At 30.0% G+C, this 55,795-nt stretch overlaps 2 protein-coding genes across 2 annotated transcripts; one reads left to right on the top strand and one right to left on the bottom strand.

Annotated features, from left to right (window-relative positions):
* The first annotated feature begins 3,109 nt into the window (after positions 1 to 3,109).
* LOC136983575 (glutaminyl-peptide cyclotransferase-like) lies at positions 3,110 to 22,419 on the top strand. Its single transcript, XM_067280370.1, has 7 exons — positions 3,110 to 3,357; positions 5,507 to 5,656; positions 5,746 to 6,015; positions 10,153 to 10,341; positions 14,329 to 14,428; positions 15,071 to 15,193; positions 22,126 to 22,419. The coding sequence occupies exons 1-7, from the start codon at positions 3,247 to 3,249 to the stop codon at positions 22,299 to 22,301; spliced, it is 1,119 nt and encodes a 372-aa protein (XP_067136471.1). The 5' UTR covers positions 3,110 to 3,246; the 3' UTR covers positions 22,302 to 22,419.
* A 3,749-nt stretch (positions 22,420 to 26,168) lies between these two features.
* Positions 26,169 to 48,986, bottom strand: LOC136983571 (serum response factor-like). The gene is made up of 8 exons (XM_067280365.1): positions 48,320 to 48,986; positions 46,692 to 46,952; positions 37,091 to 37,313; positions 36,876 to 37,001; positions 26,835 to 26,927; positions 26,623 to 26,769; positions 26,492 to 26,553; positions 26,169 to 26,423 (listed from the first exon to the last, which is right to left on the bottom strand). Exons 1-8 carry the CDS (start codon positions 48,641 to 48,643, stop codon positions 26,337 to 26,339), a joined length of 1,323 nt encoding a protein of 440 aa, XP_067136466.1. The 5' UTR covers positions 48,644 to 48,986; the 3' UTR covers positions 26,169 to 26,336.
* Positions 48,987 to 55,795: the final 6,809 nt, after the last annotated feature.

The following is a 55,795-nucleotide window of genomic DNA, read 5'->3' as shown; positions in this document are numbered from 1 at the left end:
CCTGCACGGGAATACTCTAAAGATCGAATACTTCCCCACAATCTATATACACTCAAACCTGTTTTTGTGCGGTCTATTTTTGTGCGATTTTTTATTTGTGCGATTTGTTTTGTGTGATTTTTTTTGTGTGCGGTATATGAATTTCAATCAAATTGGTATACTGCACAAAAATAATTGCACAAAACACATTGCACGTGTAAAAAATCGCAAAAAAAAAGACCGCACAAAAACAGGTTTGAGTGTATATATATATATCAGCGGTTCCCAACCTTTTTTTGACCAGGGACCACTTTGATTTCATTGTTGTTAGCAGGGACCACAAGGTTTAAGAAAAATAAACTATGTCAATCTAAAAATAAACTTTAATCAAAACTTTTAAACATAAGTAATCGTTAAACTCAAGAGTAACATGCTTTAACAATACTATTATAAGAGAAAACAACATTTTAGTAAAAATTAAATTCAGTTTGTATCAATGTAGGAATAATAATTTAAAATGAATAAAAGTTTTAAATCTTTCGCGGACCATATTTTAGCTCTTGCGGACCACTGGTTGGGAACCGCTGATATATATAAACGAATGTATGCCTGTCTGTCTGTCTGTTTGTTTGTCCTTCATGCATTACCACACCATTTATCAGATTGCCATGAAACTTCGGAAAGTTGTTTAATACATTCCCGCGAAGGTTTCTGGCATATGTGAAGACCACCATTTCCCCCCTTTCAAAAATATATTTATATATGGATTAAGGCTTTTATGTCCAACAGATAGCGCTAACTTCCGACGACCTAAGTTTGCTTTTCTGTGAGAATGGACTAAAGCAAATCATTTTCTATCTATCTATATAAATTAAAATATAAACGTTCGTTTGTTCCTACCGATTCCTTTGAAATTTTGACAACCACGTTGCATTCGAATACGCACGTGTTTTTATATAATATATATGACGAAATTCTCCCCACGGGGGGAGATGGACAGGATTAAGGCTTACTGTGAAGAACTCGGCTTCTATTTATACTATTTTACATGCGGTTTTTTGCGTTTTTAATTGCGTTTTAATAGGTTACGTCAACAGAATATACACTAAAAAGGGATTTTTCGATATTCCCCAGCGGGGAAAGGGACAGGATTAAGGCTTACTGTGAAGAACTCGGCTTTTATTATACTATTTTAGATGCGTTTTTGATTGCGTTTTAATAGGTACGTCAAGAGAATGTACACTAAGAAGGAATTTTTTGAAATTCCCCCCACGGGGGAAGTGTTATACATTTATAATAGATACATTTTGAGCCACAACGCGTGGCCGGGTCAGCTAGTACTATATATAAAACATTTTTATATTTTGCATTTCTATGCATTTTACGTAAATTAGCATATTTTAAAAAAGTTATATATATATAAGTATATATATATTCCATCTCGAATTATCTTAAAAGTGTTACCATCCTGTTATGGGCCAGCTTATTATTTGTAGTCGTCATTTCATCGTGCAGATACTATTTTATACATGCAGAAAACTATTATTAGTATTTTAAAGTATTTTAATAATGGGGATACTATAGATTACACCTATGGAATTGTGGGACTTTGAGTATATTTCTGAACTGAAGGGACCGAGACGAGTTCAACGATACCCTACTTTTGGACCGCAGACGAAAAATAAAAAAGTTATCATACTTTTTTCCAGCGATCGCGCGATGATAGGGAGTCGCGTCGCTCTCTCCGCTAAGTCGGCCTCGCTATCGCGATCGGGAGTCGCGTCGCTTGCCGTTAAAATTGCCTTTAGTAGACGTTTTCCCCCTTTTTTTACTTTGTTCAAGAACTACCGTGAATCAATAACTAGTGACGTTTAGCACATGGCGGCCTGCTGGCGGCTCCCCTCCGGGAGGTCAGTCGGGAGCACGAACAGTGGGAATGACAGCCATGTTTGCTGCCATAAGTAACATTAACTGAAATGGCGATCGCGCTATGATCGGAAGTCGCGTCGCTCTCTCCGCTCCCGTATCGCGTGTTTAACCCTACTGAAGATGACCGTAGTCCGACGTCATGGTTTGCAGACTTTACCGCAAGATGGCAGTAACTGTGGTGCCGTCTTCATGAGAGCATTAAAAAAGTATAACTTTTTTTATTTTTCGTCTCCGGTCCAAAAATAGAGTACCGTTGAACTCGTCTCGGTCCCCTGAGTTCAAATATGTAATCAAAGTCCTGAAATTCCATAGGTGGTAATCTATAGTACACCCTCAAACGGTTCTAGGAATACTTTTGTTACTTCTTACAATTTTTATCGATATAATTATCAACATAATTATGTTTAAAAATAGTAATAACGATAGATATATTTATCCTCGAAGATTAAGAGTCTAAAACTGTCAACAAAGTAACAAAAGTAGTGAAATTCTAAAATTTTCTTTCCTCGCAAACTGTTGTGAAGCAGTCGCTCGACTACGGATGACGTATATCCGGAATCTGGCAGGAAGTGGCTAAACCGGCTGTATGAGCTAACCTAATATTCTAGGACTTTTAGATAACCCCGACTTCTGTGACGTTTTTAACCTTTGACACTTAACCAATATCCTCCTCTCTAGCGGCGAAAAGAGAAAACTTGCCGTGATCACTATTTCATTGCCACACAACCAATCAGAATTAAAATTTCATCTGTGACAAGTGATCCATATTCTGCCAAACATGTAAGTCCGAGGCCGTCGAGAAGGAGAAAATGGAGATTTTTCCGAGCCCGGAGAAAACTTAGGGACCCTTAAGGGTGCGACTATGCAGACGCGAATTTAGTAGCGAGCGAGAGGTTGCGAGCGATATAGTTCTCGCAAAGGAGAACCATGCACAAGCGAGAAGCGAGAAATAACGCTGGCGAGAGCGAATTTCTGGTTCTCGCACATATCTGACAGGTGTTGATATTTATCGCGTCTCGCCTTTTCTCGCCACATATTTTCGCTCGCTCGCGTCTGCATAGTCGCAGCCTAATTAATGATTCCAAATCCTATAAAATTAACATTATTTTTACTATTACCGGCGGAAACAGAAAGTTGTTTACGTTGTATCACGTGACATTCTTAATCTCGAAAGCAGATTGGCAAATAGAGCTGCTCGCTTCCGATTCCGGTTCCGTTGAGGTTACGTTACGTGGAGAACACGTTTGTTTTCTTTTCCGATCGTGTTTCGGAATGAACTGTTGTCTTATTTTGAAGTTTTAATATATTACAACCGGCGTTTATTCTTAATATATAAACATGAATTTATTGTTACTTCCCATCGTATTAATATTAAGATTTTTATTAATTAGTTTAGATGCGGGTTATAATCTGATTCAAGCCGTGAGTTGGAATCCATCGGTCATTGCCGTAAGTTTCAATATATTAATATGGTATAAATTGCTTATTTATAAAAATAACGGCAAAACATGTGACAGTTACGAGTCTCGATATATTAATTAAGCATTTAAATCTGTTAAATTGATTTTATAGTTTGACGGATCTTTCTGTTGTTGAATATTAAAGAAGTTACTTTAAGATAAATTGCGTGTAGATGTATAATGTACGATTTACCTAAAAGTAACTTCTAATGAATGATCTAACTTTGAAATTGACAGATCTGGTTATAGTCCTGTTTTAAATATTTGACAAATCTTGAAAGGTAAATGTAGAACCTTCCTTTTTAAAATTTCGGTAATAAAATCTCCTATTTTAGATGAAGGATAATTTCTGAAAACTGAATGAGGTCGTGCTATAGTTATTCTACTTATATATAATAGAGAAAACTTGTTTGACTGGATTATATTTTTCTCTTGTTTGAATATTTTTGGTTTAGTATGTACTGGTACATATAAGTTGTTGCTTCTACTAGTTGCTAAGTAGCCTAGCCAGAGTATTAAAATAAATATTCATTCTAATAATTATGAAAATCAATACTTTTACAATTGCCGTGGCGACGATTGATGTAACGTAAAATCCTTTAAAAATAAATTATTGTCTTAAAATAATCGTTACAAACTGCATACGGTTTAACACGGAATTAATTTAATGTGCTTTTACTTTAAAACTTTTAGTTAACGAGTTATTATCTTATTTAAATTATTTTTGTAAATTAGGAAATTTTTCTAAAATTACATTCATTTCAACATAGGCTACATTACAAGGTTATTTTATATATATATATATATATATATATATAAGTTTTCAGAAAACATTTGAATAAACTATTGTGACACACATAAATTTTTTTTGCTATTAAAGCATTGAATACATGATATTTATTTTTAATTTATGCAGTTATATATTATTTAATAGCATTTCTGGCATTATTATGTTGTTGATTAGTTATTAGTAAAAATTTTTAATATATAGATGTTTCTTATTAAATTTCTATATTACATATTTATAAGTTACAATTTACAAAAACATATTAAAATTATCTTTCAGAAATGACGTTTCTTCCTAATAAATTAAACTGCAGTCAATTTTGAATTATTATACTAAAATATGAAAAAAGATTTTTAAAAATGAAATATCAATATGTCCTTTCTAATAAAAATATGCAAAAAAAAGTTTTTTTTTAATAAACTATAAATTATTATTAGCATTAAAAAAAATGAAAAAGTGTTGAATCAGTTGATGATCTGTTATAGTAACATTTAATATGAGATTCTAATTTATTTATTGTATTCTAATGCTCCATATACTGTTTATGTTAAATTGAAAGCACAAAAAACCAGCTCATAATTTTTGTGCTGGAAATGATTAAAATAGTTTTATAATTGAAATTATTTATACGAAATATAATTATCTTTTTTTCTGCAAGTATTTGGAAATGTGATAGCATTTTTAATCAAAAAATATTTCTGATAATACAGATTAGGAATTTTCTAGAAAACCCAGTTTGGTGCTGTTGATTGAAAAATATACTTATTTCTCAAATATTACTGTTATATAACACCTGTCATATATCATGTATATTACTTTTAAATTATACATAGACATTTGGATTTGAATTTGTTACATGAGAAAACTATGAAATTATATTATAAAAACTCCAAATAAGTCAAGAAATCACATGTTTGATTTGTGTCTTTTTTAATAACTAAATCAAAATTGACACAGTAAAATATATATATTTTTTTCCTTTTAAACATATAAGTCAACATTACATGTATAAAAATTAATAAACATTAATTCCAGTTTCTCCATTGTGCTTAATTCAACTTGCCTTATTAAACTTGCCTAATTCGACTTGCTTATAATCTTTCTTAAAATAACTATTAATGAGTCAATAGTACATTTCAATAGTAATTATTTTAATATAAGGATATAAATATATCTTATCTTCTTTTAATGCTTTGAGTAGATAGTTCTAATGGTTTAAAAATGTAATTAATATATTATTGTTTAAAATTAAAATACAGAAAATTTATAATAATTATTAAACTTATATATAATAAACTTTAATAATGTATTTATTTCTATTATAAATTAATATAGAATATATATTTTACAGTGGCACCACCCAACTAAAAAACTTACTGAGAATAATATACAGAATTTAATGAAAAGAATTGATGATAATCAGGATTTTTTTAATAATACACTCGATTCAATACTAATACCAAGAGTGCCTGGCACTGAAAATCATAAAAAAGTGAGACAGGTAAATGCTTATTTAAGTTGTCTAACTAAAATTGTTATAAATTTAAAAGAACATTTTTCATTTAGATTAATTTTCTCTTTTTATATTAGTATATAATAAATTCTATGAAAAACTTAAAGTGGGAGGTTGAAGAAGATGCATTTACTAGTAATACTCCACATGGAAAGAAGCCTTTCAGTAACATAATTGCTACACTCAATCCTACAGCATGTAGACGGTTAGTGTTAGCCTGTCATTATGATTCTTTAGTGAACAGAGAAGGAACATTTGTAGGGGCCACTGATTCTGCAGTTCCTTGTGCCATGATGATTAATTTAGCTAAAATTCTGGATGAAGAATTAAAGAACCAGCAAAAATTTGTAAGTACATTTTCACTTATTTTTTAGAATTATACTTTTACTAAAACTTAATACTTAAAGCTTGTTAGTTCTTTTATTTAAATAAATGATTAAAATAGTTTTATAATTGAAATTATATTTTTTTCTGCAAGTGTTTGTATTTCTGACCATACAGATTACTACGTATTTTCTAGGAAATTGAAATTAAGCTCCGTGGCATAGAAAACTAAAACTGTGCAAAAAAAAAATTTAAAACTGATATAAATCTAAAATTAAAAAATTGTCATAGAGATCAATGTAAACTGACAGCAACCTGAGACTTGATTGACATGTAGCACACAACCAGCTTACCTCAGCTTACCTGCAATAGACTTTGACTGTGAATATTTCACCTCATAAATTGAGTTTTAGAGTTTCAGCTTCATCACATCAGCCTTGCACACATTTGTACACATTTGAATGAAATCATGTTTAGTGGATTTGTGATTGTTTTAAACTTCAGTCACAGACAAAACAGTTTTTGACTTATGCTAAGCTCCACTTATGCTCAAAAACTTTTAGAGAAAAATATGATTTATAGTCATTGAATAAAATATCAATATAAAATTTTAACAAACACTTTTAATCTATATACTAACATATTATTACATAAAAATATTGTATGATAAATATTTTAGAATAACACTGAAAATAAATTTTCTTTTTTCAAATAAACTCAGTTAAGATTCTGTTTACTTAACAACAGAATTAGTAATTAATTAAATGGCTTTAGTACTAAAATCTATCATAAAAACTTATCTGCTTTATTCTTTCAATATTTTTGAAAGTTATGCTCATTTCTTAGAATATTACTACAGAGTAAATAATTTATTGTACAAAGGTTTGAAAGACAAATATGTCCTTGAAACTTTGTTTTCCAGTACAATAATATGTATAAGAGATAGGATAGCTAGTTTTATGAATGTACTAAATTGCATTTTACAATGCAACTCGTTTTAACACAACATAAACTGCATTAAGATGCATTATGAACTATTATATTTTAGTAGACTAATTTTTCATATTAAATATTTAAATGTTTTATCTGTTACTTGTACTTAGTATTTACTATTATTGTTGCCAGAATTTACAAATTAATTCTGCATTATTTATTTTATTTTAATTGAGCAGTTAATTTTTCCAACTGTAGTTAACTTCTTGACTTTTCTATATACAGTGAAAGTTTGATTCATTGTTTTTGTCAAGAGACCTAAAGACTCTTTGGATATAAGAAAATGACAGATGCAGGGGACCTATACAAATGGAAAAAAAATCAGTAACATTTGCTTGTATTTATTTACTCAATTAAGAAATACATACAGTAGTATTTTTTTTTTTTTCACTATCAAGTCTAATATGTCTAATATGCATTACTTCTTTTTAAAAGTGTCATTAATCTTCATTTCTTTAATAGCTATTTTACTTTTAAAACTGAACAATAAATTTTCAATATTCACAATGTTTGTTTGGTGATGAGCATAAAAAATACTCTCATGCAGACTCATAGTTACAGGGGATATGAGGTGTACTGTACCTCAGCTTGGTCAGTTGTGCCCATATGTAGTATACATAGGCTTACCATAATATATTTTTTTCTCAAACCAGGACAATTTTGAGAAAATACTCACAACAGAAAATAAAGCCTACTAGGATAAGTACCTATGAAAAGGCTAAATAAAGGTGTTAACAAAAACAAGTTAAAAACAATTTTTAATAACTCAACTAAACATATCTTATTATTAAGAAGTTATTAATATTTATTCACTAGTGTAATCTTTCTTTATAAATTCTTTGTCACTTAAATCTATACATTTAAATATGACAATATATTTGAGAAAGTTCCTATTGCTTGCCTTATGTTTTGCACATTTCAAGTGATTTTTAATGTTTGAACGCCCACCATGAGTTACTGAAAATTCTAAACAGCACCATTCATATTTCATTTTGTTAATACGATCACAGACTTTTTTCAGTCATCAGTAAACACACAGTTTCTTTATGGCATTTTAGAGATTAAATTAATTTAATGTACCGGTACGGTACAAAATAATCATAATTGCCGACTAGCAATTTGAACCAACTAAGGTAGGGCATGCACAACAATGACGTGGCCAGAATAAGTTTCAGTCTTGCCAACTCTAATTGAAACAAAATAACTAAAAAATGAAATAAAAATATCTGAATCTCATAGGCTACATGCTATTATAAATTCTGTGAAAAAATAAAACATCTAAATTCATTAGGCCATATGCTATAAATTTTGGGGAAACATCTAGACAACATTAAAAATACTTAGATGTAGATACAAAATATTTAGATTGGCAACAGTGAGTGTAACAGAGGGGATTATTTAGTTGCCAACTCTCCATTTTACTCGAGGCTGCACTATTTTTACTTCTTGTATATTTGGCACTTTTAAAATTTTACCAAATAACCGGGACAAAATGACAAACTGGCCGGGACGCTGGGACAATCCTGGTAAAAACAGGACGTCTGGTAAGCCTAAGTATACATATGCTTTCACTTTCATCATGTAGACTTAGACTACTGTTACTTATTTTTACATTTAAAATGTGGCTAATAGGTCTAGTGCTGGTTGAAAAAAGAAAAATACTAGTCATAATTTTTTAGTTTGCCCTCTAGCCCCAATGATTTATTTCTGGCTATGGGATTGCTCTTTATGGACACAAAAGCACAAAGTATTTCAGTGAAATTCAGCAATGGATTTGGCTTGGCTTTGTTTTTGACATTGCCACCATCTTGTCCCTCCAGCTTATTGTCTGGCAAGATTGTGCATAAGGTCATAGATAACTGAAGAAAGTTCACTGTTACTTGCTATACAACATTCCAAAAACATCAACTGATGCATATTTACATTTGTGTGTATGGTATTGTTCTTTCTTAAAAAGTATCAATCCAGGATTAACATTCTTCAGCACTAAAAATTCTAACCAATAAATGAGGCAAAATGATAAATCACAATGATTGATACAAGTTTGATTTTCTCAGTTTAAATAAGATTTGTTCAGAGATCCTAGAAATTGAATGATGCTTCCGGAAAAGCAATACATTTGGTAATGATAGATCCTAGTTTTACTGTAGTTTGTTTTTTGCATTATGCATTTATGTTTATGATTCACTTGATATTGCTAACACAATATTACCAATAATCTGATTAAAGAAAATTATTTTTATTTTTTATACCTAGCATATTCTTTTTATGTTCTGATCATATTTTAACAATTTCATATTTCAATTGATAAATAAAATTTATGATTTATTCTCCTATTACAAAAATTTATTTTATATTTTATTATGTCTTTTTTGAATTTTTCTGTCTTTCTGATAGACATTTTTTAATATATGTCCCTTATTTTTTGAATATTTTTTTTTCTAACGCATAGGGCCTAGTTTTGTTTATTTTACCCTTAAATACTCCCACAATAAATTTCAGCTCATTTTGATCACTAGAACCCGTGCCGACTTGCATCGAATCATTTCCATACATATGGTGCTAGAGAAGTGGCACGTATTCGCTTTGTTTGCCATTCTAACACAATTTGTCGGGCTATTAACACGTATAGTTTTTTTTCGAAGATGTCAGTGGAATTACAAAGCACTAACATATTTTCTTAGTCAGAGAGATAAACCACTCAAATCACGGGTGCAAAATTACCGTCAAATCGGCAAGTACTTCGCAGTTTTGTTTTTTAACATTCACAAAGTTAAACTAACTGTGAGTGAAAGCCTAAATCTTGTAATACGCAAGTGTATCATATTTTGGGAAAAAGCTAGAATACCTAAAAAATCTATACCTAACTGTGTCAAGAAATTGGTGGATCTTTATCACATATGGAGAGTCTCCATACCTGATAAATATCCACCAATTTCTTGACATAGTTAGGTAAAATTAGTTTATTTACAATATTTTTTAATCTGATAAATATGAAAATTAATTATATTTTGTAAAACTAATAGGAATGAGTTTATAGATAGATTTAAATTATAATTGATAAATTTAATTTTTCAGTTATCTTTTTTAAGTACTTTGAATATATTTATTTTTCAAATTAAGATCAAAAACCTTTTATTTATTAAATATGTTAATATTTATTACAGAAAGATATACTTACACTTCAAATGATATTTTTTGATGGTGAAGAAGCCTTCCAGCGCTGGAGTAAAGATGATTCTCTTTATGGATCAAAACATTTAGCCAAATTATGGAATACTAAAAACTTTCCAGAAGGAAGGCAAAAAGATTTTTGTAAAAACCATGGAGACTTTGTCAGTTTTTTGGATAGAATGGTAAGTTAGTTGCATTTTAAAAATATGATTTATCATAAGAGTATCATAATGAAAGTAGTCTAATTTGTATAATTATTAATACACTGTAAAATTGATATTTATTTTTGTACATACCTATAATCAAATAATTGTTCCCTCAGTAATGTTTGAAATGCTAAAAAGTTAATTTTTATTATTTATAATTACAGTTTGTTTGAAATATTAAGATATTAATATTTCAATTCATTCAACAATTTTAAAACTTAATAACTTGGTACCAACTCTGAAATAAAAAGCTAACAATGACAAAACTGTAAAATCAAAACTACTACTGAATGGAAACATTGTTTTTTTAAAGCAATATTTTTTTTGTCAATTTTAATATTTTTATTCTATATAACATGTTACTGTTTAATTCTATATGTTACTTTTCTATTTTATTTTATTTTATTTTTTTCTTGCCTATTTTAACAAAGTCTACAGGAATGATTTCTTTAGAATTCTAGAAAATATTTTAGTATTCTAAAGGAATTTTCCTTAGAGATATTGTTAAGATAGCCAAGCATTGAATTTTCTTGAAGATTGATTGATTGATTTGCCAATTCAATAGATCAGCATATTATGGCAGTCAAAAGTTCTCAACTAGCCTGGTTTGCAGTAGTATTGGTTGCTATGGATAAGAAAATCTAGTAACGAGTTGCTTAATTTTCCTGGCAACATTTGGTGGTACCTTGTGTTATATTTTATTATTAAGAACTTTTTATATTTTTAACTATTATAAAATGGCAAAAGGCTTAATTTTGAGAGTAGAGATGGGTTTTATAAAAAATTGTAAAAGCGAACAGGTAAAATTGTCAAGTCTGACCCTACCAGAGATATGCATGACCCCTTTATCTCCTTACCCCCTTGACCTTCAATCACCAAAATTTAATAGCAACAATTGCCCTAATAAACAAACCTCCCTGCAAAATTTCAGAAATTTTCAACAAAAAGCACAGGAGTTTTATGATTCAAAGAGGGTGAGCAAAATCATGGACCATGCACATACACTAACATCCATACATACATACAGAAATTATCCTCAAATTTTTTTTTGCATTTCTCAATGTTTTAAGGTCCTGAGTCCAAAAATGTAAAAATCTTGGGGGTCGTTTTTTGACTGATTGCCATACTTTTCCTCTGTTATGTATAACAGCCAGGAAATTAAAAAAAAGGAAACAGTGTTTTGACTTATATTATTCATGATAAATTATGAGTTAGGAACATCTGGTCAACAATTTTCTTGAAGGCAGGTTTGGTAATACAGATCAGAAATACTTTATTTTTACTCTTGAATAGAATTACTCTTCATTTCCTGTTATATGACTGAAGATACTTATGTGATATTTTTGAAATTGGATAAAGCTTATTAGAAATGTCCTTTTATTTTTGTTTGTTTTTGCATAAGCATTTCTTTTCATCCATCAATATAAATACGACTGTAAAACCTTAAAAATTTCTTCATACAAAACTCACTGGCTAAGATATGATTACTTTCAAAAATATTGCTAACATTATTATATGTTGTCAACAATCAGAAGGTATTGTAAATTTAAAAATTTTCTGTACTGCTCCTGGATAATTGCATTTTTTATATTTTACAATGATAATTATCATTAACATAACATTTAAATGAACATAGTAATTCTATATTGTCAGTGTATATTGTTATTGCAGTAGAACCTATTCAAAACTCTACGCTGAAGGAAGAAAGAGAGGAGGAGATGAGAAAGAGAAAAAAGATCCCTGTAGGGTACTAAGCAGATAGGGTGAATCAGGAAAAACCTTGCCACTGATAATAATCAATCCCATGTCATTAATTTGACAGAAGAAAATTTAAATTGATGTTCTTTAATCAAATGAATTTCAGTTGTATCTAATGATAAGCTTGAAAAGCATTTTACACATTAAAATACAAAAAGGACCTCTATAAAAGATTAGCAGTTTGTTTTTCTTAAAGTTGAAAAAACTTGTTTACAAGGGATGATAACATTCAGCATTTACAAAGAAGTATAGAACTTAAAATTAAAAACTTTAATTTAGATTAATATGCAATATTTGAATAAAAATTTACTTAGGAATGTATAGAAATAAATACATAATAGTCAATAATCCAATTTTTAGTTTAATGCAAAACAAATTTTTTTCCAGCACGTTCTAAATTAATTATTAAATATTAATATCATTATAACTATTAAGTTTATCAAGAGATGGTGCCTAATGCCTACCTCTAGGTCAAATTACTTGACTTTTAATTAACAATTACTAGCATTATTATAGCCTGATTTAATCTGGCAATTGTTTGGCAATACAATATTTAGATTAAAAAAAAAAGTTAAGTTATGAACTCAAAAAATAATGCATAATAGTTGTAAACACAAAAAGTAACAGCTCTGTTATAATAATAAAATAGAACAGTAAGAGTCAAAAACTGTGTAAGGTAGTAAATAACAATATGTCAATCATAATTGAATTGTGGTTTTAGAACTTGAGTGGTGTTAAATATACTTAAAAGCATTAAATATGTTCTTTATTATACTGAATACTGCTACACCTAATTCTGATTTTCAATATGATTCATCTGATGTCCCTTTCATGTGTTTTGTTTGTTCACTCAGACATTTATAAATATCATCTTTTGGCATACTTATAATCATTTTTTGCTATTACAGGGTAAGTATATTTTGTCTCCAGACTTCAAATCAATACCTTTCACACTTTTCCAGCAAGAGGTTTATTTAAGATATGAACGAGCAAAGGTTTTCAGTTTATTTCATAAACCTGTTTTAGGTGATGCTAAAAAGTGACTCTGATTAACTATAAAGACTCTGATTCCTTTTCTAGCATGAAGATCTTTGATAACCCACAAGAAACAAAGGGCAACTTTACACACAGAAAATTTAAATTATCTGTGCTTAAATATATTCAATAATCATTTTTTGAAATCTTTAAGTTATATTTTGTATTTTAAAATTAACAGTAATGTCATAGAACATGTGTAAATATTCCTGTGTGGAATTTAAAATGTATTTTCAAATGCTAAACCTAAAGCTGGTTAAAGCCAAATGATATTTAGATTAAATCATGTTACATTACCACTACTATTAGTTATTAAATACAGAGTAATTTATCACTAGAGGTAGGCATTACACACTTCCATTTGTGGTAATGTAGCCCAATTTAATCTGGCAATCCATTTGGCTTTAATATAATTCTTGGGCTTTGAGATGTTTATATATACTAAAGCAGGTTTATGAAATAAACCAAAAACATTTGTTTGTTCATATCTTAAAATAAACCTCTCACTGGAAAAGTGTGAAAGATTTGAAGTTATTTGTTCTAGCTTTGTTGTATTTATCTTCAGTATCATGTAGATATGAAAATAAAAATTTATTGGTTTCACACTTATACTGTTTGCTTATAAAATGAAGTTTACTTTGAATAAATATTTTTCATTCTTGAAAAAATTATTTTTGATTAATATGTATGTTTATTAAACTTAAAAATATTACAATTTGTCAAAAAATGTCATTTATGCAAGATATTGACTGTTTATAAACAGACTTACTGTTGGACTGTATGTTTATGATCTAGCCTGTCTATATAGGATTATTCCTATCAAGCCATTTGGTAAACATTATATTTATTAATTTCTTTTTCTCTGTTGTTTTAATTGTATTAAATATGTTTATATATTCATTTTAATATTATTTAAGAAATAATAGTTACTGTTATATTGAAAAATTGTTTTATTCATAATTAGTTATTGATCTGTTATCAGTGATTTTTTTAAAATGATAATTACAATTAAAATCTGAAGCTTTTCTGGATTTTTATTTTCTTTCACAGAATTAATTTTCCTCAAATTTAATATACTGATATCATAAAATACATTATATATTAACTATATTATATTTAACATTAAACAGAACTGAAATAATAATGTGATGTCTTTTTTTATTTTTACAGGATGTTCTTGTTTTACTTGATTTGATTGGTTCATCAAATCCTTCATTTCATAGTTATTTTCCAGATACTCATTCACTTTATATGGAACTAGTTAATACAGGTAAGTTGTTGTTAGAATATATTTAAATTATACTTAAATATTCAAGAATATTTTTTGACATCAAAACTAAATCAAAAGTGAACATATTAATATAATTAATTATCTTGACACAATTACAAAATTACAAACAATTACAGTTACAAGTTTAAATGAAAAGCATGATATTAAATAAATAGTATTGCTAATACTTGAACCAAATAATATAATAATAAAATTACTTTCATAAACAAAAAAAAAAAAAAACAATTTCTGATGACCAATGTAATTTTTATAACAAAATAATTTTTTTAAGATAAATTTGAAATAAAATACTTTGTACTTAAAATTCTTATTTAAAATAAAATTACTTAGTTATTTTGTTTATTAAAGAAAACTTGTCAAGTATTTTTATTTTAAGCAATTTAAACTTTATTAGGAACACTACAGACTTTGAATACTGGGTAAAACTGTTTTGGACCAAGTAAACACTTATTTAATTAAAACTAATAAATTAAACATTGTTTTACTTTCATAATAATAATAAATTAGAATTAATAAATTAAATTACTTGTAAATTGAAGGATATACAAACAAATTTTACTAGAAATTTACTTTTTGAAATATTTTTAAAATATAAATTAACAAAACATTTTTCCTTAATAGAACAAAAATTGAACTCTTTAAAACATATAGAAAGTCACCCTCCTGAAGTAAAAACAAATTACTTCAGTAAATATTCTACTTTGTCTTTTATTGAAGATGATCACATTCCATTTATGAAAAGAAGTAAGTAATTAATTAAATTTTTATTAATCAGTATATAAACATTAATTATTGTTTTTATATACAGCATGTACAATAGTTATATTTAAGTAAATTCTAAACAAAAACATTCAGAGACGAGATTATAATAGAGATTATAATTAAGGTTCACATAAATTTATTTTAATACTAACAATTACATAACTTAAAAATACTATGTAATGGCTAAAGTCCATGATTAACTGTCTAATGTTAACTTTATCCAAGTCTTTTGGTTAAAGCAAGTACTAGTAACAATCTGTTTAGAACTTTATAGGTATAAAACAAACTTCATCTGCTTATGAATTGAATAAACAAAGTTATACACTGATAAAACAGACATTATCCAAAAAATAGATAAATGCAGCAAAATTAAAACTTAAATTTCAGGCTTTGTTCACCTCATTTTGGATAAACAACCAAACAACAGATTCTTATGGACTACAGTAAGGCTAATTAATTAAGATGCTAGTTAGTAATGCTTATTGGGTTGTTTGTATATGTTATCCTGTTTTGGATAAAGTGAAGAGAAAATTAGCATTTTATTTTAGTCAAATATTTTGCATTTTTTCCAATGCAAGTTGGATGGATAAAGAAGGAATTTTATTTTTTAAAATCAACTAGAATTTATTACCTCTTTATTGTATAAAAAAATTAAATAAATGAAAATAAATTTTGCCAGTTATTTCACTAAACACAAGCTTAATAAGAAGTACTTTGATTTACAGACTATCATTATCTACATAGATCTTAAGTAACATCTACAGGAGTTGATCATAGTATTAAATACAATTTAAAAAAACAAAAAGTATCCTCTGATAAAACTTTTAATGTTTTTTCATTTTTATGGCACTTAGCCTTAAATAAAAGGTAGTGTCACAAGATAAATAATAATCTTAATTTTAAAAATAATCTTTTGTTCAAAAGGACTTAAGATGTATTGTCCTAGTTTTGTCCTAGTATTGTCCTTCATTTCCATTAATACAACGTAGTCCTAGAGTTTACAAGTGTTTTTAAGTTTATCCTAGGCATGAAAAAATCATTAAATTGAAAAAATTGTCACCATATTACCAGGTGGCCTTAAAATCTGGTGATAAATTGCCAAAACTGACAACATTGCCCTGTTCCTACTATCCATGTAGTAACTAAAAAAAACTAAATGCTCATGTTTATAAAAAAGCAATATCTATATTCAGCTTTATCCGTAATTATCTGAATAAAGCCTGAATTTTAAGCTTTGTTCTTCATCTGTCTATTTTTGGATAATTTCAGTTTTATCTGCTTGTGACTTGGATAAAACACACTTTGTACAGATAAAGTTCAAAATTAATAGATCATTACTTGTTTTAACCAAAAGACTTGGTTAAAGTTAGCATTAGTTGGTTAATCCTAGGTTTATCTGATTTCATAGAATGTTAGCTTAAACACACATATTTTAAAACTTTTAGTATTTAAGTGTTAGAGGCATAAAATTGATGTGTATCAATTTCAATTTTATTTCTGTAAGTTTCTTCAAATAATAATATAATTATATATGAAAAATTATACAGAAAATAATAAAATAAGTTATATTAAAATCAAGTAATACAGTAACAACATTTATAAAATATATGGCTTTTGACTGTTTGTAAAATATATGATTTATAAAATATATAATTACATAATGAGTTTAATCAGTTGAAATCATATAATTCACTAGAGTAATAACAATAAAATGACTATTTAGTTAGTACAATATTGGATAATGGAAAAATATATGCAGAAATAATTACAATGAATGATGATGATATATGAATGAATACATAAAGAGTATTTCAGTATCCAAGCATTGAAATATTTATTAAAAATAACCAAAACCATTCTAATCATGTATTTGAAAGAGATGATAATGTTGATGTAAAAAATTTTACTGCTAATTTCTTTTAATATGAAAAATAATTTAAAATATTTATAATCATGGAAATTAATTATAACAATCTATATATGTTATGCTAAGAAGATTTTTTGTTACCTAAACACTCAGATTTCTTGACAGATTTAAATGAATTAGGTGTTGATAGATAGAGGTAGGTCTGCAGATATGCTGTAAGCTTTTTGTTTTTGTATCCAATGATCTGTTCCAGAGATATCAGGTTCCAAAATTTCTGAAAGTTTCCTATGATTTTGTATAAGAAGTTAATAAGAAACTTTTTGCATCATTGAGATTTTGCAACAGTTTAGTGTCAGCTTGGCTGAATTCACTAATTAGCTAGTAGGACTTGACCAGAAAAAGTTGGGTTCTATTTGATTTACCACTGTAAATGTGATATACAAAGAAATTTTGTAATTCATTTTTGTAGTTGGTGTTGGGAGTGTGAATATATTTCACACAGTCCAGACTATAAGTAACTTTTGATAGAGAGTGCTACAGTGTTACATACACAGTGCTAATATTTTACAATTAACACAATATTATTTTTGCAGACTTGTGAAAGTAGATTTGCACAGGAGTTCCCAACTTTATCACTAGGTATCCCTGAGAGATCAGTTCATTCATTTAGTGATCTTTCAGGGCTGGTGACAAGTTATTTTTATTATATTTTTAAATATAATAGAGATTGATAATCTGTAAATATAAGTAAAGTAAAACAAACTATTTTGAAAGAATTTTTTAAAAAACTTCTTAAAAAATTAAAACTTCAAAGGTTAAGACAATATATATAACCATTGTTTTTCCATCTATAACCACATTTTATCAGACAAAATAATACTAAGATTTACAAAACGTTAGCATTTATTACTATGCATTTTGTATAAATTTAATGTAATAAATGCTAACGTTTTGTAAATCTTAGTATTGTTTCGTTTCTGATAAAATGTGATTATAGATGAAAAACAACGGATATCTATATTGTCTTAACCTTTGAAGTTTTAATTTTTTAAGAAGATTTTTTAAAAATTGTTTTAAAAAGAGTAAAAACTGCACCATAAATATATATATTTTACTTATACAAAAAAAAAACTGTTTTGAATTTGATTCATATTTAATAAAAATACTGTATTTACTCGCATATAAGACAAGGTTTTTATTCATTTTTTTACTGCTTCGAAAACCTAGGTCGTCCTATACACGCGAGTGAAGGATTCTTTGCATTCTTGCAATAATTTCTGTGAACCGTATATACTTCATGCTGTCATTATAGGTCTACAGTCTATTTAGCATAAGTTGGCACCTACTGTAAACAAATTAAGACACACTTTCCTTTGTTTATTGGTTTAATCCTACGTCCATTAATTAAAAACTGCATTGTATCTCATTTGTTTGCAGAAAATAGTTTCTAGTTATTTATAAAAACAGTAATGAAATACAGGTCACTTAGCAATAATTATAAATGAAGTTATTTTATATTAGTTAAATTGTTATTTTTAATGAATATTAGCATATTCTGAATCATTAAAAATAAACTTTTTCCTATTCAAATCTCCTGTAAACCTTGTTACCGGTGCAGTCCAAGTTCTTACGTGAACGTTTTTGGCCCCTCACTAGGTCCTTCTTCAAGCGAAATTTTCTTTTTCGACCGTTAAATCGAATACTATCCTCTTAACGGATAAAAATTTGAATCGTCAAAAATTCCGAATCCAATGAAACCGCGTGCTATCCAATATTCCAAAGTAGTCATGCCCATTATAATGTTTTGGTTTTGTTTTCCATTCATTACGACAGATATTCATTTGTACAGATTTGCTTTGGTAACAATGATGACTAATGTTTTGTGATGTTAAATCAAGTTGCTTTGGTAATAAGGTAAACATGGTTGTTTGCCTTAATACGTACCATAATATTTTATTTGTGATTAAATGAAATAAAATTAGAATTATATTAATAAATCTAATTTTCTTTATTTTGATCTCTAAAGCCACACCTCGTCCTATATGCGAGATTGTCTTATATCCAAGTAAATATGGTAATTAATTAATTCCTATTCAGTTTTTTAATTTTATTTTTTTTGTAATTGGGCTGCAAATTGAAAAAATTGTAGACCTATAAATTCCCACTGTCAGTCTGTCCTTCCTTAATCTCGAGAATGGAGTTAGATAGATGAAAGACAAGACCAGATGTGGAAAGTTTAGAGGCAGGAGGTCTTATGAACTTCCAATTTGCACCATAAGTTACATTATTTCAATTCAAAAATTTTCCCCTGAAAGGAGTTAGATAGATGACTGGCACAACTCAATTGCTAGCAGAAAAGTATGATGTACAGGGGCAAGACACTACAGTGCTAATTTGAGGTGGAGAGCATATATTTTAAATTAAATAAATCAAAAATCGCAGCCTGGAATTGTGATGATGTCACAATAAATAATTGCTTGTTTATTCTTATTTTGTATCAGTAGATGTATATTTTAAAGCTGTTTTTACCAGTTTAAGTTTTTTATACCAAGAAAATTTTATTTTTATTTTGTATCAATGTAGAAAAAGGTTGGCAAATTAAATCTGATTTTGAAAAGGGATCAACAAGCAAAAAACAGTTGTGAACCATTAATCTATTGTGTATATTTTTCAAAGGTGAAAAAAGATTCTCTTAATGCTCACAGGTGGAAAAAGTAAAAAATTGAAGAAGATACAGCAAAGTCTAATATGTGAATGAATGGAAATTATTCATTTGTGAGAAAAAAAGCATCATTATTAAAATAAAGTTGTTATAAAAGCTAATAAAAATATTGTTCCATGATTGACATTGAAGCGTAGCATTTTAAAAATTATGTAATTAATCCACATGAAGAAAGGAAGTACGGTGATCTAGTCCTTAGTAGTTACATTAGTTTTGGGAGAGAACAAATTGGTAGCTTTGAGTTTGTGAGATCTGCAATAATTACTGTGTTTGGTGTTTGCAATGATGACTAATGTTTTGTGATGTTAAATTGAGTTGCTTTGGTAACTATTATTTTATTTTTTCCCTCAATAAAGCCAGTCATTTCCATCCAGTTTTTGTGTTAATAAACATTTGTTGCTCACTTAACTGTTTCTTGTTCCTTGTTTGATAAAATCCAGGCAAACAATATTATATAACTCAAAAGTTATTAATGTTTTCTTTTTGTTGCATTTAAAATTAAGAGGAAATACAAGCCTATAAAATTATGAAAATTCTTAATTTTCAGATGATTCTCTGTCTAAACTATCATTATCATTCAGTGTTAACAGTAATCAATGCTTGCAATAAACCTCCATTACTCCATCTTGTTTCCAGTCTTCTTAACTTGACCATCACAATATTATTTATCATTCATTCCAATAAAATTTCTCTATCTTTTCAAATTTGTTAATTAGCAATTTAGAATATCCAATTGCTGAACTAACTGGTTATGTAGAGAAAATTTTATAAGCATGAAAATTTATCTATTTAATTTTTTTAGTTGCAATGCCTTGTTTCTGTATCTTTCTTTTTCTGTTTTCTTTTATTACATGTTTGAATCCATTGTAATTACAGTGGGTGATCAGTTAACAAACATAATCCATTCCAAGACTGTGTTTGCTATCTGAATTGTTTGTTAACTGATTATCAATATACCATAGATTTTTATGGGATTTGATTAATCTGGAGACCCCCAAAAATAAAAAATTATATACTTTCTTACTACATTTATTTATGCAATAATAAAAATACATATATACAGTCTTGCATTTTTATCAGTCATGTTTTTTCTGTTTGTGGGGCATTAAAGAATCTGTCCAATGTTGATTGCTTTTCTCTCTTCTTCAGGATTTTTTGGAAGTAATTAATAGTATTGTAATTGCAGATTCCTGAGCCTATTAACCTCAACCTGGTTTGGATGCCATTCTAAGACTGTTGTTCTTGACATCTTCCCACTTCTTCAAAAGATGTTTAATAGCAGATATCAGCATTAATCCTTTTTTTCAGAAGAAAACATATCTCGCCAAGTTTCTTGGTGTTCTTCATTCAAGAGTTCTTGGCGGTCTTCTGTCGTCAGATCAGTTTCAGGTTCCATTATGAGCTCTTCAATGTTCTTTATTTCTCAAATGTAATTTTTGTTACTCTTTTAGCTGCTTGAGTCCTCTTGATTATACTGTATCTTTCTTAGATAGGATAACTGCAGCTAACTGTAGACCTGTTTAAGCCATACTCCCCAGCAACATCAGACATCTGCCCACTCTCACCTTTCAAAAATAAAAACCAATGCAAAACTTAACAAGTGCCTGCGTGATAGTCTCGCAAATACTTTAAAAAAATATTTTTGTCAGAAAAATAAAAAGCTGGAATTACAAGGAAGAGGAGTTCCTTGTTCGGAGGAATACTATCTGATCAGTATATACCAGGTTGAGCGTCAATGTTGATGTCTCCCGTGCTCCGAAAAGTTTCGAATTGTTGCCTGAAGGCAAGGGAAGACCAATCGGTATTCATTATTTTATGTCGCTTCTTCTTGTGTTTGTTCTATGAGGTGTTCGTTGTCCAAACATAAAAATCTTTTGCGAAAGTGTTCATTATTTGATTTGTTCGTAGTCTGAACTGTTTGTTAACCAATCACCCACTGTAATTACAAAATTGATTTTAAAAAATTGTAATTACTAACTACTGATTATTTAATTGAAATCAGAATGCTGTCAGAGAACATGATATCAGATTACCAATTTGTCCATTAAGCAAATATCTATAGTTAATACTAGAAAAAAGACAGCAGGATATGATGTAGCCAATATTAATTCCTTTTCATTGTCATGTGCAGTCTATAACATTGATAGCTCAAATTAGTATAACCATTTATATGATACCAGTTGTAGAAGGAAACAAAGCACTTTTTTCTAAATTTCAATAATTATTTTTATAAAATAATTATAATAACAATTGCATTGATTATTTAAAGCAGTAATTTCTTTCTTAGTATTTATGTTTCATTAATATGATCTTTTTTCATTTTAGACGTGCCTATAATTCATATCATTCCGTCCCCGTTTCCTTCCGTGTGGCACCGAGAAAGCGATAACCGTGAAAACCTTCATCACCCAACTATCAATAATTTAAATAAAATAATTACTGTTTTTGTTGCGGAATATCTTCATTTAGATCCAAAAACAGAAAAAATTGCAGAAATATGAAAAACATTTTAAACAGTTATTTTTGTATGTTTTTACATTACACATACCATATTATTTACAATGCAATTGTAGATTATTATTGTTATTATTATATAAATTGTATACTTGTGTGTAAGTATATATTTGTATTATTGTTTCTAACTTTTTTCTGTACATAACTTTTTATAAGATTATTTAATTGTAATAATTATTATTAATCAAAACATAAAAGGTAAAATTTTATTGTTTTATATAAGAATTTATGCATATATTTTTAAAAGAAATAATTTATGATTCCATTTTTTCTTATAAATTATTGTTGGAAATACAGAATTTGCTATTGAATAATTATGAATTCAAAATATAATTTTACAAGTGCAAAACATATGCTTTATACAGTTAAACTTTTAATAAATGTTCTTAAAAAATATAGTTTATTGTTAGTCAATCCATAATTTAAGCCCTACATTAGATTTTGTGAGTAATTTTGATTAATTGATATTTATCAATATAACATTAAAAACTAATCAAGTTTGATTAATAATTGCAATCAGTTAACTTTGATTTTAAGATTGAAAATAATCAGACTATGAAAAAGTCATTAATTGAGTTATATACTTTAGTATTTAATAAACAATTAATTAAAATTATATATTTTGTCTGACTTGCATCCAACAATGCAATGAAAGAGCAGTAATAATGAAAAATACCAAAAACATAAATTCAAATAAACATAACAAAACCAACACTTAAAAAAGTTTTTGTTGGTTTTTTTTGTTAAAGTGAAAATAGATAGATTTGTTTTATTGAAAAGTCCTCTTTTTATATCTGTATTCAGTAAGGAAACAATTATTAAGATTGTTATACATAAATAAAATCAGTTGAATACTGAATTTACTTTAACAGTATTAATAATGAACTGTAATTATTTTTAAAAGTTTAATTCAAATATAATACATGTTCAACAATAGATAAGACAACAAAATTGCTAATTTTAAATTTTTTAATACATTCTACCGTATCAGATTACTGTTTAAAGTAAATTATTTAATAAAACAGGAATTTCAGATGTGATTTTATAATTATTACTCTGTTATGACAATAAATTTTAAAGTTTTGCAACAAAATTTTGATATAGGACAAAGAAGTTATATAGAATTTCAAATTTAATTATTAATTGTTTTATGATCATAACAGAAATTATGTAATGAGCATGGATGATGAATAGAATTGTTAGATAATAATAATAATTGAATCAAAATATTCTTACAGTGAATATTTATTTTAACAATTTTTTTGCTATATTAAAATTAGCTTATTAAACTGCTTTGTTGTATTTGTTCATATTGAATTTTTAATCTCTTAGAATTCTTTTTTCTGTTAGGCTAAATTATGTTTCAAAAGTTCAATATACCATCAACACTAATGTCTTTATTATGAAATAATTATGCATCTTAAAGTTAAAATAATTGTTTTGAATATTTATTAATATTAACAATATATTTAAAAATTTTTAAAAATAGATATTACATGTATATTGCTATCCATATTAGGAACACTTTTCAAATATTAGTGATGACATCAATCTTTTCTGTTCTTGACATGTGTGCAAAACACTGTCAAAGTAGATATCATATTCTCCTTTCAATTTTAAAAGATAATGCAAAAACTTCTTGAAATATTTTTCCTAAATCAGTTTGTTTATTTTAATAATAAATTCAAAATACTTATAAAATTTTAATAACACTGTCATGTATAAATTTTATAAAAAGAATATATTTTTATACCTTTCCCACCATTTCTCATTCAAGCAAATCTGCTGGCTTAATCCAGTAAAGCATAAGCAAGGTAGAATGAGTACCAAAGAAAACATGGTTACATAAAACAATTAGGAAAATATTAAAAATTATCAAATACTCATGAACTTGCTTTTATTCCTGTCCTATAATTGTTGTAATGTACAATATTTAATCAGCTATTGCGAAGTGACCATAATTTAATTTTGCAGACCCTTACAAGGGTCTACAAAATTCCAGGAAAAGTTGTGCAGTGCACTCAAGAAATGCATCAGCCGATTTAGTGCTTTTGGCATTAAATCTAGTGGTCTTGATATTTCTGTGAGAAAAAATGCTAAATCTCCAGTAATTTTTTTATTTCTGAAATGGAAAACTTCAGGAAACAATTCTTCAGAACTCTGCAAGCTTATTTGATTGGATTGATGGCAAGGCAACACATGGGCAACCTGCCAAGGGGAATGCCTCCAGGACTTTTATCGTGAATTGGGCCCTATTTAGATGTTAAACACCTGAAGATACCCAGAAAGCAGTACTTGGTGAGTCGTGAATTCACCAGCACGGTTCAGTACTTTCATCCACTCAGCTACTGATGGGTGATAAGCTTATTGAAACTGTACAATGTTAAGAGAATGAAAATGTTGCTGATGGAAATTTTTTCTTTTTAATCTTTCCACCTTATGGGTACCAAGATGGCAGGATATTTGAGGTCATTGGAAAATGTAATGTAAAATTAAGGATATTTTGTATTAATGATATTACTGTGTATGCTAGAAAAACGTGTTTATCATTAATATTACCAAATAAATTTGCTTTTTAAGTAATCTAGTCCATTTCTGGCGTTTTTTTTTCTTTTTTTAATTCAGCCCTTTGCTCGGTAACCATTGAAAACGTGTGTTGTATTTCCGATTCTTCAAAAGACACTGTAAGTGATTACATGTGGAAAGATTTGAGCATCGAATCCAGTGTTAATTCAGAAGAGCCTAACACGGAAAGTGAAGAGGTTTCCAACTTCGATATCATGGAAGACTTGTGTTTATTGCACAGTGAATTAACTTACTTTACTGTGCAATTAATACTGAACAAATTTGTGTCATCAGAATCAGTTCTGTTGACATAAATTTGTCTCGAGTTGTCTACTTTTCAAAAAAAAAAAATCCGTGGATGAGCATGTACGAATTAATTTGCATCTTATATTCGAGTAAATACAATATATTTGAAGAACCTCAATACAGTAACACCGCAGTTATCGTCGGTTTCGGTTTTTTTCGATTTTTTCCCGCAAAAAAAATCTCTCTGATTTCGTCGGCGTGCCCACGTGACCTCGCTGCTAATTTTGCGAAAACAAAGGGTCACCCACGCGTTTTCCTGATTAGTGTAGCGTTGTTTCTCGTTATATGAGCATTATCCTGCACGTCTAGACAAATAATTCCATTGCTTTCCTTTCCTCTAGCTTCATCATGGGACCAAAGACAGTTTCCAGAGTCAGCAGCCCTTCAAAGAAGGCCAGAAACACGATCTAGTTGAAGGAAATCATTGAAAAATACGAGCGGCATTAAGATTGCTGAAATCGGCCGCATGTACGGGAAATTGCCATCCACGATAAATTCCATTGTGACGAAAAAGGAAGCAATAAAAGGAGGCTAACGTAGCGTAAGGCGTGAATGTGCTAACGAAACAGAGATCGCAAGCAATTGAAGATGTCGAACAGTGATGGAATGTGATCCAAATTATTGATTATATCAATAATTTGGATCAATCAAAAACAGTTGTATGGCAATTCTGTTTCGGAGGCCATCACATGTGAAAAGGTTTTTAGTATTAAACACTATATTTATTCTCTATGAAATGTGTTTTTGGTGTATATTTTGGAGTGTCTAGAACGAATTAACTGGATTACATCGATTCATACGGAAATAATTGCTTCGGCTTTCGTCGGTTTCGGATTTCGCCGATTGTTTTCGGACGGATTATCGACGTAAACCGAGGTAGCGCTGTAATTTAATTGTATAAATTTCTTTTTAAGGTGTTTAAATTCTTTTAAAAAAATCAATAATTTTCGTTTTCTTTATAAAAGACAAACTTTAATAACTAGTTTTAAAATTAAAATAATTTTATATTTATAAATATTTATTTACATTCCAGCACTTGATAAGTTTTGGTAATTAGACACTGATTGTCGAAGTTAATTGGTCGAGTTAATGGCGATTGACTCTATTCGTTTCAATGAGTTTGGTGATCCCCAGATTGAATTTCTAAAAGCTCACTTCCTTTGTTTATCTCGTTTGTTTGTAACTTCTGTTGTGTTCTCGGAAGAATGGCAACTCAATGCCCCTTGAATAAGCTGTTGCTAAAAAATACGTTAATATGAAAAATAGTTAAACCATTAACGATAAGTTTAATTAATTAATACATTACCTGCTGACTAGGTGTGAGTGAGACGGGTACGGGAATTGTGATGAATTGTTGGCTCGAATTTCCTATCAACGAATGCGTTGTTATTAATATTTTTATTTATTATTTCCTACGTTAAATTATTACATTCGTACCTTGGTCCTGCTGGCCCAGATTTAAAATAACGTTATCTGGGAGTGAATTGGTTGTGGAAGCAGCGTAAACTACTCCTTGGTTGGTCTGATACATGACTGTCGCGGCGGAATTTTGTCCCATTGCCTGAGCGGGTATTACCATGTTTCCTAGAGAAAAATCGAAAATAAATTTAGTACGTTTTCGGGGGGGAATGATACAAACAAAAGCATACCTGAAACTACCGACAAATTTTGTTGAGTTGTAGGAACTACGGTCATAGCATTTTGAGTAGACGAAGACGTACTTGTAGATACTTGTCCCACACCTGCAAATACCGAATCGAGTTATTTTAAACTGCTGATTATTTCGCATTCAACGTTACATAATGGATGCTCTGTTATCTAGACGAATTGTTGACATAAATTCAAATAAATGTTAACTTGCTAATTACTAAACATACGGGGGAAAAGATATGATTAGCCTACACGAGAAAGATGAAGTGGATAACCCAACCCAAATAAAAGAAACATTTAAGTGTGTGCTGCAAAGATATTAATACAAATTCTGAGAACCATTATCATTTGTTTACCCTCTAAACCGGAACTATTAATAAATTAAGATACACTATTGTCATTCCATTATAATAATGTATCTTCTTTTTTATTCTGGAATAGATAAAATATTTTGTATACGCATATAATTACGGTAATTTTATACCTTTTTATTACCTTAGAAACAAATAAAAGTTTCCTAATTTATAAAAAGTTTCGTAATAAAAGTTTCGTATGATTTATGGAACGAATAATAAATTTTATAATGTATATTATTTAAGAAATACATAGATCTAAATTTCGGTCTGTGTTAATTAGGCTTAAACTTTCATGTGTTTTAGACATAAGAAATTTATTTTTAGAAGTTTGATTAATTTTATCAATATCGATCTATTCAAATATACAACTTTTAAAATTCAGTTACGGTAGAGTTGTCAGCTTTCAGAGTAACAAATTCCGAAGACTTTTATTCACCTTTCTGCTCTGTGAGCGCTAAGAGGGACTTTTTTTATGGGTTAAGATGGTCTTTTCCAGACCCATCGTGGGTTCAGCTGGATGATGAGGGACAGGGCCCTCATATTGGGGTCGGATTACCCCTCGAAGAATTTCTGAGGTTTTATCGACGGCCTGGAATCGATCCCAAGATAGCGGTAGGCGGATTTCTTAACCGTCTCAGCCACCCGACCGAGATTCCAGAGTGTGAAAAAAAAACACCAAGATGAAAAAAGTGATGAGCGAAAGTAAACCTCCCATCTACTAACAAACTTGGGAACGTTTTTTTTTTTTTTTTTTTTCTTTCCTTGATAATGATGAGACTGCCGGATAGTCGAGACGGTTAAGACATCGGCTTACAGTTCGAATCCGAGAGAGCATTCTCAGGAGTTTTTCATGGCCGGATATGTCTGGCCCAGTCCTTCATTACCCTCTCGCCTCTCATGTGGACCTGGCCGAACCCACGATGGGTATGATTAAAACAAGTACTTTTAGTGTCCACGGAGTTGAAAGAGGCAAAAATGGAAAATAAAAAATCCAGGAATGAAAATAATTTGGATTGCAATTAAGGGCGCCAACTTCTCGTGAGAAAAAAGGGACGAGCTAAAACAAAAGCACATGACTCCCTCGTTCGATCTCTTTTATAAAATATACAGATCTATGTTAGTATTTATTTTATATTTCAAATCTTGGGGATCGTGCTACTTTTAACTGATATATGCTACAGTATTTTTGAATATATTGATATTTGTATTGAAGCTTTTCTGTAACTCATCGGCGAATATGCAGTCTTACGTTTTGAAGTTACACGCGCGAGAAGCAATTACGAATTTAAAAGATATAAAATATATGAATAAACCGCGCCGATAACACGTAGCCTATATCCTCATCTGGAGGGGACGAGGCAAGAAGTGATTAGCGAACAGATTTCGGAGTTCACACGACCTTACTTTAAGGCGGTACTGTACTTATTTATTTTTTATATTATAGGCTATATCTCATTAGAGAGCATTCAGAAATTTTTCACATCTTTTCCGCTAGGCCTCCTACTGTATTTCTGAGAAGTGAAAGTAATGTGACTGGTAAATATTGCATTTGTAGATGATTCTATAGAACAATAAAATTGATGATATGAGAATAGAAACCAATATGTAGGTCGTAAGTACAGTAATATATAAGGACGGAGAATAAAGGATATTCAATTTTAACCGAAGATTGAAATTGATACAACGAAACCAAAATTTCAGTAAAATCTTGGCTGCTTCAAAAACTTTTTCAAATTACCGAACATCACCCAATAAATTTTTGCCATTGACAAATAAAAATTTCTAAACGCAGTAGGCTTATAATAATTTAATTATATTTATCATCACTCAAAAGATAACTTAATCTCTAAATATTTGAATGAAATATTATCTATTGGCGTTAATAAAATGAATTACAGGAAAAAAATGTCAAGATATTCGTGGAACTTTGTAAGTTGTTCTCTGAGCGCATTTAAATATTTAACATTTAACTGAGAGGAAGGTGGGGCCCTTTGCTACGTTTACTTCGACGAAATCGGATTACACGATTAAAGAGAACTTATTACGATCAATTAAAACGCAATATTAATTTCTGTATCTAGAAATTCGAGATTACTTTTTCTCGATCTGCTATCGGATTCTAACAGACAATATCGATTTATTTTTTTCCGCTTACTTTTTACATTTCTTCTCACATGTTTTATTCCTACGTTATTTACAATAGAAAAGATCATTTTATAATTACAGTAGAACCCCGATTATCTGAGGTAATATAGACCATAGATAATACGGATTAAAAATTACAAATAATATTTATATAGTATTACTTTAAGCCTTTTTTTAAATCGTGTATAAGAAGAACGATTTTAATATATTTAAAAAATCTTTTATTGGTCGTGTTTTTCGAGATTGGAGGTGGGGAAAGCACTATAATTATGTATATGGTGGGAGTCGGGGTGACATTACTACAGTGCACACATATTCTACATTTTGTTGTGTTTATCGGGTTTCGGGGTGGAGAGGTATAGGACCACCCCTCTAAAACATCATTAAAATGCACTGTCATCGAACTTGGGCAGGTCTTCGAAGTTTCAGCCTTCTATCTTAATTAGAAGTAGATGGAATTTGAATTGCAAGATTTGAAAACATGGTCAAAGCCAATTAAAACAATAGCGTTTTAAAATGTGTATTATTGTGTTGATAGTTACATTTTAATGTGAATGGTGTGTCTTGCATTGAAGTTGAACGATAAAAGGTAACCAGAAACAAATCACTTTGTAATACGTGTTGTCGTTTTACACTTTTCTTTTGTGAATTAGTGTAAGAAAAGTAGTGTATTCACTCGCCTCGAATAATCGGAATTTTACTGAACCGATAAAGTCGACCAGACAATCTGCAAATGGCCCAGATATTTCACGAATTACGCTTACGTATTTGGTGGAGTTCGAAATGGCAGACTATTCGATTTCGCATAGATTTTATCAAGCATTCTGTAGAATGTCTGAACTGGATTGATCCAAGTCCAAAGTAAAGTGTTTTGCATATTGCTTGGAATTTTGTCGAGGATGAAACGAAGATAAGGAGAATACGTAACACGGGCGAAAAGTTGAAACGTATCCGTAAACGATTTAATATTTAATTTCAAAGAGTTTTACTCTAAAAGATGCATAAGACAAATTTAATAGAAGTTTATATAAATATTTTGGATGAAAAGATTAAAACTATTTATTACAACAATTGTGAAATTTTGAATCGCTCATTTTTGTTGCAGTTACAAGAATTAACGATGCAGTCAGTTGATGAAATCCTATTTTTCAAACCATGGCTTCTGACAGTTGATAGTCCACGAGAAAATGATTTATTCTGCAACACTTGATTTGAAGGCCTTCTTTTTGCACGGCTACGTCCGACTGTCAGAGTAGATAGGTCGATTTCCCATCTCTATCGATTGACTGACTAAATTCAGGCAGACTCCGAAACACCGAACAACATTTCATTTGGACTCGAATCAATCTTCCGAAGATAATCCGTAGAGCAGGGGTGGCACCCGTGCCAAACGTGGCACTCTGACTGAAGAGAAATGTAGTAAAAATTATATGTTAATTATTAATTACACATTTAAATGGAAGCCATAGTTCAGTGTAGACCGTAGTACATTAAAACGAGTATATTTATATTACAGTGCCTCCGTGTCGCCATCTACGTGTTGTGCATACGGTTTACATGTAAGAACATAATTCAATTAACAACTTAACTTCAAAATTATATATTTTTGAAGTCCATTATAACCGGATCAATTTTGATGATACTGTATATATAACAAAATTGGTAGAATCGTGTCGGCACCAGGTTAAAATAATATAGTAAAATAGAAATCATCTTTCAGAAGAAATATCAGTCCAAATAAATATAAGCATCGACTCAAAAAAATAAATAAATAAATAAATAAATCCTTACCTGCTCACAGATAAATAATAATTATTCATCTGCGAGCTGGTAAAGATTTGCTATTTTATAATTATTTTGCAAGTTATGCCCATTAAATTTTGTAATTGTAAGGTTTTCAAAATTCATTAAATAATCTAAAATGTAAAATTAACAATAATAATATTTCCAGATTGTCTTTGCATTTTGAAAAGTCTATAAAAGTTTACATTAATTCCGCTTCAAAAAATAAAAAAGAAAACCTAACGAGGAAGTTAATTTATGTGGATGAAATGGCTACTATCCAGTCTGACTATACATTCTGTTTTTAGGTATTGTAATTCATGAAAGCAAATATAATTCTATATAAAATATTATATGTGGTGTTTATTGCTCATAAAGAAATAAAGAAAATGGTGCCAAGATAAATGATAATGATGTCAGAGTTTTAATGATAGTACTGTGTATATGTATATGTAATCATGGACGTCGCAGAAAGTTTTCCGAGGGGGCAAACCTTGGAAACAAATAATTACATCAATAAATTTTTTAATTATTTAATTTCTTTAGGTTTTTTTTGCGCGAGTAGATTATAAAAGACAGTATTGCATCAAAGCGTCCCATGGTCGAAGGTGTAAGGTTACACATCTCAATCGCTTTTACGATTATAATAGCGATTTTTTATTCGATCCCTGGGGGGACAAGTGTCCAGTTTGACCCCTCTGCGATCGCCCATGTATATAAGCCTATATATTTCATTTGCGATTGTAAAATAACACATATACATAAACTTCGTGGATAGCAGACATTACTTTTTTTAGCTAAATTATAAACGAATTTTAATAATTAATTTAAACTCGAAATCTGAGAGATTTCATGTTAGTAATTACGCTATAAAAAGTAATGCTATCATTATATCAAACACTTTAATTACATGTTTATATAACTAAGAATAGCGATAAAAAAAGCAGTTAAATTTCTTTGTTTCAACTTAAAATAATTTTAAAATAAACTGTAAAAGGATAGCTGAAAAGTGTTTAAAACGTAACTTTGCTAAATATTACACCATATTTTTGTAACAATATTAATTAAAATATACAAAATTAGAATTTATATATATTATAAAGATTCAAAATTTATTTATTGTTATAGATTCTAGGTTAAAAATAAGTTTCTGAATGGACATGTTATACAAATAGTACTGATACAATTGGATTGCTTGAATACACAAGATAATTAATTTGGATATTGTATTATTAAGCTGTTTTTCCCCCTTAAATCAAACTATTAGATCGTAATTAAAAGTTGCTTACTATTGTTTAGATAAATAGAATGATGTTAGATTGGAAGTAGGGCACATAAACACGCACCGATATAGATAAATACATTCATTGTTACGATCAACTCTTGGAGTTAAGAGCCAATCGTTGTAAAAATTTTTAGTTATATTTAAATAATTTAAAATTAGGGGAGACTGGAACTGTTTGTTACTTGGATAAGTTGTTACAAACGCTTTTAAAAAACTAGGGAAGAAGCGCAGCAATGTCCCTTTTCTGCCATAGCTTCCTTATCATGGGATCTTCTAACTGAATTGGATGCTTCGAGTTAGTTGCATGCATTAGCGAGATAGGTCCTATTTTCTGTACTTAATCTCTACTTTTAGACACAAAGAAATCTGTTTCTGAGAGTCTGTAACAAAGATATAGTTATCAAAAATGACAGTGTGAAGTGTTTATAATCTAAGAAACAGATCTTGTGAATTGATTTGCTCGATGCTTTGTTAGTTTAACAGTTAACAGTGACAGCATCGAATGGCCGAACGTATAGGTTGGGATGTTTGATACATCATGGTTAGGGACATGTTGTTACACTGTAACAACTTGTCTCCTCCAATGTTCATGTGCAGAGAGTATTAGAACAATTATTTTGTTCATATAGGCTACTTTAATTATGTAAACTGATCTAAATTTTCCTGGTTAAAAGTAAAGAACCTGCACAATTACAAACGAAAAACTGATAGGATGGATAGAAAAGGTACAAGAAATCTGATGAACGATAAGAAGCTGCCCGATACAGAAAGTTCTGGTGATGAATTCTGTCTTATGCGTTCCGAACCGTAATCAAACTCCAAGTAACGATAAAAAATTGGTGTAGTCGGGAAGGGAATGCTGGGAATTTTTCCCGGACCCGGAGAAAACTTAGGGGATCGTAGTGTTTCGTATCTGTATAAACTAATGTTGTTTTTACTAACAATAAATAAATAAAATCTTTAAAATTACGTTTCAGTAATAGAGAAACAGTCCACGTATTTCATTTATTCAAAACAACAATGGCAAAAAGGGCCAGCTAAAGAAGCCGGTCTGCTCCCAGTCCCATAAAAGCTCTCGAAGGCCCTGGGTGTAGTGTATGATCACACGAAGTGTGTATTGAAGGAAATACGATTTACATATTCCAAAACTATAACTGATGATGATAAGTTATGCTTATATAGATGATTGTAACAAATCACCCAAGGCATACAATAACCCCCCCCGATCTGGGAATGGTTGTTACGTTCTGCAACAATTTGTTTGCTTTCGTTTTTGTTGGCATCATTTGTTTACTGAAATATGAATGGCATCATTCCAAAAAATTCCATAAACAAAACTGTAACAACTGGTCAAGTTCATTTATTTTACTTTTGAAAATGTCTCTTATTAATTTATTAAACAATATAATGGCTCAATAAAGATATCAACTTTAAGATTGTTCTGAAACTCAAGTTATTAATCATTTCAAATTTAAATAATATAAAATAAATATGTTACAAAGTTTATAAAATAAAATAAACGTTATGTAATAAAATACGATTAAGTATTATAATTATTATTATCATAAAATCGTAGATAACAAGGCCAAACGGTAAAATACATAGATACTATTTCCAGCAGAATGTAGGCCTCAGTACGGTATATTTATTTTATCATGATGCCACAGTTTTCGATGAAATAATTTTATTAATAATTGTTATAGTAATTAATAAATGACTATGTCCTACTAGTGTCCTGTTTATCATGATTTTACATGATAGTCATTGATTTACACGTGTACGAGAAGATAATTCAAGACATTCAATTCTTTTTCTAATGTTAACTCTCAGATACCACTCAAAGCCGAAAATGAAATGGTAATCGGCCAATCAATCAAATTTTGCGAAAAACGGACCAAATATCTAAACTCGGCACCCTCGAAAACACCTAAAAACATATTTTGCGCTCGTATTAAATAATTTTCCTATTCGAATGCCGCCATTTCGCTGGTCAGATAGAAAGGGAAGTCTGTTACGGGCAGGGGTTTGAAATTAATTCGGCAAAAAGTAATCGTTGTCCTCCTCCTGGATGAGAGGATTATCCCTGAAAAGTTTCGTTGTATTTGCTCAAACCGTGTTTATTAAAAGTTTAAAAACCGTAAGCAAAACTATTGTTATACGATCAGATATCAATCCAATATTATATATGACATTATATAATACTGTATATTAATGTATAACGCTACGTTATTATTATTAGAAATATTTATCTAATCATTTGTAATAAATTTATAATTCAGAAAACTTTTAAATATCAAGCAATATGAATAAAAATTAATTATATTTAAGTGGTTAAATACAAATTTTAATTCCCGAAATTAAAAATAGATCGTGTAGTGTTGTCTTCAAGTTGAAGATTAAGCAACGTAAGGCCTTTTTTAAAATCATCTTTTATTGACCGATAAACAAGCCTGAGTTTAAATATTGGTCAATAAAAAAAGGCCTTACGTTGCTCAATCTTCAACTTGAAAACAACACAACATAGAATGAAATGCAACCCGGTTGTATGCTACCAAAATAAAAATGAATAATTTAGTCACTAACCATTTCATCTATAACGTGTGGCGTGTCTGTAAAAACGTATTTCGATTTACAGTTTTCATAAGATTCCTGTAACTTAGGCCTATTTAAGAGATTTAAATTTGCATACGGTATTTTAATCATGCAGTTTTCTTTAATAAAGTCATTTAACTTTTGTTCGTTAAGCGATAATTAAGATATGCACCTCTTTCCGAAGCATTGCCATGTAATAAAAAGGTGTGCACTTTTATGGAATTTATAGTAATTAAATTTTTACTTAACTAAACTACAAACCTACACAGCATTTACAATTTTGGCAATTATATCCGATAACATCGTAATCTTTATCACAGAAATGATGTTAATCTTTTTTATTTAAAAATTCTCGGTGGGTTCTCATTTTTCTCAATACAATTAAAGGTAGATAAAGGTCTCCGGAAATTTCAAATCTTACAAAAATTTCTTTATAAATTGTTTTTGTCGAATTTAAATAGCCAAATTGCTTATCAAATATCAAATAAAATGGGATTTTAATTTCTGGAAGGAAAAGACTTCAATGTAAACTATGTTATAAGCTTCACTACTGAAATAAAATCTGTTCTATTGTTCAGTTACTTTCTTCATAGGCTGATATTTGTTAATTAAATTTTTGTTTTCAAATTTGACTGGCTCTAAAATTTAGCAGTAATCTGTCATCTATATGTATGATGTATATATACATACATACATATACATACATACATATACATACATACATCGGCCGTCGAGAGGGAGGAGCTGGAGATTCTTCCTCGGATCTAGAGTAAACCTAGGGCTCCATAGTGATTCCTACCCCTATAAAATTAACTTTATTTTTACTAATAGGAAGTAAAATCTATAAGACTGCTTTTTATTAACAAAGAAACACTCTACGTATTTCATTTGTTCGAAAAAAAAAACAAAAGGCAGTAGGGATCAGCTAAGAGGCAAAGGGCCCGCTCTAACCTTGGACCCCCGGGCTTTATAAGAGCTCCCGAAAGCTCTTTATATACAGATCACAGTATATACATACTGTTTATATCTATATTAGGCCTATATAGGACGGTATTTTCGAATTTACGCAGACAAGTAACTCGTCTGCGATCCACAAACCAATTGAAGATATGTTAAAACATTTTCATCGGAATTCCGATAGAGATTTATTTCGTGGAAACAGTAACTTTCACATATGCTATCATTATTGTGTATTTATTGTGTTCTCTGGAGGAAGTAAAAATTTCCTGTAAGAACGTATCCAGGACATTACGACTTTTTTACGTATTTACGTAAAACATTACAAATATTCGGGAATTACGAGTTTTCTTCTGTATTAAAACAATTTTTGACCGTAAATGGAAATTCGTATCTCACACATATTTACATTATAACACGTGTTTTAAATACGACAATAAAACTATGAACAAGCTAACTTATAGATTAATTATTTAAATTCCGTTAAGAATAGATTTCATTTTATTTATATCCAATTTAAGATTATTGCAGTCCTATTTTATGGTATATAAATTATAAAATAATACTCGTGTTTATATATCTGATATTTGTAGGCATTGATCATATTTTCTCCAGCGTAATTAAAGGACTTATATTTTGTTGATTGTATAAATGTTAAATCCAATTAAATAGAGGTTTTTTTTAATAAGGTTTAAAATGCCAAAGAACAGAGAGATGCGATTGGTCGAATTATATAATTAATTCAGTTTTGTTTCATTAATCATAAATTATATAATGTATTTTAAGTAGTCCTGTAATTTTTTGGCTAAGTGTATGAATAATTAAGCATAGCTTAAGGGTCCTTAAAATTTGTTTTTCCGGCCTCCAGATATATCAAAGAGTTAATTAAATGCGTGAAATGATATTTCCTAAATAATACTAACTTGGAATAGATACGACAGTCGGGTTTAGTCTGTAGACAGCTGGTGTTTGATTATGCGTTTGCTGAACGTTAGATTGATTTGGAAATGCTCCAATTTGAACCGTTGTTCCTGGTGTTAAAGAATTACCTGCTCAAAAAAAGAAAAAAAAAGAAATGAGTATTAGAAAAGGTCATTTTTCCGTTTCGCGTCGGTAATTCCCCGAAAATATGACGCACCTTGCGCTAAAAATGTGGCGAATCCGGCCGTTTGTTGTAACTGCATAGAGACGGACGTAGGCGAGGATGTGGTTGGACTAGAGGTAGTCAGCACGGGGACGGTAGCCAATGGTAGAGGACTAGACAGAGTGGTGCTAGCGACCGTAGCAGAGTTACTTCCGTTTCCTAAAATGATAGTTTCGGGCGTGGATGCGCCCGAATTGAATTGATTCTTGATGCTTTCCTGTAAGATAAAGCTTGAGTAAAACCCTATATAATATTTATAAAAATTATAATTTAATAATTAAAAAAAATTCCCGTAAGTCGCCATCTGCCGGTGTACGAAAATATTAAAAAAATACAGTAATGGATCTCAATAAGTATAGCAATTCAACAATTGGCGAAGCAAATACGTGAAAAAGACGGTATTAAAAATAAACATATAATAGATAATTTGAAAACATTTCAAAGATGAAAATAGAGTTTCTACTTTAAAAGGTGTTTGCGGTATTTGGCAGTAAACCAAAGAAGGAGAATTGGAACGAGCGAATAATATCCTCTTTCTAAATTGTCGAGAGGGAAATGTTATCCAAATTTTACTCACTTCGTAGAACAGTTAGTTAATTAATTAATCAAATAGAAAATAATCATTTTTGTGGGGCTAATTAAGAGAATGTTGCCGATGTAAAATGTTCTAGGATTGGTCGAATCGGTATAGGAAACCGATTTTCGAACGGCCTCTTATAATTTAACGTTCCCGTGACGAGAATTTAAATTGTTTATTATTGGTAAAACGGAACAAAACTGTTCCAAATCGGGTCTTTGCCGAGAGTGAGCTCAGAGGACAAGTACGCTGCGAGCTGCCAACTCGGGAAATACAAGGAGCTATGTTTGGCAACGTCCAATCCAATTTTGGTTATGTCCTCTGCTTTCCATATTTAGTAGTCTGGAATGGCCAAGATAGCGAGAGCACCTTCGATAAGCATTAAATGTTGGATAACCCTGCATTCATAGACGTAACACAGACTGAATATAGTGTGTTGATATATAAACAGACAATGGAACTTCCGTTGTTTAAATCAATTCTCGTTAAGTGATTTTAACTGTTTACTCAACTTAAAAACTTTTAACGTTTATCAATTTTATAAAACTATTAAATGCGCTGAAATATTACATTCTATCCAACACTATTTTATTTTTTTTAATTTCGAATATGTTGAAGATTTATAAAAAATTTTCCATGTTTATCTTAAATTCGTGATGTGTTTTTTCATTCTTTTTACAATTTATATCAAGCGATTCAATAAAACAGCGCGATAGAAGGGTAAAATAATAAATTAGGGATTTTACCCTATTTTAAATTTCCCAAAATCTTAATTAGTGTTGGATTTCATTTCGAATAGATCACTCCATAAATATAAATAGAAGGCTTCACTTCAATCCAGCCTTTTACTATTTATAAATTGCCAAGTATATAAGGAGTTTTCCTTAATTAAGCTGCATAATCTAAATTCGTACGTTTTATCAATTTATTTGATTAATATATAAAAGTATTTGTATTCTATATTTGTTATATTTAATTTAATGAATATTAACTACTTATATTATACTTTAATAGATATAATAGGAAAGTCCGGCTATCCAATATCCGTTTATTAAAAATAATTCTATTTAATTTTCTGACGTGTTGTGATATCATTGTCGGGATTGCCTTGGTCTTTCACTCCGTGTAATGATATCAGCTTCTTTGGCTCTTGTTAACAAATGTTTTACAATTAAGGAAAGGCTTTTACGTGTTGTATGCCTTACAGTATAGCGTGTTATATTAACTACGTTCTATTGATAAATATAAATATAAGGTAACTTGGTATTGTTTGGGTTTTGTACATCGTATGACAATCGATGACTGGTCGTCGAGAATCGTCCGTGTGGGTTAGAAAGCAACCTGTTATCGCGACAAATTTTGTTTGTTAAATAAATGACATTGATCTTCTTACGTCAGCGTTCACGCTAAATACAGTTCGTGTTTCATTGTGCAAAACAATTAAAATCTGTTTTTCTGTGGCAAAATATAATAATTTAATTTAAAAATTGCGTGTATAAAGTTTTTCTTTCCGTTAATTTTTATTCTCTTTGTATCAAAATATCAAAAATTCACAAGAGGATATTCTATTAGACTTGTAGTGAAAAGAATCCTGTTACGTCTGATTGTTTTGCTTTAAATCGAATGAATTATTAACGTTATTTTCGGGCGAAATTCTCGATGCATGCATAAACCACGCTCTTTGTTAACATAATTAAGCATTGATGTTATATTTATTATTATCGTGTGCTGTCTTAGCCTATAAAGATGCTTTCCTGTTTAACACTGAATTTTGACGGGTAAGCGGGACATGCATACCGGGTTCGATTTCATGTCTTTTAATTATTAAAAGTACAAATTAGAAAAGAAAACGGATAGTTCGTAACACTGCACGGCATAAAAAAGAAGCAAATTTTATGAAAAACGAGAACGTTGATGGGTGCAGAATGTTTATGAAAAGCGAGTAAGGTTATAAAAATAAACGTACTTCACTTATAATTCGCCTTAGTTTTAAAGTATGATGTAACTGGGAATACAATGGTTTCTTGATCAATTTTTAATGGATACGTCTTGACAGTGAATTCATTTGTACCGTACATAAAGTGATTCATTTGTAAATGACAGATAAATGTATTATTATAAAATAAAAAAGAATTCTTCTCTACGTCAAATCTTTCTCTTATATGTTTAATCAAGGAATTAAAAAAGATAATAAAAAGAATTTCCATGCTAATATTGCTCTCAGTTATTGAGTAGAGCTCGCTATTATCTTAAATAGATTTGTATACGTTATAATAATTAAATAAACATATTTGATAAGTTTACATGTAAAACTAATTATTATTCATTTGGGAGAAATGATGTAATCAACATCCGCTTCTTTTTTTTAAATGAGCCTATCCTCGAAGAGCTTACAGAAACAGGATGCTTACTTAGGGTTTGTACGTTAAGAATAGTTCAAATAGACATGATATGCATTTCCGCTTTACGAAAAATTACATTATAAAAAATATTAAGGGGGAATATTCTGTTCTTATTCCTAACGATTCAATTGAACAAAGATTTTAATTGGAGAATCGGTGTCAATTCTCTAGCATTTATTGTCATCGAATAGTAGTTGTTCCCTCCGATAAATATACTACATCAAAAGTTACTTGTCAAAAGAATGAAAAATCGTGACTTAATTTCGTGCAATGGACAGCATTTTATAACTATTAAAGTTTAAACTTAAAAAAAATAAATACTAGTTAAGGTCATTAACTTTGTTCTATGTTAGGTAGAGTTAAATAAAAAGCAAGTATTGGAAATAAAGAACTGCTGTCACGTTGACATATGATTCGGAATGACAAGTATACATTATTATGCAATTAGGTTATCTCGGCACGACGTGGACGTTTTGTCACGATATTAAACCTCGTCTGTAATTATATATTAATTTTACTTTTTCGTCTTTTTTTCTTCTAATTTATCTTTCAATTTTATAAAATATAAATGTAATATTTAATACGTAATCAAAATTTTTAATCGTAGAAAAATTGGTTAATTGTTATGCATGCAAGATTTGAGGAAAGTAAAAACTTTTTAATAGCATCAATTTTAATTATTGCCATCAGTTATATATAAAAAATGTTCACATTTTTCACTGTTTTATAATAGTTTCTTGCTGATTTAAACTAACTTTTTATTACAGAATAAGTTTATACGGTAAAACCTGTTTAAAACGGAACCTTAATAAAACGGAAACTTGCCTAAACCGGAAGAATTATTCGGAGCGCGATGATTTTCCGTGTTAAAAAAACAAACCTGTTCAAAACGGAAACCTGCCAAACCGGAGAAAATATTCGACACCGTACAAGTCCGGTTTACGCAGGTTTTACTGTATAATATATATTACAAGGTACTGTTAGACCTCTTGGAGATGCTGTAAATATTATGTTCACATTGTTCACTTTACACTTAACATTTTATTTATTTATACATTAACTTACAAATCGATTGAGGGCCCTAAGCAATTATTTAATTTATCTAGGCCTAAGTCCGGCCCCATATCTACGAATAGACTGGAAGTGTGCTCCTAGACTTTTACTATTTAACCTTTGATAGAATCGTTTTGTCTGGAATAAAACTTGAATTTCCGTCATTTTCAATTAATTTCACGTTCGAAAATATTTAACATAAATTCGATTAATTACAATTTTGTAAAATTTTAATGAAATGTAAAATATAAACAAGCATCTGCGTATTTTTTTAATTTTTATTTCAGTGGCTTGAAATTAATAAATTAATTTAAAAGTCATTATGATATCTTCTATTATTAAACGTTAATTTGAAGCAGTAGCGTAACCAGAGAGGGACTCGAGGGCCCGGATCGCCTCATCTTTGTAAATAAATAAATAAATAAATAAATAAACATAGTATTTATGGATTAAATATTTAAACGCAACAAACTCATACACACGTATACGTAATGTCTTACTCATCATCAACAGCGCTAGTGCCTATATACATATTGTTAAAGGGGTGAATATAGGTTTGCACGTTCTAATTCGAGCCCCTCTAATGACGGTTCTAATTACGTTAATGATTTTTAAACAATAATAATTTATTATTTATTTCCAAATATTCGAATGAAGTTATATAATATACTACTCGAGATCCGTTGTAATCCAGAAATTCCCTCGACACATAATTATAATAGTAAAAATTCCCTAAAAGTAACAAATTCTGTAATGAGGAAATCATTACAGAATTTGTATTAATAATAATGAACGTAATAATGATGTTTTTGTCGTTTAAAAAAAAATTAGGCTGGAAAGTTCTTTTAAAAACTTTTCTTGTCCGATATTACAAAAGTTTAAAAGATAATTTAAATAAAAAAATAATAAATTCTCATAAATTTATAGAGTTTCTACTGTACATCACGACTTTCTTGTTAACCTTTGACTATTATGGTTGCTCTACCAGAAAAGAGAATAATTGACCGTAGTTGAGAGGTTTCGAAATATAAAATAGAATTTGAATAATCGTTTTACACCAGGAAATATCGATTTGGTTAGACTTTCCTTAACGTAAATCCTTCTTTGTGAGGTTTAATTAAAGATATCTTTTATGGAATCATGCATAAAAAAATAAATAAATGGTTTTAAAATTGTCCGAATAATTTCCTTTTATTTATACCATTTTCTGAATTATAATTCAAAATTATATATTTGATCATAAATAAATCTGCATAAGACGTAATTTAATTTTCCGTAATTCATAAGCATGTTATTCGTTCGTCTAGAATAATAAATAAGGTTAATAAATAAAGGGGATGTGATTGGAATCAAATAAATTAAAACCTAAATGAATCACTAAAACAAAAAAAAAAATCCTAAAAATAGCAAATTATATGATTTACATTATTATTTAAAGTCAATTTTTGCTGATTTTAACGCTGTTTTTGCTTCATTACACCATTATTATGTTTTACATAATTTCTTACATTGTTTTTGCAATTATTATGATATAAATAGGTTATATTTATGCATTGACTTAAAAAGTATAAAAATATATCAATATTAAATAACTATTAATTTAATCATAGTCTTTAAGTATAGGTAGCATACGAGGTCTATAAATTATCCGATATAAATCCCCAAAAAATCGTTCATTAAGATACGGACTAATTTAGAAACGTATCTTCATTTATCACTTACAGCAATTCTTAATGATTAGCATTGCAAATTATAGCCTGGTGTACAGTACGTGATTCATCTACTACGTACTGTACAGTACATTACATCGGTCCTCGGATGGACGGATGGATACAGTTGAAGATTGACATTAATGGACCACCTGTAGAGCATCTTTGCAAGCAACACCTGATAGTAAATGACATATTAATCATATTTGAAAACCGAAACTTGTTACAGATTTACCGAACAGGAAATGAGGATTCTCTTTACTTATTTTTGTCAAGAATCGTGTTTCAATTTCCGTTAGAGATCGCATTTAACAATTAAAATGCTCCTCAATGTTCGTTTCGGAAATCTTGCAAACAAATTTCCCTTGTTTTTTTAAGGTAAAACGAAAAGTATTTACTAGTATTATTACGAAAATATCAAAATTTACCTCGATTGTTCTATGAAAAGTATAAATTTTATAATTATTATCTTACAAAGTCAGGTTTGGTGAGTTTTAAGATATCAGCTGTGGCGTTTGGAAAAGTTTCTAAGTTAAAAATTGAAACAAACCGGTCATCCACGTTCGTACATTCATTAAATATAGATAGGTAAATCTCGACAATATTATTCTTAGACGGCATGGAACAAAAAAAAGCTGTTTTTCTGCACAACACCCAAAGATAATCAGATCTAAATCTATAAACGATCAATTGCGAAACACAATCCAGTTCATTCGATCGAAGTTACATTCAAAAAGTTATAAAAAAAAAAGAGAGAGAGAAAAAGAAATTTGGCGCTCTACAAAAACTTGTGCCGGATTTCTAACAAATTGGGTTCCGTTGGCGCCTACAACGACCACATGGATTTAGGTCGAAGGTGCGGGTCTCGCTCGCTTGGGTGGAATGAATCACGCTTCTATGTCAACTACCGACCATTTTAATTAAATTCGCGTTCGTAATGTTAATTTTTCCTTCAGAAATCGTTAAATAACTATTGGATAGATGGAAATCATACTTAAGTCAGCCAGCGAGCCTAACTTAGTAAAATATCTTAAGCTCGTTGACAGGTTCGAGAAGGTCATCGTGGCTGCAACTACGATACACGACAGCTGTTTCCATTAATCGGATTCATTCATCAAAACAAAGGGCATTTGTTCCCCAATAAATATCGTTATGCCTTTTTCGAAACAAAGTACAGTATGCGGTTACAATCGCAATGTTTTTTCAGCGTAGAAAACTTCTTCCTCGCATCCACCTGTTATAGGAAATTCGACCTCGCCCTTTATCTGACGGAAATAACTTAACATCCATTTTGATTTACGGCGTTAACTTTCCGGGAGATTCGTTATTTACTGTAGCATTTTATATTTATAATATAAAAATAAATTCATATCTGCTTCGATCTCTTACATTAAATCAACGGTAGAGACGAAACACGATCGACTTTTGCATTCCAACCTTGTTCTAAAAATGTAATTACAATCTAGTTTTATTCTGTAACGAGAAACTAGCGATTTATAATGACCGATACGTCTTAATACTTCTAATTAAAACGTTTTTTTAATTCGAAATATAACCCATTAATCACCAATAAAAATGCTATTTCTGATTCGAAGTTATGCGCGATTCTCCGAACCAGATATAATGTTCTTCCTCGTTTTCTTCTATCATAAAAAGTCAGTAGATAGGAAGTGCGGTCCCATCCGAAAGTAGAACTTGATTATACCTCCGGGAGTAGACCTCGAGTAAGTTCTACTTTCGTTCCGTAACAGGCCACTAACGAGTAAGATGAGCAACATCTAAGATGCCAAAGTAATACAAATTATCTCACATTTAACAACAAAAAAACTGCCGTTTCGCCAGTAGAATGTGACTTTATCGTAAGTCGTATTCTACTCGCCCGTAAAGGATCTTCCTTAAAGATTTAAAATGATTTTAAACCGCATATAATCGAGCATAATTCGGAATAAGAAAAGAAACTTCCATGTTGATAAACATTATTTTTGAAACGTTCGCGACTTATGCAAGAGTGGGAGATTCTAAAAATAACTAAAGAGGTCGGTTGTAATTTGTTGTGTATATGAAATAACAACTGCGCTTTTGCTGAATGAATAGTCCTTACAAGGAAAGCGATTTTCGTAAACAGGAATGTGTTAATAACACTTATACCTTATCTATAGCAAAAATTGATCATTAGACGATACTTAAAGTTACTTACTCGAGTAAGAGTCTCTTTTTCTCATTGTCGTTCCATTGAATGAAATATGTCTGATTATCTAGTGCTTTCTTAATTAGCATTACCTTATCTGATTATTCGCTACGATTAAATTTGTCAACGTTGGACTTACAAACCTTAATCACGTTCTTTATATACAGTATACAAAGACCTGTAAGCTATGAAAGTATAATTGACAGTCTACAATATCCGGAGACATTGAATTTCGATCAAACATTAGAGAATTTAAGATTCGAAGCGATAACGAAGTTTTACTTTTGAAGGTTTTTTTTCAATTGAAAATTAGACATAATTGTTAATATTTAAGTAACGAAAGCTCTTTGAAAAAAAATGTATTAAAATGCGATTATTGGATTATATTTATCATTTTACATTTATTCTAAAAAAAATATTCGTGTCTAATATGCTTATGATTATTCAGCAAAGGATAGCTTGATGCACTAAAGGAGGGCTTATTTTTAATCTTGAGTTAAACAGTCATCATGCCATCTTAATCATGCGATCGGAAGAACAAAACCATTTACAAAAGAACCAATCTTTATTATTTATTTATGTGATTGATTACAAAACGCTCCAACTCAAAAGTTAAGGAGCTTAATTTTTTTTTAAATTTTCCATAAATAGAAATATTTCAAAAATAACTGGATACCTGCCAGTCCATTTATATAACAAATAGATCCCAAATATAAAAATAATTCCACAACACAAACATAAACACCTTGTTTTACATGAGATTCTTTAACAATTTGAACTACTTTAGTAACAATATAACTTTAGAGACGCAGGTAAAATAATAAAATATATATATATATATATATATTTTATGTATTTATATATATATTTATAAAATTAATATATAAATTTACTTTCGATTTTGTTTACATTTTTTTTTTTTTTTATGGAAGCAGGTCTCACATTTATCGTGCATCAAGACATCATCACATCATGCACATGGGTACATCAATACAGCAAAATAAACATAACAGTGTTAACACACAGTGTTAAGCAAAAAAGCACACATTTGTTAGTTAAATTTTTTTTTAAATTAACGAAATTAAAAAAAACACGAGTAGAACCAAAGCCTGGAATGTAGAGACGGAGCCAGCTCCGACAACTTCCATATATGGCACAGGGTACATCGAAAGGAGACGAACCAATCACTACAGTCACGTGTTCCAGGCGCTGACTTCCTTCTATGGCAAGTGCAGCTTATAAGGAGTGTAGAAGTGTGACAAATAAGGTACTGTCTCCATATATGGACATAGGCTGTGGTTTGCCTGCAGCAAGGACGCTTGACGTCGATTCCAAGGCTGCGGGTGCCAGACTGTCGACCCATCAATGGGTTTTACTTCTATAACAACAAACGCTAGATCATATAGAAAGGGGGGAGTTTCTGCGTTGTGTATTCGGGAATCTGGTTCAAATTTGGAAGGTGAGACATCTAGAAATAATAAGAAATTTCGATTTAGCGACCCTAAAAAAATTATTATTTTAATCATAATGTTCCCCGGCGGTAAAACAGGTCGACCGACTCTAAGGCGCCAGAAAAATCAGTACGGTCCTGATTTAAGGGTGCAATGTTGGAAAGTTATCAGCGTAACATTCGGCCGCTGTTAATTGCTACAACTGATGTACTTACTTTATTGTCGGTTTCCTCTGTCACGCTGTATGTCAGGTCAGTCTCTTCGAATCCAGTTGCGCTCATCCTTTGATCGGGTGCTGTGCTCCCGTTTCCTCCTGGAGGATCGGGAGAATTTAAACATGTTTGGATTAAGGCTTTACCTGCCTCACTCGTGATCATTGGTTGCAGTTTTCTGGTAGCAAATGTATATACGTGTCCTGTTTCGCTCGCTACCAGCAACATTACCTGAGTGCCTGTTAATGTCGATAATTCGTAAGCCTGCAAATATAAAATTTTAAATCTAATGTTACATACATACTTTTAATGCAATCACTTAAGATTATCTAAAGACGACTCTACATAACCGCTAAGAGCCATACTATAAACACTTAAAGATAAGATCTCTATGCGTACTGCATTGCTATCTAACTATTGCGGATCTTTCTTAATACACTAGACTAAAAAATGTTTAAAGTTTCGGCTGTAAATTTTTCAAATTTCCATTCATAAACTGTTGAAAAATCTGAGAATAGGCGTTTTCATTCTAAAAAATACAATTTATAACCCTCCAGATCTCTTCATTCATATTGACGTATCAAATTCATGTAAGCATTTTCCATTCTTTTTTCAAAGTATTGATTTAAATGACTGAATTAACAATATTTAAGTACGGATTTGATCTGAGATGAAGTAATCGATGATAATTTAATTTAACACATCAAGGAATTACGTTTGGATTTTCCTTTAATCTATTTATTTATTATTAATAAGAGCGAGTTGTATATCAATCGAGCTTCCATTTATTCAGCCCGATCAGCTCGAAAGCGAAAAGAAATCAGCTGATCAGAAATCTATTTCGGCGCTATTCTTTTTTCTTGTTTGGTCAGTTATTGCATAAAACTATTGAAAAAAAAACTTGAATATTTCATGAATTGTTAGATCAGCTATTAATACAAGTTCGAAACTAGTTTAGCGAAAGAAGATTTAAGTCATTAATCTCGTCCTGTTTCTTCAAAGCCTACTTTCTCTTTGTCACCCAAGTTATGAATTCTTTTGTACTATGTTCTACTTCGGCTATAAAGTCTAATAAACCCATAAAAAACCCATTCCAAATGCGACTTCGAACCTTTCTAGCGCTTCAACCAACGGTTTTATCACCGTGGCGGCAGATGCTTCCAATCCATCGAAGAAAAAAGAAAGTTTTAGACACGGTTATTTTTTGTATAAATGCATTTTTTAGCAATTAACGTTAATAAAACGTCACAAAAATTATAAGCATAAACCCTTATTCCCACGGAAATGAGAACAAAAAAAAGCAAAACGGTTTATTACTCAGCAATCAAAATACACCTGTTACGTTATTACCATTTTAAATCGTTATAGAATGGTTTAAAACGGTCGAAAATTTAACAATAAACGTAAGGGATGGTAAATGTTCGTTGGATACGGTCAAACTCGCCCCAGGTTGTTGATAAAATGCACTTTCTCACTTTTAAGAAATAAGAACACGTGCACAGCTGTTCTGACAGAGACAATAATCTCCCACTCAAAATGACGTCAGGGAGAAAGAAACTATCTTAATTCATTAATTAGCGGCTGCACGATAATTAATGCAACTTTTAAAATAACTAGGATAATAAACAAACCTTTTTCATAATCCCGGTTTTACGCTTGCTGAAAGTTGTGTAACGTCTTAACTTATTATCAATGAATTCCATTTTGATTTTGACTCTGCCTTTCGTCTTTTTACCGTTGGGTGGAAGTGATTTTTTGCTTTCTTGTCCCGTGTTCTCCTCTTCTTCCATCTTTCGTTTATGTCCGAGATAAGTCTGTCCACCTCCGTTGGCTTCTATCATCGCTCTTTCGTTTGCACCATTCATACGAAAGACGGCACAACTACTCTGGTAAACATCCTCCTGTTTCGACACTATATTACTCTGCATATTATTAATTAAAGAGCAAAAAATCATTAATTAAAGAACTAAATATCGCGCAAACGCTCACTCCGACATGTTCGCATCAACTGACTTCCAATTCTTCCACACGGGTAAACACTTTAGACGCGAACTGACTGTATCTATCCGAGTGACGAAATAGTTCCGAGCAAAAATCACCAACCGAAACCGTCACCTCTCGTTAATCCGAGTCAGTGCGAGCTCATTGAGCTCTAAACTTCTCGGCCTTTCGTTTTTACTCGAATAGAATTATTCCGAATTCGACATTAGTTAATTTAACCCCGGCGGATGGATTATTAACTAGTACATCCTTCTACGTCTGGAAACGATCTTTCCATATAAGGAGACGTAAGCCATATATGGGCATTGAGTGATGTAGTACAGTCCTTCTCGCACTTCACTCGACTTCTATTGAGACAAGTGCACGGCGTCTTAGATTTTTAAGAGTTATATGATATTAAAGAATCGAAATTCTCTCGCTCTCTCTCCATTAATTGATTCAATGGACGGTACTCAGTTTGCTGGCTTCGAAAATTACTTCCTCTTTTCGGGAAAAACATGACTATTTTCGTTACTAAAAATACGAAATATTGCTTATTTTCCGAAGAAATGGTTTTCTCTTGTCAGACGGGATCGATTTTTTGCACGATTGCACCATCTAAAGACGAATTGGCTTCTTTAGTTCCCTCTCTCTCGCACATGGTTACCAATCAGCTGTCCATCTAAACACTTTTGTTTGGGGTTGACACACTCTAAACGACTCTAAAGGAAGTTATACATAATTTATTAAGAACAGTCAATGCGGTCGATCACAGAACGTGGAGAATATTCGATAAGTTCAACTACAGTCAAACTTACCGAATATTCTCAATGTTCTGTAATCCTCAATGATCATCGTATGGTCCACAAAGATACAGAAATCAGAATTCGTTTTCTGAAGGTAACTCTCATAATTTATTAAATCAGATAACAAATTTTTCCTGGAAAAATGTATAACTCGACAAATAAAAGAAATGATTTATCTTCTGTTTGATAAGATTTATTTAGCTTCTGTTCCTCCCACCGGTGGTGCCCTAAGTTAATATTACTGTACATAAATATTTATAATAATAATAATAATAATCGTGCTTTTCTTCTGTTTTAAAAGTAAATTTATAAATAGTGAAATAAAATTCTTTGTAAATACTTAAATCAAAATTTCATTGTTTGTCCATTTGGCTCAACTTTTATATAAAAATATATATTTTTTAAAATTAGCATTGTTAAAACATGGTAATCACGTGTTTTCACATCTACATCCTGAGCCTATCATTAAAACCAAAGTTCCGGGTATTGACTGCACCTTTTTAATGATAAAACTATGTTTTTCCAATATAAATGCGTATAAGAATACAGGAAGAGCCGTGAATCACACGAAGGAATATATCAATGTTTAACGCTAATTAATAGAATTGTGTGTTATATTAAAATCCACAAAATTAGTTTTCGAAGTAAATCTAATAAGTATATTTTTTAAATATATTTATTTTGTGTTGTAACCTAAAATAAAATTTGATAATTATTAGGTTTATTAGTTATTAAAATAGCTTTCGATACGGAGAATTATACATTATCCAAATATTTAAGTACGGTTTGAATCCATCAAAATTTAATGGGGGCAACGTAACTCTAAAAGAAGATCGAGTCTCATATCGATGATCGATCGATTCCAATGCACCAGTTGAGATGATGATATCTTTCTAAGAAGGGAAAAGGGAAAAATTTCATGTTGTAGCCTTGAACTTAAAACTAGTTCTTTGACATAAAATATATAAAACAGCAATATGCCTGAGTTAATATTTATATTTCACATACCTTTATCTGTAAAATATTCCAAACATTTATCTCTCAACTTAAGTTCCGATTAACAGAAGGAAAGAAAGAATGAATGGATAAATAAAGGGCACACTATCCTTCAGTATGATTTAGTTTAAATTTATATAATTATCATTATTTCTACGAAGAACAAATATCGTGCCTATTTATCTACCGGAATTCCGTAACGATTTTCGTTCTACAAGCATTAGAAATGGTCAGTTCGCTCGAGAACGACTTAGAATAAACATCCCCTTTAGCATGAAAGTCGACCGATTAGATATGCCTTCCTGATATAGATTATTCAAGTTTATCTATCATTCGTTACGCGTCTTCTAAACTCGCACATTTCCCCCTCTCAACTCTTAACATAATACTTAAATGAAAGAGTCCAGTATAAATATATATGCATATATTTGTTTAATTATATATATATAATTGAAAATCTATCTACATTCCGCTCAAAATAATAATAAAAAATTTTTAAAACAAGATCTACCAATAATTGTAAAGTTTTCTTTAATAAAGAATATTTCAGAAATAATCTGTGTTTATTACTCTTAATAATCTTAATGTTTTTAGAAATTGTAGAGTTATGTGATACAGAATGTTGGGCCTCTTCATACTTTTTACTATAGGGCTGAGGAAAAAATGAGGCCAATCCTTTTTGCCATGCCAATTTTATATTAATGATTGTTACCACTATAACATGAGAGATGATAGCTTTTAAGTTCCTGTGAAAATAAAATTTTTAACTCAATTTTCGTTACAAAATAAATCGATTTATTATAATCACATATTTTTATCTTAATTTGTAAGATTTAAATATATAAAAAGAAATACTTTTTATATTTATTTTATTTTATTTAAAAGTAAAAGTTAAAATTTTCTTAAATACAATTTACTTTGAACTAAAATTCTAATTATTTTCTTTATTCTTAAAGGCAAGTCGCTTCCGAAACAATACTTTATAATTAAAACGTATTTTTTATTTCTGTAATTCCCGTTATTTATGATACATTCAATTCAAAAGATTAAAGCCTATTTCTCTTAATGCTTCTTAAATCATGAATCAGTACTTACATTAACATAAGTATATATTATAATATATATACCAAGGCCGTGCACACGGGGCTTTCTGGAGGTTTAACCTCCCATTTGAAAAGAATTAAAAAATAAAATAATACAAAAAAGTGTGTATACCTGTATAAACTCCACCCTTTAAAAAATCCTGCACATGGGCCTGATATATACATTTTTATTTTTTAAGTTAAGCTTTTCTACAATTATTTACAAAATAAATAACTATAAATGTTATTCAAAACTTGTTTGAATTCAGATTAAAATTGTGCGGTTAAATTTATCTCTGTTTGTTATACGTCATAATTCTGCATTTCCGAATAACACTATATTTAAGTATTTGAAATTAGTACTGAAAAAATAATACATTTTCTTCTTTAAAATCGACAATTGAAAGAATATTTTTAAAAGAATATAAAGGGTTATTATAAAATATTCACGACAAACAAAAAATGTAAACGAATATTCCACGTGTCTATTAACATAACATTTTGGAGCAGACATGTAAACTAGAGGAGCCACCAATGGCCTTTTATCGTTTAACGATATCCAAATTGATTTCACTCCGAATGAAATTTATATGCGCAAATGTTCAAGGTTTTTTCTCTGGAATGAAATAATCTTCAACCGACTGCTGCGCCTTACACCGAACATTAAGTTATATTACAAGGGAACCTTTGTCTGCGGTCTTATTGCTACATCTGCGATTTTGTTCGAAGTTATTCAATGTTATTTTTTTCTTTTTTCTTGTGTGATGTCACTGAATAGTGGTCAATCGTGTGATCATTTAAAAAGCTTAAAAGTGTTTAATAATTGCCAGTATTAAACGAGATTTCTAAGTGGTATTGTGGTTTTCATCGAACATGCGATTTTTTTTAAACGTTATTCTGTTAATATATATTATTTCCCTGTGTGTTCTCTGTTCCAGAAGTGAAAAAAATTACATTTTAATACTAATACTGCAATATTTTCGTACAAAAATCTGAGGAAATGCAATCGTTTTTTTAAATGCATTTAATTAATTATTTAAGTAAAAACTACATGAAAATAAAAATATAGAACACGTTAGCAATATTTAATGCTTGAGGAACACGTGTACGATCACCAATGACGTCTTTGCAGATTACCTGCCCTCTGTCGGAAACATTTATTTATTTATTTATTTTTGAACGATTGTTGAATAATTTTTATTTAAAGTAAATAAAACTTAATTAAATATAAATTTCAATACATATTAGGTATTAATATATAACGTGCATTAAATTGCAAAATTAACGTATCGATTTCAAGCTCTGAAAAATGATGCCTTGAACTTGATACTAACAATATTAATATTGAGTTCAATGTATCTATTAATGATAATATTAAGACTCTTTCATTAAGAGACTTATAGCATTAAGATTTCTGAAAGACAGATTGGATTACTTGTAAAAACAGCCATCAAGAGGGGAGCTGGGGATTTTTCCCGGCCTGGAGTAAACTTAGGGGTCCGTAGTGATTCCTATCTCTATAAAATTAGAGCTATTTTTACTGACAGAAAATAAATCTTTAATACTGCCTTTTATCAACAAAAAACATTCAATGTATTTCATTTGTTCAAAAAATAAAAGGTCCCGCTCTACACCGTATCCCATACAAGTTCTCGACAGTCCTGCTTGTAAATTTATCAATTTAATTAATTATGGATTATTACCAGACAGAATTTTGTCCATTACGAGAAGCCTGACTTTTTCCATTTTAGACTCCGTCCTGTGGCAGTCAGAGAACTTATGATACGTAACTTCAGAGAACCTTTTCCCAGTCCCATCACGGGTTCGGCCAGATCCACAATAGAGGCAGACGGGTAGTGAGGGATGGGACTCAATATATCCGAAACAAACCACCCATGAAAAATTTATGGCATTGATTGTCCAGATTCGATCTATTAGTTTTTCCAAGAGCGGTAGGCTAATGCCATCAACTATCTCAGCCATCAAGCCATCCGAGAAGCTTTACTGGCATATAGACCTATTCGTGTGGATGAGAGATGAGAAATGAAACTGATTCGAAATATTCACGAAAATCGTAAAAGTCGGTTTGGATCCCGATCTAGACTTTTAAGACTTTTGTAGATAGCTCGATATATGATTTTGCTTTCATTTCTCGTAGACAACATGATAATCCTTCATCACGCGGCCATCTAATAACGTTACATTCTGAATAATACTTTTCTTCTTACTGTATAAGCACCGGAGTCGTTTTATCGTATATGTAAGGGGTGTGCCACCCCTTTAAAAGTCAAATATAATAAATTCAGTCGGAAAATGATCAAATTATACAACCTTTACAAGACGGTCAGACAGTTCAGCAAGCGTCAAAAGCGTTCCTCCCAAAGTTCGTACGTACTATAGAAAAATAGCAAAAACTATTCGATATGCGAAAGTAAAAGGCAAAAGAAATAAATCAGCTGTAAGATTATTGCCATATTCACATAATGTCAAAAAATTTAAATAATTTTCATAGTTTTAAAATATGAATGGTGTATAAATTATGCTTGTTGCATTGGGAGAATTTTGACGCATAAATCAATTCGTTATAACATTAACGTTAAACAATGTAATTTCGTGCATATTAACAAGATATTAGCGTATGCTGCTTGATATGCGTCATCATGAAGAACCTTTCTAGTGAGAAGAAACTCCGTATTGTAGGCCTGCTGAGGAAAAGTTTTTCTGTTGAGAAAACTGCATTACAAGTTAATGTTGGGCGTTCGAGTGTATAGAGAATAAAAAATAGTGAGGTATCATATCACAAAAAAGAAAAGAGCTGGCAGGAAGAAAACGTTGAGTGCCAAAACAGAAACATTTGATAACGAGTGGACGTTGCGAGACATCATCACAAGTAAAGAGGGAGTTAAAACAATGGCTTAAGAATAGAATTGAGTACTTCAGGAGTCTTCAACCTTTTACACTTTTAGGAACCCTTCGAGCTCATGGTTTTCTTGAAGGAACCTTATGTTTAAGTAGCAGATAAAATAATTTATCAAAGCTTTTTTCTACTCATATTCGCAAAATTATTCTTGTATCTTTATTTAATCTTAATACAAACATCTCAATAAGGCAATGAATAGTGAGGTAGCGAATCAGGTTTTATTTTATTTATTTTCTAGAGTACATTTTATGAATAATTAACAAAAGGAACAATATTTTATATTATAACGAATTAATAAAAAGAAAATTCTTTTAATGACTTGACTGTGCTTGTTTTTTTTATCGCAAAGCATTTTTACATCGGGAATAATTGTTGAAATCTGCAACCTAATGTCATCTTCAGCATCGATTCTAACCTGACTCTGTATTTTGTTTTTGTGGCAGCATACAAAGAGAAAGATTTTTCGCATATACAGGTTGATACAAATGACATTAGATGTTTCACAGCTCTTTTGGCAATTTCAAGATATTCATTTCTAATGTCAATCCAAAAATGCATTATATCAATTTGATTAAATTTTAGTTTCAATTGAGTGTCGGTCGATATATCAATTTGTTGTTCTCTTTCTTTTATTGGGAGTTTGGAGATGTCACAGTCTTGAAAAGGATTTTGAATCCAAGATAATTTTTCTTTCTCAACAGGAAAATATTCAAGAAATGTTTTTTTGCAGATCCGATAAATATTGGACCAAATTATTTTTTACATTTTTATCGAGATTAGCGTTACTGTCTACTAAAATATTGTGCAAATTAGGAAAGCATTCAATATTTCCTTTCAATGCAACCTGCCCAAAGTTTCAATTTTAAAAGAGTATCGTCAATTTTACTTTGTACCTTGAAAATATTGATATTTGTTCCTTGGAGCGATGTTTGAGCTCATTTAAATAGGTAAAAATATCTGCTAGATATACCATTTTCTGAATCCAAACTGCATTATTTAATTTTTCAGCTAATTTAGATGCATGTTCAGATAAGAAAATTCTTATTTCATCTTTTAATTCGCAAAATCTTGCTAACACTTTTCCATGAGATAACCAACGGACGTCTGTGTGCAACAGTAGTGTTTTATGTAAACTTCCCATACTTTCACACAATAAATTGAAAACTCTCGAATTTAATGGCCTCGATTTGATAAAATTTATAATTTTAACACAATCATTAAGTACGTGTTTTAGCTCTTCTGGCATTTTCTTCACTGCAAGAGCTTGTCGATGAAGACAATAATGAGTACTTCTCATGTGAGGATTTTTTTTGTTACATGCGT

The sequence above is a fragment of the Centruroides vittatus genome, unplaced genomic scaffold, assembly GCF_030686945.1.
Source record: "Centruroides vittatus isolate TY-2023 unplaced genomic scaffold, ASM3068694v2 contig_883, whole genome shotgun sequence".
Taxonomy (NCBI): Eukaryota; Metazoa; Arthropoda; class Arachnida; order Scorpiones; family Buthidae; genus Centruroides; species Centruroides vittatus.
This window is presented reverse-complemented; position numbering and strand designations above follow the sequence as displayed.

Coding starts and splice junctions, on each gene's coding strand:
- LOC136983571 (XM_067280365.1), bottom strand. CDS start 48,643: ATGATTTTTTGCTCTTTAATTAATAATATGCAGAGTAATATAGTGTCG. Junction 37,002..37,090: donor CGCCACATTTTTAGCGCAAG/GTGCGTCATATT, acceptor TTTTTTGAGCAG/GTAATTCTTTAACACCAGGA. Junction 26,554..26,622: donor TCTGGGCCAGCAGGACCAAG/GTACGAATGTAA, acceptor ATTCGTTGATAG/GAAATTCGAGCCAACAATTC.
- LOC136983575 (XM_067280370.1), top strand. CDS start 3,247: ATGAATTTATTGTTACTTCCCATCGTATTAATATTAAGATTTTTATTA. Junction 3,358..5,506: donor GGAATCCATCGGTCATTGCC/GTAAGTTTCAAT, acceptor TATATTTTACAG/TGGCACCACCCAACTAAAAA. Junction 15,194..22,125: donor CATTCCATTTATGAAAAGAA/GTAAGTAATTAA, acceptor TTTTCATTTTAG/ACGTGCCTATAATTCATATC.